General features: G+C 54.2%; 2 protein-coding genes across 2 annotated transcripts; one reads left to right on the forward strand and one right to left on the reverse strand.

The window, feature by feature from the left end:
- The first annotated feature begins 2,383 nt into the window (after positions 1–2,383).
- On the forward strand, positions 2,384–24,250 carry MKI67 (marker of proliferation Ki-67). Its single transcript, XM_087824023.1, has 14 exons — positions 2,384–2,674; positions 4,222–4,300; positions 4,392–4,507; positions 7,662–7,728; positions 9,208–9,253; positions 9,706–10,758; positions 11,291–11,466; positions 11,905–12,223; positions 12,311–12,429; positions 12,536–12,707; positions 13,825–13,980; positions 14,880–19,849; positions 20,667–21,107; positions 22,938–24,250. The coding sequence occupies exons 1-14, from the start codon at positions 2,583–2,585 to the stop codon at positions 23,001–23,003; spliced, it is 7,872 nt and encodes a 2,623-aa protein (XP_087680149.1). The 5' UTR covers positions 2,384–2,582; the 3' UTR covers positions 23,004–24,250.
- A 2,595-nt stretch (positions 24,251–26,845) lies between these two features.
- PTPRE (protein tyrosine phosphatase receptor type E) lies at positions 26,846–57,709 on the reverse strand. The gene is made up of 19 exons (XM_087824090.1): positions 57,598–57,709; positions 56,029–56,122; positions 55,678–55,751; positions 53,513–53,649; positions 49,670–49,760; positions 45,837–45,913; positions 45,087–45,123; positions 44,432–44,529; positions 39,875–39,994; positions 38,781–38,944; positions 37,091–37,226; positions 36,657–36,806; positions 36,247–36,340; positions 35,188–35,264; positions 33,996–34,130; positions 31,028–31,153; positions 29,945–30,111; positions 28,948–29,083; positions 26,846–28,714 (listed from the first exon to the last, which is right to left on the reverse strand). Exons 1-19 carry the CDS (start codon positions 57,707–57,709, stop codon positions 28,640–28,642), a joined length of 2,100 nt encoding a protein of 699 aa, XP_087680216.1. The 3' UTR covers positions 26,846–28,639.
- Between the last annotated feature and the right edge of the window lie 12,054 nt (positions 57,710–69,763).

The raw sequence follows: 69,763 nt of genomic DNA on the forward strand, positions 1-69,763 counted from the left end.
AAGAAACGATCCAGGAGGAGTCCAGCTTCTCACCTGGGTGCAAGGCCCCTGGGATCCTGCTCAGGGAGCCCAGAAGGATAGGCGCAGCCCACGGACGCTTGGGACCCCGGGAAGTGAGCACAGCTTTAGGGCTGGTGGTTGAAGCCAAGCAGATGCCCTGGTCCTGAGTCAGTGCCTGGGTGTAGGAGGCTGGAGCTGACAGCAACCAGACATCTAGGGGCCCCAGGGACTCAGTGATGCAGCTGACCTCCGGGAGGGGAGAGGGCATAGAGTCCATTTCAGAAGGACACCAGTCCTACCCCTGGGCCACCTTTCCAGTCCCCTGATACCCACTTTAAGGCCCTTGCCTCCCCATTGGAAGGCTGGCTGGAGGAGGGGTTGATAAAGAGGCAAGGAGTCCAGGGGCTCCCCTGATTGGCACTGCAGCAGCTGCCCCAGGGTCAGGGCCAGTGCTGAGAGATTATCTGGCAGGACGTCCAGCACCCCCTACATCTAATTAGGCTGCCCGAGCAGGGTCCCTGAACCATCCCTGATAACAAGCAGTAATTAGAGTGACAAAAGCAGCGTTTTACAGGGTAGATCAGGAGGGGTTTTCTCTGACTGGTGGAAAGCTGGCAGCGGGGAAACTAATCCCCTGAAGAAGGTTAATGGTATCCAGGCATTTAAATTAACCACATCAGCCGTGTCCCAGACAATTAAGAGTGGGAGGTCTCGTGCCTTCACATTGGTCCCAGGGGCTTTTCCGCAATCCCAGGGCTGTCAGTCTCTGACCGACAGAGATTTTCGCACCAGAGCAGTAAGGCTCACACTTTTTGGTCTCAGGGTCCATTTACCGTCTTAAAGATGATCAAGGCCCACTAAACGTGTTGGTTATTAACAGCATAATTTAAAAAACTTCATTTGTCAGTTTCAAAGCAATGATGGCCTCATTTCAAGTTAACATAAAAAACAGGTGTATGGGTTTTTTAAAAAAAAAAAGTGAAAAGAGCAGCACTATTTTATATTTTTGCAGTTCTCTGTAACACCCGATTTAGTAACAGCAGGATTCTCACTTCTGCCTGTACGTGTGGAAAACCCCACCCGACGCTTGTGAGAAAATCAGCAAAAGGGGCCAAGAACAGCGGCGGGTGTTATTACAAATGTGGTTTTCAGCTCATGGACCCCCTGAAGGATCTCAGACACCCTCAGGTGTCCCCAGGCCACGCGGTGAGAATCCTGGTCAAGGAAAAGCCCAGCCCCGAGGCGTGTGGGGCCAGGGCATCGGGGAGAAATCCTGTGGTTATGCACAAGGTTTTTAACTGGAGCATTTTCTCTGAGAGGCAAACATCGTAACCTGTAGCTATGGCAGCAGCAGGGCTTCTAAAGCCCAACACTTGGCAGCCTCAAAAAAAAACAAACCCAAAAAGTAGTAAAAGGGAAGGAAGCGCTCAGCACAAATGGAGCCTCCGGGTTTGTTAGGAGAGACCATAAACATAGAACAACGTGCATGTTATGATCTTTTTAGGGTGTTTTTGGAAGACAATAATACATGCATGACTGGGAAGGCGCAGCAATCGCTTATCATAATTGGTTATCTTTGGGGAGACAGAGAAACTTCAGAAAATATTTAAACCTTCAAGCAACGAGTGACATGTTGTGTAGAGCCGTTCACGTACAGCTGCACCTGGTCCTTAAACAGGAGGCCGCCAGCGGGGTGCCCGTCTCTGCGCGTGGCCCGGGGGCCAGGACCCAGCCCGCGGCCCCCGCGGGTGCGCAGAGCCCGCGCTCGCCCCTCCCTCCGCTTCCGCGGCCCCGCTCCCCCCGCGCAGCCCGCCCCGCGCACCTCTCGCCCCGCCCCCAGGCCCCCGCCCCTTCCCATTGGCTGGGCTCTGCCCCGCCGCGTCCAATCACAGCGCTTTGCGCCAAATTCGAATGTCTGTTTTCATTTGAATCGCAGAAGGCGCCGCGGCGGCCGCGCACCTGGCGCACGCAGCGGGGCGGGCACCGGGCACCGGGCACCGGGACCGGGAGGGCGGCGGCGCGGGCGGGCGGGCGGCGGGCGCAAGAGGACACGCTGCGGGGGCCTCACCGCGCGGACCTGGGTCGCGCCCCGGCGAGCGGGGGACGCACGGGTGGCGGTGCGGGCGACGCGTGCCGGGTGAGTCGGGGCGCCGCGGGGACCCCTCGGAGCTCTGCGCGGGGCTGGGGCGGGCACCTGCGCCGGGAGCGCGGCCTGGGCCCGGCTCGCTCGGGGCTCGGGCTCCCGGGTCGCGCCGGGAACGCCCGGGGGGCGGCGTCCTGGCCCCGGGGCTTTGGGGCGCTGCTGGCTGGCGGGCGCCCTGGGGGCAGCGCAGGGCCTAGCCGGGGCTCCCCAGCTGTCAGACAAGCGGGGCCGGGGCGACCGGGCGTCGGTGACTTGCACATGCAACCCCGGGGGGGTCACTTACGGGGACTTCTTGGCTCTCTGCTTTCAGGGTAACCCGCCCCCCGTTTTCTGTTTTCGTTGTTTGACTCAGTGCGTGTCTCTGCGTGAAGAGTGGCCTGTTGAGTGGGCTTCGGCCCGACCTTCCCGGGCGCATCGCGCTCGAATTCTTGTTTAGAAGATGGGTCCTACGGGGCGCCTCGTGACCATCAAGAGGAGCGGGGTGGACGGTCCCCACTTTCCGCTGAGCCTGAGCACCTGCTTGTTTGGGAGGTGAGCCCCGCGCGCGGCTCAGCCTGAGCCCTGAGTGTCCCATCGCACAGGGGCAGCCTGGGCCTGGCCCTTCCCGGGGACTGTGCCCTGGGCAGGGGTTTATCACCAAACAGAACTGAGAAAACAGTGTTTATGTAGTAACGGGTGTTCCAGGGTGTTCTGGGCAAACGTAAATGTTAAAACGGATTTGATACATATCCTTAAACGTTGAAAAGTGTAGGTGGTTGTCACATCCTGGGGCAGCCTTTTAGAAGACAGCCCTGTTCACCCGGAAATCCTGGGAGATGCTGCTGAGCAAGGAAGGAAGGGGGCTCCCGTAGGGCTTGCGGGTCTGTTTGGGAAAATGAAAACGGAGGGAAAGGCCTCCAGCTAGTGTTTGGAGAACATCTCCTCTCTTGTCTCCTTGTGTTGATGGTGGTGGTGACTGTGGTCCCTCTGCCCCTACAACAGGCAGCAGTTCTAATGAGATGGTCTCTCTTGCTGGAGTGTTGCTTTTTTTAACCTAAATATCAAATTCTCTTCTTTGACTTAAAATAGCTGTTCACTTTTCATAGCTTCTTTTCTAAAGAAAAAAAAGTGTATAAAAACATGTTGGTGTCGAATGGCAGCAGTGATTAAGTATATTTTTATGCAAGATTTTGACATTTAGAAACCCCTTAGTAAGTGTTTGGTCGTAGGACATAGGTAGGAAGAGAGATCTTAGACTCCAGAGGTTCAGGCTGAGAACAGAGACGAGAGTCTAGAGTTGTTCAAACATATAAAACCTCAGGATGGTGATGGAGACACCCAGGGGACCTCACCGAGGACCTCTGATGAGTTTCTGTGGGTTTGGGAAATCTCCCTTCCTGTGCGTCCTGCTGTGGTTAGCTTTTTGTGAAAAAACAAGTGGAATCTAGAAAATTTTTTTGTTGTTGTTGCTTGCAGATTAGTATTTTTAGTGATAGACTTGTGAATATGTCAGTTAATGGAGTATAGTTTTAAAACAATAAAAATAGCTCACAAGTAATGGCATTTACTGTGTGTCAGGGAAATGGTGACTTGCATAATGCCTTTTATCCCTGGAAGAACACATTGATGCTGATGTAATTCTCTTCTTGTATATGAAGAAACTGAGGCACAGAGGTGCTGCCATAAAATACAGCATTTGGGGGGATGATTAAACCTTAAACTATACATAACATTAGAAATATACATAAACCTCTTCGTCAGTGGGAAAAAAAGCAGAGTATTAAAAATGATTCTCATTCCCCAAAATGATGTAAAATATTCCTTAGTTGGGTCTTATAAGCATAGATGTTTCAGTAAAAGGCAAACCAACTTTATGTTGTAGTGATTTCTAATGTAATTAAGTGCTCTAAGTTTTAAAGATTTAAAGTAGTTGCTTATACAACACTTGTAAAAATTGTTTGCAAAATTCAGAGATCATTCACGTTTCTTCATGTCATTACGTTTATAGATCAAACAGTCAAATGCTGTTTTAATTTGGAACATAGATGTAATTTTTTTAAATGCAACAACCTAAAACATCTTCATTCTTTTCAATTAAGGGGTATCGAATGTGACATTCGTATCCAGCTTCCTGTCGTGTCCAAACAGCACTGCAAAATCGAAATCCATGAGCAGAAGGTTAGCGGGGCTTTGGAAGTCTATTTTTAAAAAGCATTTGCTTCACTTACTACTTACGTATTACATATTTTCCCCTCTTTTCTACTTTCAGGCAACCTTGTTTAATTTCAGTGCCACAAATCCAACGCAGGTGAATGGGTCTGCTATCGATGGACCCGTACAACTCAAACACGGGGACGTGATCACTGTCATCGACCGCTCTTTCAGGTCAGTAAGGATAAGGGGTCTCCTGAAGCACCAGAAACCAGCCTTGCAGATCGTCTGTGGTTCTCTTCTTTTTGTTTTAATATCAGCTTTTTATTGATTTTAGAGGGGGTGGGAAGAGAGAGTGAGGAAACATGGATTTATTTATTCATTCATTGTATGTGCCCTGACAGGGGATCAAACCCACAATCTTGGCCTATCAGGACGATGCTCTAACCCACTGAGCTTCCTGGCCGGGGCTGGGCTTCTTCTTTAACATGAGTGGACGTCTAGGTGTTTGAGATTGTCTTTCTCCACACTGAGTCTTAATCTAAAATCACACCGACGCATGGAGCTTATGGGGTCCAGTTCAAGGATTTGAGAGGCCAAAACGGTGCCAAGGAGGGATGATCTGGTCCTATGGGAGTTTACTTTGTTGGAAGTATTGAGAAACTGCATAATTTTTTAGTTTATTACTTTAAACTAAAGCATCCTCATAGAGAAAGGTACAAAATAAGATGAGCCAACAGCCCTGTGATCGTTACATGTTATGGGCTGAGTGGTCCCCCCCCTCCACCCCAAATTCATATGTTGAAGTCCTAACACCCAGGACCTCAGAACGTGACCGTATGTGGAGACAGGGCCTTTAAAGAGGTGATCCAGTTAAGATGAGGCCTCTAGAGTGGGCCCTAATCCAATCTGTCCAGTGTCCTTAAAGAAGAGATGACACAGAGAGAACCAGGGGAGCAGGTGCTCAGGGGGATGACATGTGTCCAGGTGGCCAGGGGGCACCATAGCAAGGCGAGAAGCAAGGCCCAGAGGAAACCAACCCTGCTGACACCATGACCTTGGACTTTCTGCCTCCAGAACTGTGAGAAAATATATTGTTTAAGCCATCCTGTGTGTGATATTCTGTTATGGAAGCCCCAGCAAACTAACCCACCACTAAAGGCATAACCAGAACTTTTCCAGAAGCTCCTTCTAATCACTAATTTCTCTCACCAAGCTCGTCACTGGCTTTCTCATAGCACGAAAGGCTGGAGTTCAGCTACCTGAGCCTGCGTCCCAAACCACTACAGTTTTGTGTCTACTAAACTCCATCCATTTGTAACAGTGAAGGATGTATCTGTAACTGATTTCTGTTGCTTTTATGGTGACATTCAGAGCACGGGTCCTTCTCACTGCATAAGCATTACATTGAAATAACATGCGCGGTTATATACACGATCGTACACGATCTGTTCACTCTGGGTGGACATCTGAGTAGCTTCCAGTGTCTGGAATGCGACAGGTCTTGCTTTATGATCCGACGTGGTTAATTTTTTACTGATCTGTGTGTTTGGAAAGAAGGTGTGTTCTACAGCTGTTGGGGGCAGTGTTCTATGTCCTTTAGTTTCAAATTTCTAACTCTAGAATCACAGTCCTCCCCCCTCGCCCCCTGATTCTTAGTTACTCTAACAGGTAAGTTACAATCACACATTGAGGATTTTTTTTTCTTCATTTTGTTTTGTTAGCTCTGTCAGTTTTCTTTCTATACTTGGAGGCTCTGCTATCTATGTGTTTAGAGTGCTCTCCTGGTGGATGAGGCTCTGTCGTGTGTCATTCTGGCATGTTCTGTGCCTTCAGGAGTGCTTTGGATCAGGATTGCCCACTATAGTTTTTTCTATCACATACTTGGAACTGTTCATAATCCTTGAGGTTCAGGCCACCTCTTGGAACCAGCTGTCAGGGGCACGTTTGTTCATAATCGGTTGATCTTGGTAGATCACCCCTTTTGTCATTGTATTCGTGCTTGGTCTCAGAACAGTGCTGGTCTGTTTTGTCTGACTCTGGTGTGGCCTCTCCAGCCCTCTCCCGGTTGCTGTTTGTAGGCCTATCTTCCACTCTTTCACCATCGTCTAAGTTGTGTCTCTTGTAGAAACCAGTAGTTGGCTCATTTTTTCATCCATTTGGCGGAGCGGAACTCTGCCTGCATGATGGCCTTCGTGAAATACCTTTTATTCTGCCATCTGCCAACCGGTCATTTCTTTTATTGTGCTTTTTATGAATTTGCTTCATTTTTAAAGGGCATTTTGATTGAATAGAGAGCTCTAGGTAGGGAGTATTCGACGTGGAATGGAGACCAGAACTATTTCTCCAAAAGGAGATGCTGTTCAAGTTCAGATTAGCTGAGATGATTGAACAGGAAATGGGTCTCAGGAAGGACTTGATCCAGGACTCTGTTCCATGAGAAACCATCCCAGAAACCTTGCTTCTTCGAATCACACTCAGGTGGCATCTAAATTCAAATCAGGCTATTTCACTGGGTACCTGGGTTCTGTCTGCCTTTTAAAGGGTTGGCCTGGCCCGACTGGTGTGGCTCAGTGGTTGAACATCGCGACCTATGATCCAGGAGATCGCAGTTTGATTCCCAGTCAGGGCACATGCCTGGGTTGTGGGCTTGATCCCCAGAAAGGGGTGTGCAGGAGGCAGCCGATCACTGACTCTCTCTCAGCATTGATGTTTCTCTCTCTCTCCCTTTCCCTTCCTCTCTCTGAAATCAATAAATATATATATTTTTTAAAAAAATGTTAAAGGCCTGTGAATTGGTACGTAGGGTCTGTAAAGACAACTATGCATCGTGCTGGATATCTCCCATCTTCATGCAGCTGCCTGTCTGTTCAGATACAGGTGGAATAAGTGGGTACTGAAGAGATCGCAGTGCTCTCGAGTCAGCACAGCTCTAGCCTCTAGTCTCTGTAGGAAGTGACGTCGCAGGGGCTGGGGCATCGGACGCCCCCGGCTTCCTGGTCAGCCTTCCAAGCCATCGTTTGATTTCAATGAACAGAAGCCAGCGGGCACCGATTCTGCTCCACTGCAGTAGGTTCGCACATAGCAGGTGCTCGGGGAGCTTGAATCATGCAGGCTGGTCAGAAATGAATCTGGGTCCCCAACCTCGGACTCTGGTATTCCAAAAGAAACTTGAGGCAACTTATCAAGTTGTTTTGTTTTTTTTTGTTTTTTTTTTTTAGTAAAACGCACTTTCCTAGCTCTAAATTTATTTCCAGTATTAAGGTAACATCTTGAACAAAACCTGACGTTTGTTCCTTGCTCCTTGGATAGTAATTAGATACGCGGGCCTTACCATCGGTTACAGGTCAGTAGCCTGAATATGTGTCTCTCCTTCTGTGCTCTTCAGGTATGAAAACGACAGTCATCAGAACGAAAGCAAGTCAACGGAAAATCCAGGACAGAGGCGTGAACAGGTGATGGGGCAGGAGGCGGTTTATCAAACTCTGGGCTCCGGTTCTTTTGTGTGAAGATAGGAAATCATGTATTTGCACATTGACGAACAGCTTCTCACAAGAGAGGGTGACCTACCAGTTACAGTAGGGAAGTGTAACCAAGGTATTAAAACAGGGTGGACTTAGATTAAAATAATTTAAAACTATGCTTCCTCTTTTATTCAAAATGAGAATTCTGAGTCAGTCTTTCACTCTTGACCCAAAAGTCTCTAGAGTTTCTCATGATCTGACCTTGCAAACCTTTGGCTGGGAGCCGGCCCACCACGTAGAATAAAATCCGGGAACTGGCTTACTTGTCTCCCAGACACCGTCTTTGTCCATCGCTGTTCCTCTAAAGTAATCACATCAGAGCTGTGAGTCCCACAGCTCGTTCCCAGATTTGATGGGCAGGTGACCCATGGCTGGAAGAGTTACCGCCCTGTGTCACGCGACCGAATCTTATTACTAGTGTCCATCAGTGGAGGAAACGTGTTCCACATGGGGCAGCTTTTAAGACACATCTAGCCCATCCTCGGAGACTTAGTAGGACTTAAAAGGTGTAAGGTAAATCCTGAGAACTCTCTTTTTACGAAGCTGCCCACGCTAGTCTCCTAGGATCAGGTTGGAATTGTTGGAGTCTTAGCATAGGTACAGCTGAAATGAGCAGTAGGCACTTGGTGGGAGATTTCTGCTCCTGCCAAGTGCTGTTTCTGTCCTAGAGGAGTGACCTTAATGTTGACCCTGCTGCTCATCAGCTTTGGGGGGAGAAGAGAAGCTAGGTTTTGAGGTAACCCACCCACTAACCATCATTCTAACTTGTTAGTAGGTGGAAGGGAACCAACCAACCAAAAAGCTGGGCTGTGGGTTAGATCAGCAATTTTCACCCCGTGTGCCAGCGCTGTCCTGGGTCCAGGTGGGCACACTGGAGCTGATCCTGGGCTCTGGGCGGGCAGTGCCACAGGTGCACTGTAGTTTCTGCCTTAACCTCTGGGCTCAGACACCCCCTCGGTGTCTGCTAGCCAAGGGCCCACGTGCGGAGTGAGCCCGAGTTCACCCACGGGTCCTGTTCCGATTTCTGGTGAAACTGAGCATAAAGTCAGGAATTTGGTGCCTCTAGTAGGTTCATGGGTACTGAGCGGAGGTGATGTTTAATTTTAATGTCCTTCAGATGATGAAGAGAAAGAAGTCTGAGAAAGTTGCAACTCACTGAGGTTCAATTTAAACAATTTTCAGCTTCAAGTTTGGTTCTTACTCCATCGCTATATTTTTAAAATAGCTAAGAAATGTTTGTATTCTGAGCAGTAGTGACTGTGTGTCTCAGGCTCATTTCTCAAAGTCTCTAAAAGTCATATAAGAACAGTTGGGCAAAGAAGATCATCGGTGGGTGGGATATTTTCATAAATTTGACCGTCGGTTCTGGAAAAGGCACTAAATCTCTGTTCGTTCTTTGCCAATTCACAGGCATCTCTGCGTCGGGTCTCAAGGTCCAGCTTCTCTTCTGACCCTGGTTAGTAGTTTTCTGGTCTTTTAAAGATCCTGCAAGGTCAGTTCTCTGTGTGGCATTGTGACAAGGAGGTGACACCAAGATCAGAAGTGTCCTATGTCCAGGCTCACAGGCAGACCCCTGAGTTGACTCTCTCCTGTAGTGATGTGTGGCCCGGGCTTTTTTGGAGAGTCCACGTGTAAATATATTGTCCTGCTCAGTTATCTGCTTAATTAATAGATTAATAGCATTTGGTGTCTCAGATCGGTTACAGGAAATTAATGTGACGTACTCATTTGGACCATCGTATTAGTAACAGAATACTGTCACTTTCCTCATTTTGGGCATTCCGTAACGAGGCTAAGTGAGAAGCTAGGTGGCAGGACAGTTTGAAACCGCTATAAGATCTGAGCGCTGCCCATGTTAACCGCTGAGAGAATCTTGAACGCGTTTCTTCTTTCCTCACCCGCTGGCAGATGGGCAAGCTCAGGATCCCAGCGTGGCCCGCGCGCAGCTCCCCGGAGAGGGTGCCGCAGGAGCGCGCCCGGACCGTCGGGAGGATGGCGCTGCGGCCCCGCGCGGCCCTGGGGGCCCTGCTGCCAGGAGCGCCGCTGAGCTTCCTCCCGCGGGGCCCCCCAGGGAGAGCCGCAGGAGTGCAGCGGGTCCAGCTGCTGGCGGGACCCGAGAAGGTTGCCCTGGGACAGCCGTGAGCGGGAGTGGAGGGCGGGAGCCTCTTCCTTCCGCGCAGTGTCCCGAGAAGGGTGGAGAAGACGAGTCTCCCTTTAGGAAGCTCTACGAGTCTATGAAGGAAGTGTTGGATGTGAAGTCAGAAAAAGAGAATGTTCCACAGAACCGCAGACGATCGGGGTCACAGGGTCACTGCGCATCAGAATCCGAAAGGGGTCCACAGGGCGCAACACCACCGTGGGCCTCGCCCAGGTCCAGGCGGAGATCCCGTCGCAGCTCCCAAACTAAGGCCACCCCCGCCCCGGGACAGCGAGGGAGCAGCCCGACAGAGGAAGGGGGAGCAGGCGAGAGGCCTGGGCAGACTCTCGGGGCCACCGCGAGTCTCATGGCTCCCCCCACGGAGACCAAAGCCACGACCCCTGCCCAGTGTACACAACAAAATTCCTCACGAAAACGGCGCAGCGGAGACCTGAGTGTTGCCCGCGGCGGTGAATCTGCGAGCCTGGAGCCAAGTGAAGGCTGCGGGGTGAACAAGGCAGCGGAGACTCCTCAGAGGGTCTCAGCTAGACAGCAACCCCCCCCGAGAGGTGGAGTCACTGATGGCCCTGGAAACACACCCGCAAAAGCCTTTTCCAGAAAGAGGCGGAGCAGCCTTCCTCCAAATGTCAACATTCTTACTACAGAAACAGAAATTCAGAAGCAGACCATGCTGTCCCCGCTGATGGTCCACGTGGAGAGGAAGGTTCCAGGCAGTTCCCTGGGCACCCCCGAGCAGCTGGGCACCACAGCGGGGTCCCCGGGCCTCAGTCCAGTCGATGTCAGCAACGTTGGCGATTCCCTTAGTAAGTTTATTTAACTTTAAATTCATTTTTCCCCAAAAGTTCACGCATACCTATGTCTAGGTATGAGTTAACGACGCCTCCTTTCTTAAATGATTCTATGGCGGAGAAGCTAGGGGACTAAGGGCACACCGATAAGACAGCCGTGTCCATTGTCCACGCCGAGAGCGTCCTGAAGACCTGGGTAACCGGACAGGCAGTGCTGGGAGGTGAGGTTGTCAGAGAGGGACCGACACAGCAGCGGCTCGAAGGCTGCTCCCAACGCTTGGCTCTATTCCAGCTACAACGTAGGAGACTAAGCATTATCGCTCTGCACAGGAGGCTTAATTCTGAGCTACAAGTATCTGTCCTATGAGTATGATCCTAAATCATATTGCAAACGGGGAAACTGACAACCTAATGTCCCCCAGTGAGTGGCAGAGGTAGGGCCTCTGTGGTCACTGGCTCTTTCCATTGGTTTGTCTTTAAGAGCAATTTGAAACAAGCAATAGCTGCCGGGATGGGTTTTCATTCCCCTCTCCTGTTTGTGCTCTAGACAAGACTGAAGGGCTGCCCTTGAAAAGAAGGCGGGTCTCCTTTGGGGGCCATCTGAGACCTGAATTGTTCGATGAAAACTTACCTCCTAATACCCCTCTCAAAAGAGGAGAAACACCCATGAAGAGAAGGTCTCTTGTAACCCACACGCCAACTGTGCTGAAGAAAATCATCAAGGTACGTTCACCAGCTAGTGTCCCCCCTCCTGCCTGGCGCCTCTGCTAAGGAGGTTCCCTCCACCTTTCCCCCTGAAATGCCCCCGTGTCGGCTTGTTTGCTGCTTTTTTTCTCTTTTTCTTTAAATGATGGGGACAGACTTTCACCTCTGCCGTGGACTTGACAGTGGTTGAAATGTTTTGATGCCTCAAGATTTAAACAGCTAAAATTTGTGTGTGTGTGCAAATCCAGTTTAATTAAAATTGTCTGCGAGCTTGGGAGCAGTACAGTCTTTCCTGCGACCACTGGATGCACTAGACATGAGTTTTTGTTTCTGGTTTGTTGGGTGTTTCCTGTGCTTTGAAACAGGCCATAATTCTAAACTGGTGGGGCTGTAACAGTCATTACAGAGGCGTCATGTTTGTAGGACGCTAACTTAGGAACATTCCAATCTCCTCAGGAACAGCCTCAACAGTCAGAAAAGGAAGATTCTTCAGAGGTCCATCTGGAAGTGACCACACAGAACGTGCTTATGAGCTCACCCGCTCGCAATCCTACGAAAACGCCTCCAGTTGCAAATGAGGGTCGCAGACGGTCATCTAAGCCACCGGCCCCGAGTGGCAGCAAATCTCCACATCAGGCAGACGTTCCTAAGAGGGCCGGGAGGAGGAGCAGCGGCGCCGCCTCCAGGAGGGCCTCCGTGGACCGAGGCCAGCACGAGCTCCTGCAGATGATCCACTCCAGGCGGAGGAGCGGAGCCTCGGAGGCCAACTTAATCGGTTCGTGTCGTATTAACGAGTGTTTTAAGGTGAATTTCCTCACTCACGCCAGTGTTGGGAAGTTTCAACATCTTTTCCTTTTGACAGTGGCAAGATCGTGGGCAGACGTAGTAAAACTCTGTGCCAAACAAACACAGACTAAAGTCGTGAGACACGTTCCCCCAAGACAGCCGAGCAAGAGGCAGCGGAGAATTAACACCCCAAAGGTATGTGTTCCGCCGCGAATGGCTCTGTTATACTTAATGTTTTGTGAAGTAACCTTATGTGTGCATCTGTGCTTTGACGTTTTGTGCTCTCCTGCTGTTTTCCCAGAAGCCTCCGGGCAGTGTTCACAGTGAGTTCAGTACAGGCCACGCAGCCTCGCCCTGCACCATCGTAATAGGGAAAGCTCACATCGAAAAGGTAAACGTGCCTGCTCGGCCCTACAGGATGCTGAACAACTTTGTGTTCAACAAAAAAATCGACTTCAATGAAGACCTTTCAGGTAAAATCATAGGCTTGGCTCTTCTAAACCACAGCCCTTAGCTCCGTGAGGATGTGGATGGGCGCTTATCTGCTGTGAGGGGGACAGGAGACCAAGCAGCCCAGTCAACCTCCTGGGGTCATGCTGGTCCAGGAAGAGAAAGCTGCATCGAGGAGCAGGGACGGGCCCCTGGCACTTTGGGGATCATGTGTCCTGCATGGCCGGTGTGGAAGGTTGACGCACACCTTTGCCTTGGAGAGCAGCTCGGGTGGAAAACGAAGCTGCTCTGTGGGAAGGAAGTGACTTGCTCATAATTGCCCTTTTCCTGCACTTATGCCAGTCAGTTTCCCCAGAGTTGGAACAATTGGCTTGAGTGATATTTTGCGTCAAGATTTCCATTTTTTCCATGTAGCTTGACTGTTTCATGAATCAAAGACCCGTGAAGTGGTTTCCTTTATGCATTAATAACTGCCATTCTCATTAGAAGAATACTTAAGGTTTTAGCAGATTCGAACCATGGCCAGACCCAGGGTTAGAGTTTCATGCCATCGAGGTCCAGTGGGTCCCGCTTTGGACTCTTGTGGAGGGAGGTGAGACTTGAGTCTGTTAGGTGGACTGTTGTATTTATTTCGGGGCAGATTTTAACATAGAAGAGCTGTCCTCTGAAAAGATGGTGATGCTATTACCTAACAGTACTAAAAATGGGCAGCCCTATGTCATTTTTAAAATTTGGGGAAGTTTCATTTGTACGTAACATCCAGAGCTGCATAACCTCAGACTTTTTGAAGGCAGAACGAGGTCACTAGGTCTGCAAACGCTTGCAGGGCAGGCAGCGAGGGCGGCCTCTGTCCCCTGGCCAGTGCTCACGACGGGGCACAGCTGCAGGACACTGAGACAGCTTCCTTTGTTTTTCTTTCCACGGGGAAAGGCGAGGAAGACTGTGGACCCATACGATTCTAATGTCCCACTGCCCTCTTTTAACAAAATGAGTTTATTATTAATGCATCTCTCTCTCCCCTGAGACTTTCTCTCTCAGGAACCCTAGGGAGTGATTCCTTGGTTGTTCAAGGGGACTGACGTGGTTGTTTGCATATAAGAGCAATTTATCAATTGCTTTTCTGCTATTTTCTTATAACAGGGCTCACTGAAATGTTCAAGACCCCAGGGAAAGAGAAGCCACAAACAGTGAACATATATTCTACCACTTTTTCAAATTCAGAAGATATGCCTGGGGAAGAGTTTCAAGTACCTAATTCAGAAGGAAAGCCTCTGCTACGCACCCCAGAAAATTTTGGTTGGTTTACTTTTTTTTCTGGCACTTTTTGATGTCTTCAGTAGAACTGTAGATGGTATTGTTGTTGTTTGTCACAGATTTTGTATTATTTCTCTACAACAGACACTCTTGGTAAAATATTGCTTCCAGCTTCTCTGCTCTGTTGTTTTTAGGGGAAATTCCTGTCAGCGTTTGAGCTAGCACTGGCATTCAGTGACCTGAGTAAAAAGGAATATTCCTTTAATAATCAAACTACTGTGTGCACTTTTGCTTATTTATTATAAATAAAAAGGGCTATAATCAGAAAAGTGTAATACTCTCTCATCATACTTATATGTAAATTACTCAAACTGAAAATGATTGCAGATTGCCACAGTGTGAGTGTGGGAGGGGAGACCTAAGTCTGTCTTGCTTTCATCTGGTGCCTGGTTTGTGTTGTAGAGTGAACACCTTGCTACGTTGAACATGCTTCCTATTGGTAAAAAGTAGATGCTTCCAGGGTATCGTGGACACTAAGTGGGTGTATAAACCGTGGTACTGCACTGGTGGTTCATAAGAAGAAACAGCTGTTTCTCATGTCTGAAGGGAAAAAATGCCTTTGTTCAGGTCACTGAGACATGTGTAGCGCCTTTAGGAGACGCTGCTTTAGGAATTTTTTCCTTTACCTAATCCCTGTGGATTCTAACCACCACCTATGTATGACCCACTCTATAACACCAAATAACGTTATTCGTAAGCGTGCAGGGTTCATACGTCAGACAGATTTATAGCCACATAAACAAACTAATATTGTTAGTAAGGTGGAGAGGAAGGCGAGTTACTGTCTCTTACACAATATTTCATGAGGATAAAATACCAATTTGGTACCACACAGCAAAGAGAATATATTTATTGTGCTTTCCCCCTCCCCCCCCTTATAGGAGAGAATGTGTTATCTGGGGCTCAGAATGCACCAGAAGAGCCATCGCATAAAAAGTCTTCAAGCCCGACCTTAACACAACAGTATATTACAGTACATGAAAGTATGAAAACTCCACGATCTGAGGCAGAGCCTCCGAAGGTGGCACCCAGTGCACACAAATTCAGGAGGTCCGTGGAGCTCAGAAATATACAGGTGACAGGTACAGAGTGTGACAAGAATGACAGAGAAGTTGGCACTATTCAGAATACCTTGGGAAGATGTCTGAGGAATTCATCAGTACCAGCACAACTACCAGAGGGAGCAATGAAGGACAATGAAAGAGTCTTTGAAACATGTAAGAAAAATATTGAACCAAAAGAAAATTCTGAAAAGCTGACAGCTGTGAGGAGATCAAGAAGATCTTCAGAACTGAAATGTGCACCAAGAGCAGACCTGATCGCCATCAAGAGATTGCAAGAGACAGAATCCAAGAAAGACCTGGTGGGCATCCACAGTTCCCTCCGAAACCCCAGTGACTCTGAAGAACCAGTGGATACGGAAAACAAAACCACAGTGATGCTCTGTAAATCTCCAGGACCAGTCAGCACGCCAACCAGGATGAATACACGGATCCAGACGCCTTCCCAGAGTGTGAGTGCAGAGGGTCTTTCAGCACTCAGGAAGCCCAGACAAACCCCACAGGACAGGACCCCCACACACAAAGAACCAGAAGGTGGTGACAGAAGCATGGAAGCATTTAAGGAAGCTCCAGAACAGAAACTGGACTCAGCAGAAAATGTGATTGGAAGCAGGAGGAGGTCAGGAACACCCAAGAGGAAGGTCCAGCCCATAGAAGACATGGCCGGCTTCAAAGAGCTCTTCCAAACACCAAATCACATCGTGGAAACAGTGACTGATGACAAAACCACCAAAGTACCCTGCAAATCTCCAAAACCAGAACCAGTCAGCACACCAACCAGCACAAGGAGACGTTTCAGGACACCCCTGGGGAAAGTGGACATGGAGGAAGAGCTGTCAGCACTCAGGAAGCCAACACCAACATCAGGGGGAACCACACACTCACATAGAGAACCAGAAGCTGATGATAAAAGCATCAGAGCATTTAAGGAAACTCCAAAGCAGAAGCTGGACTCAGCAGAAAGTGTGACTGGACGCAGGAGGAGGTCAGGAACACCCAAGAGGAAGGCCCAGCCCATAGAAGACCTGGCTGGCTTCAAAGAGCTCTTCCAAACACCAGATCACACAGTAGCACCAATGGCTGATGACAAAACCAGTGAAATATTGTGCCAGTCTCCACAACCAGAACCAGGCATCACTCCCACCAGCATGACCAGACGACTCAGGACACCTCTGGGGAAAGTAGACATGGAAGGAGAGCTCTCAGCGCTCGGGAAGCCAACACCAATACCTAGGAAAACCACACACTCGCATAGACAACCAGAAGGTGATCAAGGTATCAAAGCATTTAAGGAAACTCCAGAACAGAAGCTGGACTCAGCAGAAAATGTGATTGGAAGCAGGAGGAGGTCAGGAACACCCAAGAGGAAGGTCCAGCCCACAGAAGACCTGGCCGGCTTCAAAGAGCTCTTCCAGACACCAATTCACGTCATAGAAACAGTGACTGATGACAAAACCACCAAAGTACCCTGCAAATCTCCAAAACCAGAACCAGTCAGCACACCAGTGAGCACAAAGAGACGTTTTGGGACACCTCTGGGAAAAGTGGACATGGTGGAAGAGCTGTCAGCACTCAGGAAGCCAACACCAAGACCAGGGAACACCACACACTCACATAGAGAACCAGAAGGTGATGATAAAAGCACTGAATTCTTTAAGGAAACTCCAAAGCAGAAACTGGACTCAACAGAAAATGTAACTGGAAGCAGGAGGAGGTCAGGAACTCCTAAGAGGAAGGTCCAGCCCATAGAAGACCTGGCCGGCTTCAAAGAGCTCTTCCAAACACCAATTCACGTCATAGAAACAGTGACTGATGACAGAGCCACCAAAGTACCCTGCAAATCTCCAAAACCAGAACCAGTGAGCACACCAACCAGCACAAAGAGATGTTTCAAGACACCTCTCGGGAAAGTAGACTTGGAGGAGGAGCTCCCAGCACTCAGGAAGCCAGCACCAACACCAGAGAAAACAGTGTGTTCACTTAGAGAACCAGTAGGTGATGGTAAAAGCATCGAATCCTTTAAAGAACTTCCAGAACAGAAACTGAACTCAGCAGAAAATGTGATGGGAAGCAGGAGGAGGTCAGGAACACCCAAGAGGAAGGTCCAGCCCATAGAAGACATGGCCGGCTTCAAAGAGCTCTTCCAAACACCAGATCACATCATGGAAACAGTGACTGATGACAAAACCACCAAAGTACCCTGCAAATCTCCAAAACCAGAACCAGTCAGCACACCAACCAGCACAAGGAGACGTTTCAGGACATCCCTGGGGAAAGTGGACATGGTGGAAGAGCTGTCAGCACTCAGGAAGCCAACACCAACATCAGGGGGAACCACACACTCACATAGAGAACCAGAAGCTGATGATAAAAGCATCAGAGCATTTAAGGAAACTCCAAAGCAGAAGCTGGACTCAGCAGAAAGTGTGACTGGACGCAGGAGGAGGTCAGGAACACCCAAGAGGAAGGCCCAGCCCATAGAAGACCTGGCTGGCTTCAAAGAGCTCTTCCAAACACCAGATCACACAGTAGCACCAATGGCTGATGACAAAACCAGTGAAGTATTGTGCCAGTCTCCACAACCAGAACCAGGCATCACTCCCACCAGCATGACCAGACGACTCAGGACACCTCTGGGGAAAGTAGACATGGAAGGAGAGCTCTCAGCGCTCGGGAAGCCAACACCAATACCTGGGAAAACCACACACTCGCATAGACAACCAGAAGGTGATCAAGGTATCAAAGCATTTAAGGAAACTCCAGAACAGAAGCTGGACTCAGCAGAAAATGTGATTGGAAGCAGGAGGAGGTCAGGAACACCCAAGAGGAAGGTCCAGCCTACAGAAGACCTGGCCGGCTTCAAAGAGCTCTTCCAGACACCAATTCACATCATAGAAACAGCGACTGATGACAAAACCACCAAAGTACCTTGCAAATCTCCAAAACCAGTCAGCACACCAACAAGTATAAAGAACCATCTCAGGACATCTCTGGGGAAGGTGGACATGGAGGAAGAACTCTCAGTACTCAGGATGCCCACACCAACACCAGAGAAAACGTGTTCACCCAGAGAACCAGTAGGTGATGGCAAAAGCATTGAATTCTTTAAGGAAACTCCAGAACAGAAACTGAACTCAGCAGAAAATGTGATTGGAAGCAGGAGGAGGTCAAGAACACCCAAGAGGAAGGTCCAGCCCACAGAAGACCTGGCCGGCTTCAAAGAGCTCTTCCAAACACCAGATCACACTGGGGAAACAGTGACTGACGATGACAGAACCACCAAGGAACCCTGCACATCTCAAAAACCAGAACCAGTCATCATGCCAACAGGTAGAAACAGACGCGTCAAGGCACCTCCAGGCAAAGTGGCCACAGAAGATGAGCTCTCAGCGCCCAGGAGACCCACGCGCACATCGGGGAAAACCACACGGTCCCGCAGAGGAACAGAGGCTGCTGCTAAAGATATGAAATTGTTGAAGGAAGCTCCAGAAGAGAAATTGGACCCTGCAGAGAACGTAACTGGAAGCAAGAGGAGGCCAAGAACACGTAAGGAAAGGGCCCAGCCCCTAGAAGACCCGGCCAGCCTCAGAGAGCCCTTTCAGATACCGAGTCACACAGAGGAACCAGAGACTGCTGCCGAAACCAGTACACTGCCCCCCACGTCTCCACAGCCAGAAGCCGTGGTCCTGCCCGCGCGCCGGAGGGGACGGCTCAGGGCGCCTGCAGGGAAGGTGCCCGCGGAGGACGCGCTCTCAGCGCCCAGGAAGCCCACACGGGCCTCCGGGAAAACCACCACGCGGTCCCACAGAGAACCAGAGGTGGCTTATCAAGACATCAAATTGTTGAAGGAAGCTCTAGAAGAGAAATTGGACCCTGCAGAGAATGTAACTGGAAGCAAGAGGAGGCCAAGAACACGTAAGGAAAAGGCCCAGCCCCTAGAAGACCCGGCCAGCCTCAGAGAGTCCTCCCAAGTATCAGGTCACACAGAGGAACCAGAGACTGTTGTCAAAACCGGTACACTGCCCCCCACGTGTCCACAGCCAGAAGCCGTGGTCCTGCCGGCGCCCCAGGGGAGACGGCTCAGGGCGCCTGCAGGGAAGGTGCCCGTGGAGGACGCGCCCTCAGCGCCCAGGACGTCAAGGAAAACCACACGGTCCCACAGAGAGCCCGTCGCCGGTGATAAAGACATCGAAGCGTTCCAGGAACCTCCAAGGCAGAAACCGGGTCCCACAGGAAACGACGCGGGCAGCAAACGTCGGCTGAGGTCCCGGAAGGAGAAGGCCCAGCCCCCCGAAGGCCCCGCCAGCTGCAAACAGCTCTCCCAGAGCCCAGCTCAGGGCAAGGAACTGGGCACAGGTGCTGAGAGCGACACGAGGGCGCCAACTCCAAGGCAAACGCCAGACCGGGGCAAACCTGCAAGACCCAGAAGAGTCCTTAGGGCCCCGAAGGTAAGGCCCGTGGAAGACCTGGGGGGCAGCAGAGACCCTGTCGAACCACAAAGTGAGAGCGGCGCGTCCCAGTCCCCCGAGAGGAAACCTGAAGATGGAAGTGCCACGGGAGCGAGGCGGCTGCGCACGAGGTCGCGGGCACAGGACGCTGCGGAGGAGAAGCCACCGCCGAAGAGGCCGAGGACAGCTCCCCGAGAGAGGCGCGAACCGCCTGAGCCCTTGGCCCTGAAGAGTCGGAGAGAGTTGGCGGAAAGCACCGGGCCTGTGGAAGGCGCGCCCAGCAAGGACGTGGAAACCAAGAACAGGGGCCGAAGAGCCCAAGTCGTGACCTCCCCAGACAAGGTGATGGTGGCTGCTGCAGAGTTACTGGTGTGGCTCGGGGTGGAGGGTGGGGGCGGTGTCTCCATTTCTGAAAAACTGGCATAGATTGTGAGGAACCTGAATTTACACATGGGTGTCCCTTCCCGAAGGGGTCTGTGTCAGTGCTGAGCAACCGCAGACCCCCGTGAAGAATCCTTGAGGGACTCAGAGAGACTAGGCTAATTTGCGGGGAATACTGGCCAGGGTTATCACTACAGATCTTGACAAGGTTTGCTCAGGAACTGAACGAGTTGTGTTCATCCTCAAAGAGGCAGAGAAAGGGGCGGCTCAGCCTTGTCCCAGACCCCGCAGCCGGCAGTGTGGCACCGAAGCAGTTAGAACACTGCCCGGGGGGGCGTCCTGCGCACAACACGACCGTCGAGGTTTTCAATAAGAGCGGTTGCTCCTGTGTGGAGAGAGGACTGCGAACTTCCAGAAACAGGTTTTCCTGCTCTGCCCTAGCGGTCGTTAGAGTAGGAGTTCGCTGACTGCCTGAATTAAGGGCATTTTCCCGTAGCGCCCTCCAACGCTTCCTGAACCCAGACCTAACATGCATGACACCGTGACAGATTTATACCAAATTCCTTATTTACGGTTTATCAGTAGAGGTGGTGAGTTCTCCATAGGAACAAAATAAGTATCTTAGATTACTGGCGTCTTAGAAAATTAACCCATGTAAGATGTTCAGACGAGTTCCCCTGAATCCGCTTTTGATGTTTTGATGTTTTTCCCCAGGTTGGATTTTCAGGTTTGTATCACTCATCCCTCGCATTTTGTGGATGTCTTTTCAATTTTTTAGGGAAAGTTCCTGCGCTCCAGACGCCCAAATAAAACCAGCGAAGCCGAGCAAAGACCTGAGATTCTCATAGCAGCAGAGGTTAAAATAAAGAGGAGTGGAAAGAAGCCCGCAGATACGGCCCACGAGGCCAAGATCCAAAACCCGGGAGATGGAGCCTTGAACTCCGCACCTGGGGACGCGGCCCCCGAGAGGAGCGCCGGCCTGAGATCCGCAAGGCGGGGCAAGGCGCCCGTGCCCAGCGGAGCCGAGCAGAAGGCAGGGGGCAGAAGCGTGGAAATCCAGGCGAAGACTCGGGAAGAGGAAGGAGGGGCCCAGGGTGCAGGCTTCACACGCCTGAGATCAAGGAAGGTGACCGCCCCTCCTGCCGGGGACACTTCGGAGAGCCAGTCCCAACAGCGAGTGACGCGGAGCGCCAAGAGACCCGCCGAAAGCGCAACACAGGCAAGTGGCTGACGGTTTCGCTCTGCAGGGGGCACGCACCGTATCCGCGCGACGTTTGCTCCCTGCTGCAAAAGCGAACGCGCTGCATGTGGTACAGGCTCCCGGTGACGGGGCCTAGAAGCTCGAGTCGGAAGCGTGTATTTTGTCTCTGTAGCTGCGCTTAGTGCCCCCCGTCTTGGGAATTCCCACCTCGACCGTGAATTCACATCGTGAAGGCCAGTCAGGAACACAGGGACTCCATCCAGCTAGTGCTTTCTGATGCTCACGACACACCCGGACCCGCATTACAGGCAGATGAGGTCTTCATTCTTAGTTCAACAGAGCTCCTAGGGCCCAAAGGCGGTCCTGTGGGTCCCCAAGGGGTTCCTTTGGGAAGCTAGAAGGAATCCAAGTTGGGGTGTCCCTAAGGCACCTCTACTCTTAGAGTCCCCCGTCAGTAGGAAGTGCTGTGCCCTGTCAGGCTCCCGAGTCAGGTGCCATCCAAGTTAAAGGACAGCAATGCTGCCGCTGTGCGATTCAGCAGCCCGTGAGCTGCCTGCCGCTGGCGTAAACCCACAGAGCGTGACTGCATCCAGCCGGCGTTCCTCTGGGGAGTGCTTGGCTCTGCTCGTTTAAAAGAGAAAGGTGAAAGGTTCCCTTGCTGTGCGTGGATAAACCTGCTCCCAGGATGCAGCTGGAGGCTGCTCTGACATCCGTCCATGGTGGACTTACTCCTTGAGCATTGGTTGCCTGGTACAGTGCCAGCTGCAGAGGCCTGGACATGGGTCCCCCCACATCCAGGATGGCATCAAATGTCCCTAACCCCTTAGAGTCACGAGGGGCCGGGCACGGCAGCTGACGGGTCAGCAAAGACGGAGTGACGTATCCACCTGCACGCTCACCATCTGCCGTCTGTAACAGGGTTTCCCACTTTACCTTCCGGGAGAGGGTGCGGCTCCCTCCACCTCTCCACTCCTGTGGTGAACCTTCGGTCCATATACAAGTATTTCAGGTCATTTGCATTCAAACTCCACCTTAGATTTTTAATTCTTGCCTTTTGTTTTTCTGACCCCCCCCCTTAAAGATCACTTGATAAAGTCCTTGGTGGGCCTGCTTGCCCCAGCCAATAGCTGCTTCTGAGTGGCTGTTAGGTTGGGGACTGTGGAGCGGGAGCCCAGACGCCCGGCCGCTGACCTGTAAGCAGTGCAGACGCTGGGGCTTTGGGCACCGCTTCTGAAGAGGCAGGTCATCTGCGGTTGCTGGTTAGAGTTTAGGATGAGGCTCCTCTGAGCGTCTACACAGTAGGTGGCCTGGTCGCCCTCTCAGTGCAGAGCTGAGCTGAACGACTGCCCTCGCCATGCACGGGGATTGCTCCGGAGACTTGGGATTGCGTCCTGATTGGACAGTTGAATTTGCTTTTCTGAGTGGGATCTTTTCATTAGTAACGCTCTATGTGTGGAAATTTTTTATTATGTAGTAACTTAAAAATAGGTTACAAACTTCTATCAAAAGACAATATATTTAAGTTTAAAAAATCAAATAATGAAAACAGTTTAAGAACAAAAGTAACTTTTGCAGGATGTATGGGGTGGGGCTAAAGTAGGTGTACAGTTGTTCATATGGAAAATAATATAATAATTAGTAATAATACAAGAATAAAGTCTGTGTTTTGTGTACTTGCAACTGTAAACCTACTTTTTGCCCCCAACGAATTTTAAAACTTGTCTCCAACCTCAAAATCACCTCTCCAGAAAGGATCATGCCCAGGAAGGTTTGGGTGTCTGCAGAGCAGAGTTGGTTACAGAAATCGCTGTTTTAATTGATTCAAGTTGTCTTTTTCGTCCCAAACAGGAGAACAGCTCCGTGGGCATCAAGAAAATGAGGACCAGAAGCCGCCGGGGCAGTGGCAATGTTTAGCCAAGACATTCAAGGAGAAATAGTAGGAAACGTAGTTTAGTGATAACTTCTAGTACAACGTCTGCTGTAAATTTAAACGTGAATTCTGTAAATAGTGCTATCTGGGTGCTTAAGGGAAGAAAGCTTTTAAAATTTTTTTACTTTGATGGTCTACTCAGAACCCCCTCGCGGAGGCTGTGAGGGGGACGCCTGAAACGATACAAGTTTAAGACGGGTGGGGGGTGGGAGTTTGAGCCGAGCTGTGCCCTTCAACTTTGCCAAATGCGGCCCTGAAATCGATCCCTCAGGCCAACCCCACTCCTAGGGCTCTAGCACTTGCATTGTAAATGCTTTCGTGTTTGTCTGTGTCCCCCGTCAGAACCCTGAAGGCAGGGGCTTGTCTCCTGTCCCCACCTGGGCAGGCCCGCAGGAAGCGTCAGGAACGGAGAGATGAAGATCCGCGGTGCTCACAAGACACGCCTGCCTGGTGGCAGAGGCAGGCCTGCGGTCCCTGTGCCAGCTACTGGTTCCTTGCCCAGGACAGTCCTGTCTTGGGTCCACACCACTCAGGGAATGAAAGTGACCTGAAGGATGGCTTGTGACCCCATCTTCAGGGCACAGGAGTCATACATTTGGGGGCTGGCTGGTAGTGGGCCTTTTTATTGCTCTCATCTGAGAAGGGCCCCACCCCACCCATTGGCCGGGGTGCCACTCGGTGCCAAGTTCTGACACCCTCTTCGCTTCTGTGCTTTGTGTCATTTACACTGTCATTTACATTACTGGCCCTGGTCCCACCTGTGCTTTTTCTGGCTGCACCTGTCGGCCTGCTTGGTGCCCAGCACCCCCTCGCACAGGAAGCCACACGAACGAGCCGTCCTAACGCGAGGCCGCTTCTGACGGTGGCGGGAGCGAGGGTCCTTCCCCCAGAGGCCCACTCTCCCTGCGAGCCCATACCTCCCCGTCTCATTTTATGTCCAGGCTTCCTTCCGTTTCAGGCCTAGACGCACATCTGACTGCTGGCATCTGTTTTTATGTTCCCATGTCCTCCTGCCCCTCTGTCCCCTAAGTCGGGAAATAGCACACCTTCCGTCCAGTTACCTGTCTGGAATCCTCCAGTTCACCTGCCTTGCCAGGCTGAGGTGCGGATGGGAGACAAGAAGGTGGCTGTCCCCAAATGTGAGTGTAACTGCTGAGCCCCTGTCTGTCCCCTCTTGTCCCGTGTCTGGCATGGAGCCAGGTCCACATAAAAATAAACCTTTGTTAATGAATTTAGGTGCCTGTCTCCATCAGTCGGTGCTTTGGGTGCTGTGACTGCCAGGGTGCAGGGCTGGGCCAGGTTGTCTAAGGTCCTGAGGGAGGGACAGGTTGGGGGAAGGCTGGAGGGTGGGGTCAGGGCCGTGACAGGCGAGCTGGGCTGGGGAGAGGAGTGGTGGCATCATGTGAACAGAAAGAGTATTAGGAAGTGCGGCCTCATCAGAAGGTACCTGATTGGAAGGTGTGTCATAAATGTGAACTGGGGCCAAGTTCAAGAAAATGAAAAATATAATAGGTTTCTCTATGATTAAGTTGTTCAGATTCAGTAATTATGAAGCTCACATATAGAAAAATTTCAATAAGCTGTGTGCCTGGGAAATGGAATATACAGATTAATTAAACCCTTTAGGGTTCAATTCCAACCAAAACTCTCACTGAAATATAAGCACCCTTTCCACCCTCGTAAGCACAGTATTTCCAGAGCGTCATCAGGGTTGTAGGTCTGGATGAGACCAACTCATTCAGGGCTACGCACACGTTGAAAACCCCGACGGCACGCATCCTTCACTTCAGTCTTGCGGGGAATCATTAGACAAATACTAACCATCTAACCAGGCCAACTGCGGCAACAGGCTGTGGGAAATGAGCACCTCGCTGTGCGGTCCGGTGCCGTCTCAGCCTCGATTCCAAGTGAGCCATGTCCCTCCGCTGGGACGTTCTCAGGAAACAGAACTATTTCTACCTTTTGCCTTCAAGCTTCTGTATGACCTAATAGTTTTGCCCTAAGTACAGCCCCCTCTTCCTTGGGCAAGACGGACCCCCAACACACATGTACACATACACATATACGCACATATACACCTGCAAGTACACAACACTGTCCAGAGGCCGTGGTTCACTCAGGTTGGTGGAGTCAGTTAGTCCCTGATTGACTTATGACCCTTTATGCCCTTAAGGTTCCTCCCCATCCACATCGGTGTGTGTCTGCACCTCCACTTCCCCAGGGCCCCCGCACACCTCGAGCAGAGGTGAGGGCCACTTACCCAAGGGACATGCAGACAGACCCATGAGGAAAGCCCAGTAACTCAAGGGCTCAGGAGGGAAAGGGAAAGGCATTTCGTTGCAGGCAATTTTTTTTTTCCATTTTGGAGAGGTTTGCAAATCATTTTAACAAACAACAAGGCTCGTCAAATTTATTAAATACAGCAAATAATAAAAGTGCATATTCCAATCCCACAGTAGGTCTGGGATATCTGAAAGGAAGCTGGTGGGGAAGGGAGGGAGGCGAAGGTGGCCGGGGTGGACAGAGCTGGCCTTAGCGGAGCCATGAGGATGTGCCAAGGGTGGCCCGGTGGGGTTTAGATTTCAGGAGGAAAAGCGACACCCAAGGACTCGCTGGTTCCGCCTGGCTGTCCTCAAACGTGGCAACCGACACACTGCTGCTCACAGCTCAGATTCCTGCCTAGACTCGAGCAAAAACTCGGGCTCCCTGAACCGCGAGTCTGACCTGTGCCTCCCGCCGGCACACTCAGGCCTGGGGACCAGCTGCGCGCCACGGCCAGCGCCCCGGCCACCGTGCCCAACCCACGCCGGCGGGGCTGTTCCTACGCCAGCTCGGAGCTAAATTATAGAAGTCCTACAATTAATTGTCTGTATAAATCAATGTTTACCTCCTAATGAACGTCCCGCCTGAAAGGCCTTAAGGCACAGGAATGAAATAAAGAAACTCCCTGGAAGAACGAGACGCAGGCTGCACGTCAAAGTAAAGATTTATCGCGTGGGAATGCTTCAGACCTTGCGATGTGCAAATACAAAGAATTCAGCAACGTTCAGTGGCATCATAATCAGAGCAAGATCGAGTGATAAATGTAATAAAAGAAAGCACGATAGCTGGAATGAGTACATACATGTAGAGATTGCACATAAATTAAACATGACGTAGTTAAACAAGGGTATCAGTAATCAGACATTTAAAAAAATAACGCGGCACGTCTCCAAATGCTGAGACGGATGTCAGGCTCATTTTTAAAGTTTTAAAAAACACATAAAAATACCGTTTAAAACACTGGTCTGCATTCCTCATAGCACATGGAGAGTAAGGTGAGTCACACGGTGACCGATAAAGCGCACAGATCGGAGCGGGTCTTCCGATCACTATTTGGCCTTTGAATTCAACTGCATGCAACACAGACACCGCTGGGGGGACCGAGGTCAGCGTGGCGCTGCTGTATGTACAGGGGACTTTCCTCCACCGAAGGGGCAGAAGAGCGCACGTCCAGGTTGCACACAGGCGGTGAGTCCCCGAGGGCTCACCCCTTGGACTGGGGGCCTCGGCAGAGAGGCCAGGAGGCCGCAGTTATAGGGCCTCAGGGAAAGGCAAGCCCTGGCTGCCCCCACCTGGGAGGGAGCCTGTGTCCAAGGGACAGCGGCTTCTGCTTAATTTCTGGAACTGGAAGGGCCCAAACAGGGCACCGGGACACCTGCAGTGGACACTGGGGACGGCCCAAGGGGACGCGAGAGAACACACCAATGGGGCACTTTCCCAGGGCACCCTGAGAAGGTCTGCGTCTCCACACAGGAGATGCCGGGGAGACCTTTAAAGGACGTGCAGGATTCTGGTGAAGGCTCCTAAATGTGGACCCAAATCCCTGCTCTTCAACTTTGACCCCTCAAGTAAGTGACTAGTCGCCTCCATCACAACCAGCCAGCTCTGTTTCTAGGGTTGGTGTTGAAGGAAAGAAAGGCTCTGGGCTGGGGATTTTAACAATGAAAACAAACGGGGCAACTGGCATGTCTGGCAAGGCTCCCTGCAGTTTCCTCTTGGACCCAAGTGCGGACTCACTGTACCCAGTGTACCGACAAGGAGAAAGGATCACATTGAGCTGCGAATGCGCAGCCCAGGGCTGTGGCTGGCTGGCGGGCTGGCGGCCCCTCAAAGTTGTGCTTCTGTCCTTCCAGCCCGGCGCCTGCTCTGGCCTTTGGGTGGAGCTCACGGGAGAGGCAGAGGCCTGACTACCTGTGAGCCTGTGCTTAGAACCAAGCCCAGCCCCGGGGGCATGGTGCTCAGGCAATGAATACAGAAGAAACAGTGCAATCAGTTTTCAGTGGAAATGTCAAATGAGGCATTGATAGGTCTTTCAAAGGGCAAATGATGTACCAAAAATGCACATGTGAAATGCTTTTGGTAAGTCAGACCAGGTGTTTTTTATGTTGTGCTCACCTGCTAGGCACCCAACGGCCACAGAAAGATCACTGCTACTAAATTAAACTTTTCTACCTCCCTCCCTCCCCCCTTTCTTAACCCCATACGCCAGTGGGATCATTATAATCCAGTGTCCAAGGTCTCAGTAGTATTTCCATCCAAAAATAAGTTAGCCTTTCTTTTCTCTAATTAAATATTGAGGAGTGGGACTTTTAAAAAACGGTATAAATCTAGATTTTAAGATTTCTTACAAACAGCTTTTATAAGAGATTTTTTAAGTACCAAAATGCTTCTCGGAAAGTTTAAAGCGTCATTACCTGCGGTCGTCCTGCTCCTCCTACCCCCAGCGTGTGCTCCCGGCTCGGTGGGTGTCGGGCTTGGGGCCTCACCTGAACCTTTGGGACCTGGGTGCCTTGAAGCCCCGCCCCCGAGGTTCCTCCCGCCCACACGGCGGCCGGGGCCAATGGGAGAGGAGAGAGAAGCGCATCCATGTGAGTCACACACACCGACGGACAGCAGGTGGCGCTGTAGGAGCGCAGCTCCCAGGGCTGCTTTGGCTCCATCCAAGGCCACGGGCGAACAGGACCACCTGCATCTTCTGCGCTCTAGCCACGGAGCAGGGACACAGCCCTGGATACATTTCAGTCTCACTATATAGTCTTCTTGGATCTTTAAAATGTCCAGGTAAACCGCGTGGGTTGAGACTGAGGACTTTACAAAATGCCCTCTTTATTGCGTTTCTCCAGGAACAGTTTGCTTTCCAAAAAATGCTGCTTGCTCAGGGATATAAAATCGGTGTGAAGAAAGCGAATTTTCAGCTGATTTCTGAGTCCCAACTGTTTCCTCACAAATGTTGTGTTTAGTATTTTGCATAAGCACACCTGGCATATTAAGATTTATAACATTTAAAGGTGCCGAGTGGGAGAAACTGAATGATATGGATCTAATGAGAAATTAAAATATTGACTGATATTAGCAGAAATATATATTTTATGGGAAATTATTTGACCTTAATACATTATTCCAGTTTTTTAAAAGGGGGTATTCAAGACGTAATAACTTTATGGCAGGAGGCCTTTAAAGCACAAGATATATACAAAGAAATTAGAAAGGATATTAATGTCAACTATGAAATAAATTAACATGGTTTTTACAAAATATACTGACCATTAAATTAAAAAATATTTTAAGGCAGGAATTTTCATTTGAAGTTAGCATAATCCGAAAATATATCAATAAAATCTTGTACCACTTTGTAGCAGAATTCATACTGTTCCTGAAAAAAGAAGACCAAGAATATATTAAAATGATATTTTAAAAAATTATTTGAATTTAATTAGGAGAAGCATTCAGAAAGAAGACATAAAAAAGTCTGACTATTAAAATATTGTATGCCCACATGCACACGAGAATTTCCAAATGAATCCATTTTCCCACATAGAAAGTGTCAGTGATTACTTTCAACTTAGCGCATTTCCCCGGAAACACCCCTCTCACTGAGCTTCCTACCTGGGTTTGCACCATGTGCGGCCTCTGCAGTCGTAGGCTCTTCACAGCTTGGAACACGTCTAACAGCCCCTCCGCCTTCACTCGCTCCAGGATGTTGCTGAGCGCTATGAATGTACCTGTTCGCCCGGCTCCCGCACTGTGGAGAGAAAGCGCTTAATGCAGGTGACCATGCCCGCAGTGGGTGGCAATGGGATGGCACCAACACCACACGTCGGTGCTGAAGCCTTTCGTGGGGTGATGTGAGAGTGGCCTTTTAAGGATCGTTTCTATGTAGCTGAGCTTTCACCAAGAGGCAGCAGCTGGAACTCACCAAACGCCCGCCTAATGATGCAGACAGACACCTCCGTGTTCAGGTCCAAGGAGAGGTAAAGGTGGGCTGACTCTAGGCCCCTGTCCCCCTGCAGGGACCTGTCCCACGTCTGCCCTGTGGATCACTTCACCTGTGTGCCTCTGGTGCCCGACTTATTCGAAACTCACTCGGGTTTTGAGAGGCAGAACGAGGAGGGGCTCACTGCTAGTTTATTCTAAGTGACCCCTGCAAAGGCACCTGGGACTGCAAACAGAGGCCCGGGCTCCACCTGCTGGCCAGACCAGGAGTGCGCCAGGCGCCTCCCAGGTGCAGAACCCTCGCGGCGCTGACGTCAGGCCACGAGCTCCTTTTCCAGCGCCCCGGGGAGAGGACGGGAGGCGAGCTATCCCCTGAGCCAGAATAACCTTTCAAAAGGAAAACAAGCGCCTTGACATTCAGTGTGGGTCTGTCGGAGCTGCGCCTGGAGATTTTTTTTTGATGGCTTAAAAAGCAGGAGGAAATGTGTGTTGGGATAGTTTCCTAACTCCTCCCACTAAATGCATTCTGCATGGATGCTAAGATGGCATTTATGTGAAGTTACGTGTGCAAGCGTGCAAGAAGAGAAGGTGAAAATGCCGTCTAGGGAATTCAGCCGCCATGAGTGTGAACCGGGTGTGCTGTGCGCTGGCCCCAGCAGGGGGCGCTCACCTGCAGTGCACGGTGATGGGGTGGTTGCCGGTCTGCTGCTGCTGCTTCTGCACGGCCGCGATGAGGTCGATCATGCCCTTGCCCTCGGCCGGGATCCCAATCTCGGGCCAGCCGTGGAAGTGGAACTGTCGAACCACGCGGGTCTGCTCCTCCTGGGGGGCCAGGGGCTGTGGGAGGAAAGGGCATCTCAGTGGTGCTGGGTCCCCCACCCTTCTCTGCCTGGGAACAGGCCCCTGGGCCGCCCACCCTCCCGGGGACTCAGGACAAGACTTAGAGCTCTGTGGGGGCTTTGGCAGCTCCTGGCCGGCCTGTTGTCGACTGTGGTCACACTAAAGACAGGCTGTTGTTGACTGTGGTTACCCTAAGGACAGCTGGCATTGCTTCCTTCCGAGTGGGAAGAAAGACGTGCAGAGGACATCCCTGGAGTCCCTTTACCATGCCCCTGGCAGCTCTGCTTGAGCGGCCGAAACTCTCTTTCTTAAGAGGCGAGGACTCCATGTGACCCGTCACGGCTGGAGATGAGCGGTTCGTGGGTCTAGTTTCTGGGTGGTTCTGAGACTGGCACGGGTGGAAAATATCTTTGGGCAAGCAGGGTCTCTGCTGTGCTGTCTGAGCTCAGAACCAAGTCCCATGGGTGAGTCACCTTACTTATGACTGACCTACAGAATTCCCCTTCTTGGCCAAGAAGCAGAACCCAGGACCCCGCGGGGACCGGGACGGTCAGGGACTCTGAAAAGGCTCCTGGCAGAAAGTCCTGGAGAGGCCTCTGTGGCTTCATCTGTCCCCTTTACTCCTCCTGACCCCGGTCACTGTCATCCCTCCTGAGTGGAGAGTGGGCGGCAGGGCGCCTCTTGGGGTCGGCCACTCTGCCCCGTCATCCCTGTCCCCCAGCAAGGAGGCAGGCGACCGTGGAGGTCTGAATTTTACAGGATTTCTGCTCCTTGATAACACAGCCCCCTATTCAGCACACTGAGCTCTGATGCCAGCGTGGGGCTCCGGGAAGGGCTGGAGGAACAAGGTGAGCCGGCCGGAGGGGCGGCTGCGTGTGCCCGGCCACGGCTCCGACCGCCACGGCAGCCGCACCTGATTGAACGTGACCAGGAAGTCTCGAACACTGATGGCTTCCGAAAGGGCGTCGCTCTTTATTTCGATGGTTAAGTCTCCGTGAGTCACTGAGCCCTCTGTTGGCCAATACTGGTAGCATTTGTCCTTGGGAGATAAAAAATTCAATTTTTAGTCTCTTAATAAATAATTTGCTGCCTGCAGTTTTAACTATATGATACCCAATTGCTCTCAAATGGTTTAACATATTTTGTCGGACCAAGAAAATGACACAAATACGAATACGAAGGCCCATTAATGCCTACTGAGCAAGGGGACAGAATAGATGTGTGTATTTGGAACTTTGACACAGGATGGAAGGGACCGGACAGAAAGGAGAGATTATCTGATAAGTGGAGCTTGAAAAACTGGTTTTGCATTGACCTAGATTCCTGACACACAGCCAACCAGGCCTGATAGGAATGTCCGTCCCCTGCTGGAGCCAGCAGTGGACAACTACACGACATACGTGGCTGCTTGAACCTTCATAAAAACAAACCTGACAGGTTAGGGCTTAAAGGCAAAAACAAAACTGTGAAAACCTGAGAAGCAGAACGATTTAACAAATAAGACCCCAAAGAGCTAACCAATCACGACATGAAAGATTGCAGCGTCCGATGACAATGAAATCAACTTCACGTCCCCAGCAAGCAGCACTAAGAGAATGGAAAGGGCAGGCCATCAGCTGCCACAAGGTACTTTCATACATAAAGCCACAAGAGTTAGTACAAAGAATGTGTAAAAAATCCTATGAAACAAAAAAGGGGAAATAGTCAGCTAGAAAAATGGGTAAAAGGCATGAACAGGAACCTTGTACTGGGGAACCAAGCCATCTCTAAATATAAGAGGCGAGCCCAGCCGGGCACGGCTCAGTGGTTGAGCATCGACCTAGGATCCAGGAGATCGGGGTTCGATTCCCGGTCAGGGCACATGCCCGGGTTGCAGTCTAGGCAGCCAATCAATGACTCTCTCATTATTGATGTTTCTATCTCTCTCTCTCCCCTTCCTTTCCTCTCTCTGAAATCAATAAAGATGTATTTTAAAAAAATAAAAATAAAAAATAAAAATAAATATAAGAGGTGAGGCTCGGCCTCATGGGAGTCAGAGAGACAAACCGAAGCCACAAAGAGATGATGTTTACCCTTTCCGGTGATCAAAAGTGAGGCTGCCTGACAACATGGGGCGTGTGGACAAACGAAATCCCTCAGAATTGCCAGTGTCCAGTGTCCACAAACCACAACCACTTAGGGGAGCAATTAGGGACGGCCTTGCAGATGCAAACTTGCTCACACTCTCCGATGCACATGCTGGCTCTCTGGCACATCACTCCCTGTGCAGCACACATGTACAAGGGTGTGCCCGCAGCCCTACTTGTAAAATGACAAAATGAACCAACCCCAGCGCTCACAGAGGGAGAGGGATACGTGAAGCGCCAGGTGTATGGCTGGTGCAGTGGAACATAATGAAAGGATTAATGAGGACAGCTTTAGGCATCAACACAGAGAAACAGCAAAGTGTAACTCTGAGTGGAAACAGCAAGTCCCAGAAGAACACATACTGAGATGACGCCTTTTATATACAGCAAAAAGCAAGCAAAATGCATCAGCAGTCTCTTCAGACACACACATATATGATAGGAATGCTTTTTTTTTTCTAAGCAAAGTACATTTCCACTGGGATGGCTTTAATAAAAAAGACAGACAATAATAAGTGTTGGCAAGGATGGGGAGAACCTGGAGACCTTGCACAGTGTAAACTGGAGGAGCTCCTTCAGAGAACAGCCTGGCAGGTCCTCAAAATGGTAAATCATATGAGTTACGATACAGAGTGATGATACGGCCCAGCAGTTCCACCTGGGTATCTACTCAAGAGAAATGAAAGCAGGAACTCAGGTGAGAACCTGGACATGAATGTTCATAACGAGACTCATATGAGCCCCAGAGTAGAAACAGCTCAAATGTCCATCAGCTGAGGAAAGGTTAAACCAGAGGTTGTCCAGCCGTACAATGGAATAATATTTGTCAATAAAAGGGAATGAAGAGCTCATTCACACCACCACACGGCTGAACCTTGAAGACATTAGACTAAGTGAAAGGAGTCAATCACAAAAGACACGCTGTGATTCCATTTACGTGAATCGCCCAGAACAGGCAAATCCATAGAGTCAGAAAGCAGATCTGTGGTGGCAGGGGCGATGGAGAGGGATGAATGGGGGGTGATGGTTCATGGGTTTGGGGATTCTTTCTGGGGTGATGAAAGTGATCTGGAATTAGAGAGTGGTGATGGTTGTAACTCTGTGAATATACTAAAAACCACTGGCCTGTATCCCTTAAAAAGATGAATTGTATGGTATGCAAATTATATCTCAATAAAGCTGTCTTTTAAAAGCAAAGAAATCAAAACGCAAATTTGGGGGAGTGGTTACATCTTGGGGGAGCACCTAGGTAGATGTACGTTATTGGCAAAAGTTGGGGTTTTCAGTTGGATGGTGGGTTTGCGAGTCCTTATTATGTTATTAAATAAATACCTAATCCGAGAAGGCCATGGGTGGATCTCTGGGACAATGGAAACACCGAACTCACTCAGCTTGGCCAGGGGGAGTCAGTTAGGCGCGCTCATCAATACCTACACCTTTATGTCTTGGAAAAACTGAATATGTGTCTTGTTCTCCAACAGGCTGTGATCAGATTTGTATTTGTGGCAAACACAAAATGAAATCTCAAGGCAGGTTAAATAAAACCATAGAACAAAAGCTGGTGGGTAGTTATGGTTACAAGAAAGAAAGAGAGAGTGAAATGAGACCCTTTGCAGCTCCAACCTCAGTAGCTGTGGCTGAACCTCCCCACCTGACAGCAGGTGGGACGTCTGCAACGACGGACCTGTCACACGGGGTGGGGAGGACCCAGTGTGTGCAAACCGCCCCTGGGGGCCGGGCTGGGCGGCCCCTCACCTGCTCTCGCTCCTGGACCTCCGTCAGCATCACGATGGTGTGGCATTTCCACTCCCAGACCATCCTCCAGAAGTCCTCCACCGTGTGCGCCAGGGGCCCCTGCGTGGCGATGAAATAGTCCTTCTGTCGGTAGCCCTGCGAATGGAGCAGAGGTCACAGGCTGACTTCCTCCCTCGGTCCCACCACAGGACCTTGGGCTTCGGCACAGCTGGGGCCGGGAGAGAGAAAACACTCCCCGGGTTCCAGGGCAGGGCCAGGCCCGCAGCGGGCAGCGCACACGGGAGACAGGTCAGGACGCCCGCTTCTCTGAGGACTGGACCCCTTGTCACCCATCACCTCTGAAAGGCGATTACGCACTGCCACTCGCCTGCCTGCCGACCACCTGGGAAAGCACCTGGTGGCTCTGATTCTGACAGGCTGCCATGTGTTACGGTTCGGTTGGCATCACGCGGTGCAGAGAGCCCTGGGTGCAGAGTTGGAGGAAGTGGTTCAAATCCCAGTTCCTCCACTAGGGCCCCAGAGACCTTTGGCAGAGTTTTCTCATCTGCAAACAGGAGTCCTCACACAGACCTGGCTGTGACCCTGCATCGCGGCGTCCTGCAGGAATGTGCCGCAGAAACCACGCGGGGACGGGGGGAGGGAGGGCGCGCGCAGGAGCACCGATGCACAACCGGCGGTGACAGAGACGCGAAAGAAAAATCGCTACGTGTTAACAGCAGAATGGCCCTCATCGGCTTGGCTCAGTGGTTGGAGCATTGGCCTGAGGACTGAAGGGTCCTGGGTTCGATTCCAGACAAGGGCACGTACCCGGGTCGCAAGTTCTATCCCCGGCCCCGATATCAGGGCACGTGCGGGGGGCAACCGATCGATGTGTCTCTCTCACGTCGATGTTTCTCTCGCTCTCTCCCTTCCACCCCCTCTGAAAAAAGCAATGGAAAAAATATCCCCGGGTGAGTATTAAATAATAATAATAATTAATAAGAAAAGCAGGACGGGAAATACTGAGTCGCTTGGCAGCGAGCTGTCGCCTTCATTTCCAAAGCTCCTCCTTCACTTTTTCTAAGCAAATAACTAATGCGAAGAAGGCCTGGGTTTCTGCAGGCAGGTGGCGCCTTTCTGACGGAGCCAGGAGCTGATCAGGGTGCGTGAGGGTGGGTCTCCCTCGCCCTCGCAGCCAGGGCCTCGGACTTACGTCGATGAAGGACGCGTTGATGTAGTCCGTGTACTCCTGGCCCCGCTTCATGGACAGGATCACGCGATTGAAGTCATCTGCAAGGCAGCGTGTCCCTTGGGTTAGCAACACAGCCCGTCCTGCCCTGCGGGCTTTCCTGCGTCGCTGCAAGCTCCCGAAACATAAAACTTACTAACAAAGTCACCTGGCAGGAGGTTTACTTTATAAAACAGGTGGATTAAAGTGGCCCAGGGAGGGGGTGTGCTGTCAGGAAAGCTCTGAAAATAATTCAGGTATGGTTGTCATCTGCCGTGAATTGCGATCATTCATACCAAACTATGAGCATGACAAACACTGCGTTTAAAGGGTAACAGGAATGTGGGCAGGAAGGCGACCCAGGGAAGCCAGCCAGGGACATCACGGCCACCAGGACGCGAATCTGAGGCTGGGAAATCTTCACCTGGACAGTCCCTATGCACTTTCTGCGCACAGTGCGGCCTCCGGAGCAAGTCTGTCTAGACCTTGCTGGTGTCCTGGGCTGTTGGCCCTTCGGGGAGGTGTCTGGAGTGAGGCTCTCCCTTTGCACAAGACGGGCCCCACCCTCCATGGCTCCTCTGATCACTGTGGTCCCTTCCTTGGCCTGCCCTCACCCAAGACCCGGAAGGTCTCAGCTGAGCTCCTCCAAGTTCTGCTGCAGGCCCGGGCCAGGACTCCTGCTCTGTGTAACGGGGGTGCCAGGCCTCGCCCAGGCTTAGGGGAGGATTCAATGAAATGCAGAACCGGGAGGCCCTGAGTCATGCTTGAAACAGCCCTCTGCTGCCGGGAAGTCCTCCCTCTCCCAGCTCTGGGCCCCTGTCACCCGCTGCCCCCTGACAAACCCAGGCCTGTCAGGGTCACTCACACCTGCACAGGTGGGTGTTCTCTTCCTGGGGAGCAGCCCTTGGCCCAGGGGGTGCCCTGCCCTTGACTCTGGTTTACAGAGCTGGGTGGTAAGTGAACCTTCAGGAATTGAAGGCCCAGGGCCCAGCCCCGCCCCGCCCCGCCCTGTGGGGTTACACCCCAGGCCCGGGGCTGCCTTACACGGGATGATCTGGATGACCCTGGCCTTCTTCATGTTTGCTGGCAGGTTGCCTGTCCTCATGTTCTCCTTCATGATCCGGACGTTCGTCAATTTCTGCCGTCACAAAAGGACACGACCACACGGTTAAAACGTGACACTCTTGGGCACAGCCTCAGCTTCCTAATACAAGGCACCAGGACCTGCCTCCATCTCCAGACCTCCCCTGGGTCGGGAAATAAACGTGTGTGCAAGACACCCTCCCCCGCCCGGCTTGGGATGCTGCTGAGCTCTGAGAGTCCACACAGTCCCTTCCGGGCAGGTCACTGAGGGCCAGCCCCGGCCTTCTCTAGGGTCCACCAGCGGGGACGCCACGGGAAGCAGCTTCTTCCTATTAGCCGTCCTGCCTTCTTTTGGAGCTGGGGGCGCTCACCCTGAACTCCTCCTCCAGCCCGATCTTGTCGAAGTGGGTGGTGGCGCCCTGCAGCGTCTGCAGGTGCTTCTCCAGGGAGGCCACATCCAGCTCCGTGTCCCCATAGAGGTAGTACTCCAGCAAGGCCTGGTAGATGAACGTGTACTGCACCTGCGGGGACAGCAGGGGGGCCTGGAGTGCGCCCTGCAGCCCTGGCACCCGCTCAGGGCTCACAGCTCCAGGCGCGGGGGAGGTTTGGGGGCAAAAGTGACCATTACAGTGACCGCTTATGGCCTTGAGAAAGATCATGTAACAGCCACATTACCGAGCACAGCCGTCGCCCACACACCCTCGGGGACAGCTACGCAGGGCTGCAGAGGCGGCTGGGTCTGCCTTGCGAAGCTGAGGCCAGGACGGGGGCGGGCGCTGGGCCTGGGCCTGGGGAGGTGACTCACATCCGTCTGGACCATCTGAGGGCGCTGATTGCGGATTCTGGCCACGAACTCGAAGACGTCCACCTTCTGCTCGGCGTGCATCATGTCCATCATGGCGTCGATGACGATGAAGGTCCCGGTCCGGCCCACGCCAGCGCTGCGGGGACACAGGAAGATGCCACGCCGTGAGGCGGATTCCACCCCCCACCCCCACCCCCACCCCCCGAAGCAAATGGCAGGGCCCCAAAGCACGCCCGCACACCAGGGCCGCACACCAGGACGGGGTCCCGCCGACCCCTCACCGGGAGACGGGCACCTCCCATTCCACCCGCCTCGCTTGGGCGAGTCTATGCCGAGGCCGCCAGAGGGCGCCGCACGCGGAGTAAAAGCCCCAGAGACTGTTAAAAGGCTTCTCAAAAAGAGCAGCTGCAGCAGCTAAGCCTTGCGTGAGGCTGTACGGATTCTTCCCGTATTACCAAGTGTTGTCTTCTCGTTACAACTTGCGCAATTGGCTTTTTAAAAAATTGCCATACTATGCCCGGCCGGCATAGTAGGAGCGTCCACCCAGGAACCAAGAGGTCATGGGTTTGAGTCCCGGTCAGGGCACATGCCCGGGTTGTAGGCTCATCCCCAGTAGGGGGCGTGCAGGAGGCGGCCTAGCAATGATGTTTCTCTCTCACTGATGTTTCTCTCTCTCTCTTCTCCCTTCCTCTCTCTAAAAATTAATAAAAATATATTTAAAAAAAAATTGTCACACGAGATACGGCCTTTCAGGCTGGATCCGGTGGCCCCTGAGCCAAGGTCATGCCGCTGCGAGGTACCAGTCAGCTCTCTGGCATCCTAACCCTCCGCCAGGACTTCAGCTTAGGGTCTCTGCGGAGCCAGCTCCTCCCTCGGGAAGCTGCCCTGACTTGATTCCGGGTTTGGGTTTCCTTCCCTCCCACCATCGTCCCTGCCTTCCCCACGACAGCTTCCCCGTCTTGGTCTCGTCTGGACCTCCCCCAGACAGTGCCAGCCGTCCACGTTTGCCTCCCCAGACCCAGGCCTCAGCGGGTACAGATATGCCCAACAAACGTTCACAGATAAACCCCAATGGCCCAGACTCCCTGCAGCCCCTCCTAGAACCTAAGGAATGACCCCAGCAGCAGCCACTGCTTACAGTGGGGCAAAGCGCACCCCCAGATTCGTGTCCCAGGCCCCTCCAAGGCTGGCCTTCCCGTTATAGACCAGGCAGCCCAGGGAACCAAGGCTGAGGGGGGTGAAGGGACGCGGCAGGGGCGGCCTGGGTGGCAGCCTGGCTCTCCTGGCCGCCATTCGCTCCCTGTGCCAGGGGGCACACCTTCCAACCCCCAGCCTCGTGTGCTCCTCCAGAAAGACTCTGGGGGGCTCCCTGTAGGAATGTGGTCTTTATCTCTTCCTGGGGTGACTCAGGGTCCCTGGGGGCCCTGAAGGGGGGAGGCCAAGGGGACCTGCCAGTCCTACTCCCACTCCCACTATCAACCCAGGCCTCTCGGCTTGTCTTAGATACTGGGGTCCCCCTCACGTGCCACTGAAGACAGGGCTGTGCTGTCACGGAATGGGTGGGGGTTCCCTGGGCTGCTGCCCAGTGACTGTGGCTGGCGTTCACATCACCCCGCCTGCCCATGTCACCCTGATGTTGGTGGATGCGGGGCTGAGTCCTCCCACGTGGCTACGCGAGGTCCAGACATACCTACAGTGGACCACGATGGGCCCGGCGTGCGTGGGGTTGAGCGTCTTCACTTTCTTCAGGAACTTGAGCATCCCAATGGGGGTGAAGGGCACCCCAAAGTCGGGCCAGCTGGTGAAGTGCAGCTGGCACACGAGCCGCGGGGCTTTGCAGCCATCGGGGAGCTGCTGCAGAGGCACAGGTGTGTGTGAGACGGCCGTCCCCACCCCCCATCCCTAAAGCCAGTCCAGGGCTCGGGGACCCCACAGATGGCAGGGTGGCTACTCTCTTTCCTTGGGGTGTTTCTGTACGTGTGCACACGTGAGTTTGTACATGCATGCATATGTGTGCATCTGTGTGTTCACGTGCATGTGTGCATGTGTACACGCATGTGCACTGTGTGTGTGTGTATCTGGGGGCGGTGTCTGGGAGGGAGGGAGGCAGGGACAGTGAGAGTGACAAAGCCCATCTCCTTCCCACTTTGTGCTGTGGCGTCTGGACACCTGACTCCTCTTGCGACCTGTGCTCGCCCGCATCCACCGGCCGTCCTGCCAGCCCGGCCTCTGCGTTCGTCTCCTGCGCCTCTATCTCACCCGCCCTCCACACACACAGGCCTCTGCTGAAACCACCTGGGAACCCTGGGGTGGGCAAGGAGCAGCAAGGAGTGTGGAGAACAATGAGGACGTTTCGGACGTCCTTGTGCTTCTGAAACTGCTGAAGAAAACCCTGCCTCGAGATCCCAGTGTGTGAAACGGCACCGCTACTAAGGGGGACCCCGCCCCCGCCCCCTCCGACTCACTCACGCCCTCCCCCAGGAGTGGCCCCTGGGAGCCAGGAGCAGCCTGTGTGAGGACTTGTGGGCTCCTGCCTCTGGTCCTCCGCTGGGGACTCACCCTCGGTCCCCTGACACCTGTCCCATCCCTGTCCCTGTCCCCACCTGGCACATCCTCTGGCCCCAGCCCCCACTCAGCAATGCTAGGGAATGGGAAGCAAAGCTGGGGACGGGGGCTGAGCTGGGGGGAAGCTCTTCCTGCTATGAACCAAGACCTGCTTGCTCCCGCCTTCCCGCGTGGAGCGTGAGGGCTGCCTCTCCGCACGCCCGCACCTCGGGTGCTTACCGACTGGATGCAGAACTTGCGCACGGTGTAGTCCACCAGCGCCACGCAGTCCTCCACGCTCACCCGGACGTGGCCGTAGGTCCAGCAGCCCTGGTCCGGCCAGTACTGAAAGCACTTCTCCTGCAGGGAACCAAGAGCACGGGGGCCTGAGGGCTCCTTCATGGCCATGGCCGGCCCAGGCATTCATCTCTCAGATGCTCGCGCGCTTGCAGTGCCCACACCTGCCCAGGCCAATGACCTGTACCCGGGTGCCACTGACAGGCAAGTACCTTCCCTCTGTCGCCCAGACTTCACTGGGCATGTGGCCCTTCCCCCGTCCAGTCCCTGCCCCCAGGATCTGTGGGGAATAGACCGGTAGCTTCCTGGGGATGTTAAACGGCAGCTGGGAAAGAGCAGGGGACGTGTCTGCTTAGAAATGGGGAAGCTGAGGCCACACGGCTGCTTCAGGCAGCCCTGAGCCTGTAACTGGGGCCCGAGTCTAACACCAACGACTCACGCGTTCATCCAGTCACTAAGCTCTGGGTTTTGGAACCGTCTTGCCGAGCCCGAGCCCTGCAGGGCCGGGAACATGACCAAAGCAGCCGCCATGCCCTGGCCGGCGTGCTCAGTGGTTAGAGCGTCGGCCTGAGCACCGAGGGTCCCAGGTGCGATTCCTGGTCCAGGGCATATACACGGGCTGGGGTTCAATCCCCGACCCCAGTCGGGTGTGGACTCCCTGTGTCTGTCACATCGATGTTTCTCTCTCCCTCTCTCTCTCCCCCGACCCTTCCACTCTCTCTGAAATCAATGGCAAAAAATATCCCCACTCAAGTGAGAATTAAAAATTAAAAAATAAATAAATAAAAAATATATTTTTAAAAAAGTGGCCCCCATCCACGGGGCTCGCCCCCAGCCCCGTGTGTCCCCCAAACAGTCCCCGCTGGGTGTGGCAGGTGGTCCTGTCAGGCTCAGCTCACTGAGGATGAATGTCACTTGCGCCACGCCAGCCGCCCGCCGCCAGCCCACCGCTGAGGGCGAGGAGCTGTGGCCGCCTCATGCTCGTTTCTCCAGCGAAGACGGGCTGGCACGGGCACGGGCAGGGGCAGGGCACGGGCACGGGCACACTGCTACAGAGAGGCCGTTTCTGCCCCTTCCCTCCCTCCCCACAGCAACGGGCCCAACACCAGCACCCAGAGGGCGCGGCCCGGGGCGCCCAGCACCCAGCCAGCCGCCAGCCCTCCTGAGCAGCAGGACCCGGGGGCGGCGGGCGGCCTGCTCGGCACCATCTCGGGAGGAGCAGCCACCTACACGCCAGACGGCTTGTCCAGGAAACGACCACGGGTGGTGCCGCTGGGAGGCCGTCACAAGAATTAACCACTGTCCAACTCAGAAGGCGTCCTGGTGTTTACACCCACGGGACAACTTCCGCTCCTCCGCCCAGCCCTGGGTGTCCCTGAAGCGGCCCCAGGAGGAGCAAAGCCCCAGAGGCCCTGGTTTGGGCCAGTCTCAGCCTCCTGGGCCCCGTGAGACCCTCCTGAACGTCTGGCCCTGAAAGGTGGCCCCTCGGGCCCAGGCTGTTTCTGTGGCCCTGCGGGCTCGGTGTGTGGGGTCTGCACGCCCTGGGCCTCTCTGTCCACAGGGACACTGTCCCGCCTCCACATCCGGGCCTGAGATGACAGAGCAGCTGCGTTTCACAACGCTCAGCAGGGGCGTTGAAGCCGGGCGACCACAGCAGAGTGTGAGCAACAGAGAAAAAGGGAACCGGATTGAGAAATGATTTCATGTGAAACAGTGACACGGAGACACAGCGGCAGGCCTGCTCGAGTGACAGAGATGGAAAATGCAGGAGGAGGCAGCAGAGTGACATCAGAGGGAAATGCCAAGTGACAGGCACAGGATGACTGCCGGGGTGGCGGGGGCATGTTCTGGGGCTCCCCTGCTTCTGCACTGGTCTCAGTGTGTTTCATGTTTGTAACAACCCCCCCCCCCCACCAGCAAGGCTGGTCCCAGTGTTGGCTGGTCCCAGGGACCCAGGGACTCCAGGCTCCTGGTCGTCTCCTTTTCTAGGGCAGGTCCTGCTACAGCATCTGCTCAGATGCTGAGCACGGGCCCCTCCAGTGAAGCGTCCCTGGGCATCCCCAGCCTCATCCTGTCACTCTCTCCAAGACAGAGGATGGCCTGGGCAGAACTCACACGGAGAAGAGAGGCCCTCCCCAGCCCTGTCACCACTTCTACAAAAACAAAACAAAACAAAACCCCCCAAACGACCATGACCAGAAACGGTGGCCGGAGGCTACTTCCTGTGGCCTTCAGCGACAGTGGACCTGGGGCGGCTTCAATGCCTCTTGGGCGGCCTTGCCTGTTGCCTGGCCTCCCACCCTGAGCTCCAGCTAAACTTCCATCTCAAAGGGCAGCCCTTCCTGGAGCCTTAGCCAAGCTGCCTGGGCTCGGCTGGGGACAGGACAGCTGGTCCCATGCCAGTGAGTGACAGAGGACAGGCAAAAGCAGAGGTCAGCACCTCTGGGCCCCGTGCCTGGACTCACGTGTCCCACCAGACGGGACCTTCCTTCAGCCTGCTCCCACCACCTTTCCTCCGGCCCTCAGGCTAGAACATGCTAGACCAGTCTCCCCGCCTCTAACAAGTCTCCCTCCAGCTCCCAGTTCTGCCTTCATTATGGTCAGTGAGCTCACTTCCTAAAAGACAACCCCCCTCCTCCAACCCCGAAGGCCCGCAGTGCTCCCCACTTCAGCCTGCCCTGGCGCCCAAGCCCAGCTCTTCCATTCGTGTCTCGACTTTACGTCCTGGCGCGGACAAGGGGGGTGGGGGGTGGAGCAGGAGGCTGCTCCTGGTTTCACAAACACATCGTCCTGCCCCTCGATGCTTCTCTCTGGCTGGATTTGGTAAAATCCCCTCCAGTCCTTGAGATCCGGCCCCAGCATCACCCCCCAGGTGAATTCTCCTGCTGGTGTCCTGGCAGAGAGCCCAGTGGGGCTGCTCCGCCTCCACCCTCCCCTCCTTCAGCCCCAGGAACGGAATCAGCTGGGTTCTGGTTTCCTCTCCAGGGTCTGGGACCCTCTGGCTAAAGGGAAGGCTCAGAGGCAGGAAAATGCCCCTGCATTTCTGCACCCAGGGCCGTGCCTGGGGCACAACCCAGGCCTCAGCCCGCCAGGCCCTCCACCCAGGTGGTGGCCTTTCCGGACACCACAATGTCCTTCATTCTCCACTATCTCTTATGCCACCTCTGGACAGCCTACATTTGTCTGCTTTCTGTTTGGTGCCGGCCCCTCCCAGTGGAATATAAAACGCAGGAGGCGGGTCTGCACACCCTACACAGGACGGTGCCTGCCCTGGGGGCACGTGCTGGCATTGGTCACTGTAGGAAACAAATCTGTTTAACTTTCTTCTTTAAAGAGGTTTCGAGTTCTTATAATGCACGTTACTTTATGAATTAGAGCTAATGAAATATATTAGAATGATAACTCAGGATGATAACTTATTAGTCTGGCTAATCAGCAGGAAGTCATTTTTATTTATAGTCTGAGGCCCACATGACATGCTCAACGTACTAAAAATCAAAAGCTAAAACCCGCTGTCCCCATCATGGGGTTAGAGCTGCCCAGCCGGCTGGGGGTGACCTGGGCTGAAAAGAGAAAACGCTTCCATCCTCGCCTCATAGTCTAGAACACAGTGCGTGGGTGAAAGAGGGACACATACTAACTCGCACGAGCTCGGGGAGGCCAGCAGAGTGGACCCATAGCCCAGAGATGAAAGTGACTGCATAAGACCAACAAATAAATTCCTAACTAAAAGCGGGTCATGGGGGGTGGTCACCCCGAAGGCTGCTGGCTTCCTTGACAAAGGCCGATCTTGACCCTAACTGAGCGAGTCTGTTGTCTTTTTGCATCTAAGGTAATAGACCTTTGGAAGGTCAGGGTGATACCCTTTTCCAGACCCCTCAGGGCACGACCTCCCACCAGAGCACGAGAGCAGGGACCCCTCATTGCTATCTTGTCCCCTGAACACCAACCACCTCTATGTGCTGTAGACATTAATTATTAACTACCCTGTACCCACCAATGTCAAGAAAGCACGTGTCTCTCCATTTTACTATTTAGTTAATCCCAGAGGTTCCCCCGCTTTGCTTTCTCCCGCCTTCCTAGCCTGTCACCAATGGATTTCTCGGAACCTCAAGTCTCCTCTTTTGGATCCTGATGTATAAAATAAGCTGTAAAACTGCCATTCTCAGGAGCATTTTCTCAATCCGTTGAGATTTTGCTTCCTGGCAATTGTTGTCAGTTTGGCTCAAATAAACTCATAAAACGTCTCTACGGATTTGGACGCGTCTTATGTCAACAGTTCCTTGGAACACAGGGAATTTATTTCAAAATAAAAATGCTGTGAGCCAGGGGCGGTTTGTATTTTCTTCTGCGGTGATAAGAAGGGAGGGAACTAGGAAAGAGGAAGTGGTAACCCGCTCCTGCCCCCTCCCCGCTCCTGCCCCCTCCCCGCCCAACCCCCCCCCCCCCCCCAGCATCAGCAGCAGAGGAAAGTTCTGAGTCAGGGACCCCGTTGCTCACCTCTTTCCTTTCCTTCAGGTTCGTCAACATGACAATGGTCGCTGACCTCTGTTCCCAGATCATCCTCCAGAAGTCGTTAACTGTTTCCTGTTTAGGGCCTACAGAGAGAATGCCCGTCAGGCTCACAAAGTCGCGGAGGAGCCCAGCCCTGGGCACCCTGGCCGCAGCCCTGCACCTCTTGCTCCCCGATTCTCTGAGGCACAAAAGGGCTGGTGGGTCCAGCTCATGCCCCCCCAGGATTCCAGCACCTGAGGAGCTGGGAGGGACCAGCAGGCCCCCAGCCTCCCCACCCCATCCGGCCTGGAGCTGGGAAATCCTCAGAGAGCTGGGTCCCTGGATGCGGTTTAGGTGACAGTCACAGGCAGTGATGTATAAAAGCGAGAGCTGGGTCTGCAGCTCCAGGTCCAAACGGTTTGTGGCCACTCAGTGCTCCACAGTCTCAGAATGTCACACCCGGATGTGGTGTGAGTGTGAGTGTGCAGGTGCGTGCGAGTTTGTGTGTGTGTGTGACTGTATGTGTGAATGTGTGTGTGTGAATGTGAGTTTGTGTGTGTGTGTATGGGTGGGTGAACGCGTGTGTGGGTGAACGTGTGTGTGAGTGCGTGTGCGGGTGTGTGTCTGAGTCTGTGATGAGAAGGAGCCATAACAAGCTTACCTTGAGCTGCTATGAATTTATTCTTCTCCTTGTAACCCTAGAAGAATACAATCAGATTTATAATTTTTCAAAATTATAAAGAATGTACAGAATAATTCAGAAAACTAGAAAGAATAAAATCAGATTTATAAGTTTTCAAAATTATCTCTGCTGAAAAAGACTCTTTTATTGTTGTTAGGAAAGCAATACCTATTCATCGGGAAACATTTGGAAAACACACACACAAAAGTGAGAAGAAAATTCACCAGTAACTCCAGGAACGACACAGGCTATTTTCACATGTCCCTCTCTGGCCTTTTTCTCCTGTGAATATCTTCTGAGACTCACCCATGGGCAGACACACAGACACTTACATATATTTAATTGGTTTACACATACAAATTCTCTTATATTTTTATGATAATTTTCTAATTTATATTAAATGACCTTTTAAGGCCCAATTAAAATGGATTTGTAATAATCCAGTGTGTATTGTTTTACTATTTATTTATTTAACTGGTCCCTCCTGTTCTATTTTGTCAGTAATACAAACAAAGCTGTAAAGAATATCCTTGGTGCTTATGTTTCTTGAAAATGCAACACAGACACTAATTCAAAAAAGTGGACGCTCCCTGTGCTGTGGCCAGACTGGCCGGAAGATGGTGACAATTTACATTCCCGGACCCAGAGAAGAAAGTGGCCACTCAGCCCCCAAATGGCCCAGGTGTGCACGTGGCACCGAGCCGGGCGACGGGAAAACAGAGCACTTACATCTATGTAGGAGGCATTGATGTAGTCCGAACAGGGGGTTCCGTCCACTTGGCTCAGAATCACTCTGGAATGATCATCTGTTTATAAAAAAAACTGGCATCAAGAGGAGGAACTCACCCCCGCCACACAGGTCTCCCATCGACAGTATTCAGCTCTGCGAAGCACGGAACCGGGCCTTCCACGGCGGCCGCGGGGGGCGAGCCCGGCGGGAAGAACCTCCGCGTGCAGAGTGGGCTGCCCCTGCCGCAGAGACAGGGCGGCGCACTGTGGGGGCCCTACTGTGCGCAGCCGTGCCCTCTGAGCCCCCGCGGCGCCCAGTACTGACACGTGTAGATGCACGTAGGAGAACTTTTGAGGTCCACTCTCCCAGGCTTCCCGGGGGGCCGACTGCTGTACCTCTGGACAGGCGGACATTTGGGTCTGGGGCTCCGGACTGCAGGCCCCAATTCTCATGCTTCGGGCCTGCCCCAGAAAGGAAGGTGCAGGACTCGCACAGACCTGGGCCTGATGGGCCACCTGCTGGAAGACTCCTCCTGGGGTGCAAGCAGTTTTCCAGAGGGAGGCTGGCCGGGAGTGCTCCGTGTGAGTGTGTGAGTGTGCGGGCTGTGTGTGAGTGGTGTGTGTGGTGTCTGTGAGTGTGCATGTAAATTGTGTGTGAGTGGGGGGAGGGTGGGTGTGCTTCTGGGGTTTGTGTGTATGTCGCACACTCCGGGGAGGCTTCAACCTGCCCCTCTATGACTTGTGCGGGTCTTTGTCACCCCCGCCCTCGGGGTTTCGCCTTCGCAAGGTTGTTAAGCACCTGGAGCTGGGTTAGCAGTCAGCAGGGACAGGAGTGTGAGCCGGGCAGGGTTCTCATCCTGTCCTTTCTCTGATCTCAGAGGAGAGGAGGCGACTCATGGCCCTGAGAGCGCCGTGGCCGCCCCGTCCGGTGGCTGGGCCAGCGCTGGCCTCCGGGAGGAGACACACCCAGCTGCCTGGCCCATCCCGGCTGCGCTGGCCCAGAACGCGGCATGCGGCGGCCACTTTGTCTGTATTTATGGCACTGATTATAGAATAATTCTGTGTCTTTGCCCCTGCTCTGTCCCCTCCTCGGGTCACAGGGCTGAAACTCACCGAGGGGCTGTGTCTGTGGTGGGCACCTGGGGCAGGCACCCGGGTGAGGGCTGCTGCCCCCCATCCACCTGGAAGGTGGCTGCTGGCCTCAGACACCCACTGTGTGGACCTCGTATCGCCGGGCCAGACAGTCACGGCCCACGCGGGGTGGCCAGGGTGTCTGACCCAAGACTCACAGCCTGCATGGACTTGGCCATGAGATCCTCGTGCCCAGGGGCTGACCACCCAGAGGCAGAGCATGGGCATGCAGCTGGTTAAAAATCACGAGAAGAATTTACACTGTGACAAACGCTATGGAGCGCAGAGGTTTTAAATAGACTTCTGGTGAGATTTAGATCTTCCCATTTCTAAGAGCTTCCTGTATTTTTATTCCAAAAAGTCACACTTCACTTTCAAAACACTATTTCCTAAATTTATCAGCTGGTAGGCGTCTTCCCAGAAAATAGGACATTCTGGTCACCAGCCAGGGAGCCTGGTGTGTCTCCCCTCCCCCGCCCTGCCCTTTACAGCCAATCTGGACTTGGGGGAAGGTGCCTGAGGCTGTGGGAGTTGGGACCCAGCCCCTCTTCCTGCCTGCTGATCCCACCATGTGTAAGAGTGGGGTCTCTCGGTCCCCTGCACAAAGTCCCCTGGTCCAGCCCACTCCTGTCCTAGCCCCCAGCAGGGCCCGGGGCAGCTTTGGCCAACATCAGATAAATCATATACCCCCTCATTCAGCCTGTGTTATGCTGATGGCAAAGGCCAGATGCCACCCAGCTGGCCATCTCCAGGGTACATCTTGAGTGTGCCCATGCCACCATCCCGTAACCCAACGTCCACCAATGTGAAATGCGTCACGTCCCGGCAGAGTCCCCTGGCCGTTGGTGACTGCCAGCACCCCGGATTTTCACTGGGGAGGTGCTCCTGGGCTGGGAGGGGCTGGGGTAGGGCCCTCACCTGGGTGGGGAGAGAGAACTTACGGAGATGTCAGAAAAGCCTGCTCTGTGCCTGTCACATTTCACACCTACAGCGAAGGCCAACCTCCTTCCGCAGTACACGCCGGAGAACACAGCTTCCCGACGACGGGCAGGAGGCAGGCCCTGCTTTGCCTGGTTGGTGACCCTCAGAGGAGGTGCGGCCTCCATCCTGGGCCCTCACATCGGAGAGGAGGAGGGGCTGCCTGGGGGTGCAGGTAATTCCCACACCTGGCCATGAGATCTGCTCTCATTAAAGTCCCACCGAAAATACTCTTAATTAGCAACGTAAATATTGCCTTTAAAGGACAGAGGGCTTAGCGATTAAGAAATGTAGGTCAGGAACCTAGGAAGGTGGCTGGCCCGGAGTAGGTCCCCAACACATACCTATATTCCATTGATCAATACATGAATTAAACTAATTAATTAAGCTAACTATACTAATCATAGTTACTAACTTCCAAATATCTCGGTTTTTATTTGACATGATTATTCCAAAGATCCCAACCTCCCACCAGGTTTTCCTCTTCTAGGCCGACCCAGCCCCACCACTTACCTCTCTGCTCTTCTCTTGCACCCACACCTAGTCTAGCAGCAAAGCCTCTCAACACCCCCTGTAAGGTGTGTCCAGAAGCAACCCTGGTCCCAGCCACCCTCCCGGCTCAGCCCCGGGGGGCACAGCAGCCACCTGACCCCACCCCCTGGGGCTCCCTGGCCTCCTCCACAAATACCCGTGGGATGAAAGACATTTGGTTAATTTCTCTAGTCTTAGTTGGATCATAGGGTCAGGGGGGCTCTGCAAAACCATAAATCAGATGCATGCGAAATGGGAAAGAACTATTTCTCCCAGGAGCTGAAAATCCAGAGATCACACAAGTCACCTGACCACAGCTTCTCTCACCTACAGAGGATGTACGTGGACTCACTTCTAACCTGAAAAATGCAACCCAGAGCCAACACGCTGAAGCCATGGCACAGGCTGGCTCCTCAATCCACTGAGGGGCTGCTGAGAAGGGAGGTTCCTGGACTGGGGAAGGCCTCAGGGTCAGGGTGCAAACCTGAACTCAGTGGAGTCCTCGAGACTGCCACACTGTCAGCCTGATGGGCACAGGTGATAAGAGGGCTCCAGGCTGAAGGAAGGACATGGCAACCCTCCCGGGCCAGCTTTCACCAAGGCCGCTGGAACTCTGGGGGTTTGTCTTGGCAGCGAGGCTGGCTGTGAAGGCCACCCCAGGAGCATGGCCTGGCCACTGACGCCCCTGGACAAATCTGTCAACTCCCCAGTTGGCCCTGCACCCTCTCGAGCTCACACTCTCCAGCCCTGGCAATCTTTAGCTGCTGGGGTAAAATCGGGTTTACTGGAAGGAAGCTTTCCCACAACGTTGCCAAAGCCCTACAGATTTCTCATTTGTCATTTCTGCTGGTGGCTGAGAGCTGAGTCCAAGAAGGGGAGATGCCCAGGGCCACCAGCTGCCCTGGCTGGGGCTCAGGAATGGATTCGGTAGGAGGGGCCCTGCCCCCCAGTGCAGGCCCCCTCTTGGCCCCTGGGCAGCCCAGGTCTCATTAAACACAGGCTCAGCAGCCAGACCCTCGCCATCGCAGGCTGCCAGTGTCCAGCAGCAGACAGGCACCTACAGGCCAGGCGCTGACAGGGGCTCCAAGCACCAACTGTCACTCCGCTCGGACAAGCACTGTCATGGGCAGCTGCAAGGGAATTCGCAGTTTAGTCAAAATGCCACCAACCATGCAAAAAAAATGAAATCTTACTGGGAAGGATGTTGGGATATCTGTTTTTTTCTCTGTTTTCTTCTTTATTGGCCTGTTCAAATGTTCCTTGTATGTGTCCAGATGGCAACGACTGGAAGAAAATGCAGAGTTAGCACTAAACGTGACAAATCCGAGCTCGGAGTTATCTCAGCTTTCCTGGGAAACAGGGCTCTGACCCAACCACCTGTCACCTCATCAATTGTAACAAGTCACTATCAGCTCATCAGCTGTAACAGATCACTATTGGCTCATCAACTGTAACAAATGTAGCACACCTGCGTGTCAGAACTTGATACCTCCTGGCCAATTTTTCTGTAACCTAAAACTACTCTAAAAATAGTCCATTAAAAAGTATAAATTAAGATGGAAAAAAAGCCAGGAGAAGCCTCCGCCTTCCTTGGAAGGTAAGGCGGTTACTGTACGGTGCGTGGGGATGGCAGGAGGGGCCTGAGTGGCCAGGATGGACGGGGCTCTGATGCCCCAGCGGTGTGGCCCGGCATCTGCCCCAGATGGAGACAGAGTGACAGCACAGCTCCGTGGGCAGCACAGAGCGCCACTCAGGGTGAGAGAAACAAAATGCTCAGGGCACCTAACACATACCTGGGTCCAAGCCAGGGGAACACCCACCCGCCCACACGGAGCAGCCGGCACTCTGCCCTGCCCTCGGCCTGCCGGGCCGCCCATCGCCTGCGGCTCCGAGGGCGCAGGGGAACCCGGAGAGCGCGGGAGGCTCTGCCCGGAGCCAGGTCACCCGCAGTGCCAAGCGTGAGCCATGCACGCAGCAACTGGTCAATAACACCTTGTGATTAACTGTCCGATCATGTAGTTGGGGGAGAGGGTTGGTTTGTTTTGTTTGAGGTGAGATTTCATTTCCATGAATGTGCACGTGAGCCAGTGTGTGTTCACTCACGGTGCTGGGCAGAACAGCAACAAATTGAGAAAAACAGACAAGGAGCCATATGTGGGCTGTTCCAGCGAGCCCAGGGGACAGTGCTGGCTCGTGTCCTGTGCTGGGGCCTCTCCTGGTGGCACCTCCCCTGTGCCTTCTACAACATGATGGCTGGGTCAGGCCCAGGCCCCTGCCGGGACAGAGGCTCTGGGCAGAACCTGTCTGGAAAGGGCGTTCTGGCCCGGAGGGCACTCACCTACAGGGATTTAATCTGGGCCTAAATAGCCTTTGCTTGGACAGCGACAGCATTTTGCCATTGGGGGGCAGAGACCGCAAGTCGGGAAGTTGTCATAAAAAGGATAGCAGCTCCAGGCACCTCTTGTGCACACTGGGCCGAGCTGGGCACGCCTCGTACCTCTTTTACAGGTTATGTACGAAAACCCTATGGGGCGGGGAGCACCCTCATTTCCCAGAGAGAAAACTGAGGCAGAGACTCAGTAAACTGCCCCAGCCCTCTAGGCTGGAAAGAGGCGGACCCGGCAGGTGCCCAGACAGCTGCGCCCCCCGCCCCCCGCCTCCGCCCGCCCACTGAACTGGGCCACGGCGCCCACCCTCACTGTCCTCACGCAGTTCAGCTCAGCTCCATCAGCGGCACACAAATGTCCAGACGCACCGGGATCCACTACTCTCAGGCTCAGCCGCCTCCCCTTCCCAGCTTTTGGGAGAGACGCTCAGGGCAGCGAGGGGTGAGAGCCCACCCCAAGCTTATCCATCAGCGGGCCAAGAGGGGGCTGGTGCTGGCGGCTCCGCTGCTCTTAGCAGAGGGATCAGGCACAGATGTGGCTTAGGACACGGCTGTCCCTCACTTGAGAGGAGAGCAAACTGGGGTCCACAGAGTAACAAACAGCCTGTTCAGGGTTCCCTGGAGCCAGGACCAGGTCCCACATCGGTGGACTCAAGTCCAGCACTCTCCCCCTCTGCCATATCTCTACCTGCCTGTCGCTAAGCAGAAGGGCTCCATTGGAAGCTACCCGGTGGCAGGGGCGGGGGCCAGGAGAGTGCAAAATTGAAAGGGGTACCCCCAAACCTAGGGATTCAAAATAAAATAATATGCAAATGCCACATTTTAAAAAATCGAAATAAATGCGAAAAATCCATAATAACCAAAATATTAAACTTGTAAGTAAGGACGTGGTCAGCGAGGTGCGGTGACAGGCCACACTGGAGCCTGGAGCCACAGGAAACATCCGTCAGAGCAATCCTGTCGTGACTTACAAGTGTGCTGTTTCGTTCTGCATGGACTGCTGGCATGCATTTTGATATTTGTAAATGTCTCATTAAAATGTTTCTTATCCTGACGACTGAGTGCTTTGGTGCCTCCCTGAATTCTGCGCCCGGGGCAAGGGGCTCATCTGCCTGACTCCATACCCAGCCCTGCTCCTCCAGAGCTGCACGTCCCGGGATGGGGCAGAGCCTGCGGCGGTGACTCAGCGCCCTCCTCCAGTCTTGACAGGGGGAAACACGGAGCCAGGGGAAATGCGACAAGGAGGGGAGGAGTCTTGTCACTAGGAACTTGGAGAGTTATTTTGAAAATGCAGAACTAACTTCTCTTATCAGTCTCCAGGATTGCAAAACAATAATGCTTAGGGCTGTCTTTCAATATGACCTAATTTCTCCAAAATGGGGACACATATGGAAACAATTAAAAGGAAGCAAGATAAATGCAGACGAGACTTGTGCTAAAAAATAAGCAAAGTGCATCGAAATGCGCCCTCGCCTTCCTTGCCCTCCTGTGGCTCCCGTGTGGAGAGTCACGCATCTGCAGTCGGGTGCACACTGGCTTTCGATGCAACAACTGCACAACCCTCCGTGACGGAGGCTGGCTTCCCGGACACTGACCCATGCGCCAGGGCCAGGGCCCAACAGGCAGAGCCTGGGTGAGTCAGTCCCCCTGCTGGGAACCCATCCAATCTCACTCTCAACACGCAGCCTGAGGCCATGTACAAAATGTGGAAGCCACAGAACACAAAACTCAAGGGATAGACACTGACGAGAAAAACCCAAGACAACACTTTCCAGCATCTGTCTGTCTCCCTGACCATCTCTACATCTATCCATCCATCCATCCATCCATCCATCCATCCATCCATCCATCTGCCTATCCATCTATCCATCTATCTATCTGGTTCACAATTCATAGAATATTACATAAAAAATTTAATGCAAGAAGAGGTGTCCTTAATGTATTTGTGTTTCTGGTGGAGAGAGTAGAATCAGTTTGCTACTGTGGGGCCCGCACCAGCTTACACCCATCTTAGCTGTTGTCATTGCTAAGCTCACGGAGGTAATTCATCCAAGAAGCAGTAGCAGGAGAAAACAAGCAGGGACTCAGGTCACACTGACTCAGACAGACACCCAAGAGCTACCGAGGGCAGAGCTGTCCCTCAAGGGGGTCCCCACAGAGTTTAATTGGCCCTGTGACGGGGGTCAAGAGAAGGCACAGTTCCCACCACAGTTAGATGCTTGAGTTCTTGGAAGCTCTGTGGCTTTTTTTTTTTTTTAATTACATCTGTTGGGGGGACATTGGTTAATATCCACGGCTGTCAATAAGAAAGACTCATACTGTGGTCTCTCCGGCCTGGTCTTCCACGTCACCGAGACAACGGTCTGTCTGCCACCCCTAGTTTCCCAGCATGGCCCTGAGAGCTAGAAGGAGACTCACGAGCATCTCACTCCATGTCACGTTGCATCCCATAAATGAGGACTGAGTGCAGTAAGGGGCAGGCACTGCAGTGGGAACCCGGCCTCCCACGAACGACCCCCATTTCTGGGGGACAGTGTCATAATGGACGCAGGAGTTTTGAGCCTTTGGGATGGATATTAACCTTAAATAGAACCCTGTGCTTCCCATTCCCGACCACATGACCAGGACACAGAGGGGCCGCCCCACTCACGTTGAACTCCTCGCGGAACCTCTTGCAGTCATCCGCTGACCGGACGCGGATCTCCTCCTCCAAGTGCCCCACGGGGATGGGAAAGTACTTCTTGGGCCCCGAGGGGGACCTGCTGAGAAGCATCACTCTTTGCTGCTCTGTGGGATCAAAAGAAACATGGGCCATTGCGTGATTCACTAACCAGACTGACCGACCGCATTCCAGGAATGACAGTTGGAGGGGGCACTGTTCCTCTCAGATCCCACGGCCCGGGCCCTATAGGTCTATAGGTCATGTCCTATAGTACATCTGCATCATCTGTAAGGGACGGGAGTCCCCATTACCCGCTCTCATCGACCACAACCGCCATATCAGCCCAGCTCACCCACCCGTCCACTCACCCGCCTCCCTTCCCTCCAGCCCCCGCTCCTTCCATGAAAGACTGAGGCAGCCCCCCTCCCTCTCCAGGTGTCCCCAGGTTTGGCAGGAGAAGGGTAGTCCTAGGTTTCTGGCTGTAAGCTCCGGACAGACTGGGAATCGGTAAGGCCATGAGTCTTCTCAGTGTTGTCTGTCAACACACAGTCCAGTTAGTCAAACCCCAAGAGCTCCAAGAGAAAACCATTCCTGTTTCTGTTTTTGGTTTTTTGAAGGGAAGTGGTGGGTGAGGCAGGAGGCATTAAAAAGGAGAGGAGTGATGGGTGGCAAGGGAGTCCCGGACAAAGGGCCCCATAATTCAGAGTGAAACAAGAGACCACTGGGGTGTCCTTTTTCTGGGGGCGTATTCTTGACAGGTGAGCCCGATAACTTCGCCCTCTCGCTTGCACAAGGGCCTGTCCATACCTGCAGCGGAACTGTGCTGAGGCCCAGCCGAGCTCTGCCCCCAGGGCTCCTACCTGCAGCAAACTCAGGAATCAGCAGGAGCCTGCTGCCCCACAAGCCGCACCCTCCCCTCCCATTTAGGCCCTGGGGCCCTGAAGGGGGGGTCAGGAAAGTGGCACCGGAGGCCACATTATATTCTACCAAGAGTCCCATGCTGGGCGCTGCAAAACTGCCTCCTGCAAGCAGGCCAGGCCTCTGCTGTGGGTTTTCCTGTCAGTATTGGGGGTCACGATGGGAGGGGTGGGGGTCGCTTTAGCAATTCCTTTTGAAGCCCCACAGACAGCACCTTTGTTGCCCAAAACACAGAACCTTCCACCACCAGTTGACGGAAGGAAGCTCTAGTCACTGATGGGAACCAAAAATTTTGAAAGTCTGCAGTGCGCGTCTAAGTAGCGTTTTCAATTAGGAACTGGACTGAGAAGGTCGCTGAGGTTGGAAATGCCCCCAGGACTCGGACCCTCCCTGTTAAACACCCGGGTGCTGGGTCCCAGAGCTGGTCGCCTCCCGCAGGAGCTCAGGACGTGCCCTCGGCCCGGATCAAGCCCCCGGTGGACCCTTCGGGTGCGGGGCCTGCGCTCTGACCCCCCAGGCGCACGGCCAGGGCTCCGGGAGGTTGCAGAGGACTCACTGACAACTGCACGTCAGGCCCCGGAGACAGGACGTGAACAGTCTCAAAAAAGCCACAAACCCACGCGTTTCAAAGGTGTCACACCGGAGAGAAAAGGAGATAAGTTTTGAAATGGCGAAGTTCTAAGGCTGTAAGTTTTAGCATTTCCGCAGGTAGCGTCGCGCTAGCGGAGGGGACTCAACGTCGGGGAGAGCGCGCGCTCTGCACGGGGAGGGGGTGCGTTCGGTGCGGGGAGGGGGCGCGCTCTGGGCGGGGGAGGGGCACGCTCCGTGCCGGGAGCGGGCGCGCTCTGTGCTGGGAGGGGCGCGCTCTGGGTGGGGAGGGGGCGCGCTCCCTGCGGGGAGGGGAGCGCTCCGTGCGGGGAGCGGGGAGCGGGCGCGCTCCGGGGCGGGGAGGGGAGCGCTCCGGGCGGAGAGCGGGCGCGCTCTGTGCCGGGAGGGGCGCGCTCTGGGTGGGGAGTGGGAGCGCTCCGTGCCGGGAAGGGGGAGCGCTCTGGGTGGGGAGTGGGAGCGCTCCGTGCCGGGAAGGGGGAGCGCTCTGGGTGGGGAGTGGGAGCGCTCCGTGCCGGGAAGGGGGAGCGCTCCGTGCCGGGAAGGGGGAGCGCTCTGGGCGGGGAAGGGGCGCGCTCCGCGCGGGGAGGGAGGCCGGCCGCGGCCTGAGCCCCGGCGCTCGCTCGTACCTTGCTCCTCGAGGATCCCGTTGGGTATCTTCTTGTCGCTGGCGCTGACCGTGGCCTTCCTCTGCTTCCTGAACCTGGGGGACAGAGCGTTAGGTTCCAGCGCAGGGCGGTGGCCCAGCCCCGAGCCCCGAGCCCCGAGCCCCGGAAGGACTCGGCCCCCAGCACCCACCAGGTGAGCCGCGAGAAGCTGTTCCTGCTGCTCATGGTCCCGCCGCGGCCGCCGCCCGCGTCCCTCTGCCCGCCGCCCGCCGCCCGCCGCAGCCCGCCCCGCGCGTCGTCGCCGCGCCTCGTGGGCGCTCATTTCCTCATCCGACCGGGCCGGGCCAGTCCCCGCGGGAGGGACACTCCTACCTGAAGAAGCAGGCAGCCAGCGGCAGGAAGAGGAGGAGCAGCGCGGGCAGCAGCAGCCAGGCCAGCAGGGGCTGCGCGCCGGGCGCGGGGGGGCCTGCGGGTGGAAGCGGGGCCGTCGGGACCTGAGCGTGGGCAAGGCCTGGCATGGCGGGGAAGGGGGTCCGGGCAGGGACGGTTCCCAGCACCAGGCTGCACCGCACAGCTTGCCCCCACCAGCCCTTCTGGGACAATACAGCCCAGTCGGCACCTGCATCTCACCCCCTGGGTGTAAGCTCCTGGGAGCAGGTGATGATCCAACCCTCTAGCACCCTGGCACCCTGCAGGTGGCCGGTGCATCTGTTTCTAGCGAATGACAAACTTGTACCGACTTGAGTGAGTGTTAGATGTAGCAGTACACCGAGGACACTTGGTCGGTGATGAGGGGGTGGCCCCAGCCACCAAAAACCTGGCCAGCCTCGGAAACAGCCTCTTTCCAGGATGTGCCAATGCCTCCCCCTTCTGGCTAGTGGCTCTCACAGGCCACGTTGCAGCTAAAGGCCAGTGTGACGCCAGGCCAGCGCCCGAGAGCATCTACCCAGCCCCTAGCCGGGCACCACCTGCTGCAGAGCTTCCCTGGGGAGCCCCTCTGGCCTGAGGCTTCTGCTGCCCCGGACGTGCCCGTTTCTGCACTGCACAGGGGTCAGGCTGCCGGGCTCAGCTTCTTCCTTGACAGTGACCGACCGGCCAGTTCTCAACTCCAAGGGCAGGTGGCCCTGGCTGGGGATGCAGGTCTGCCTGGGAGCTTCAGAGGGACACCTGGGCCACAGACAGCCCACCCCTGGGGGCCTTTGTCAGGGGGCTCACCTCCAGCCCCCACTTACTTTTTCAAGTCACTCCTAGACATCGTATCATTTGTAAATAACAAGTGTCTCTAAAAAGTAAGGACTCTTATTTTTAAAAACCTAACCCCTATACCAATATCTTGTCTAAAATATTGACAATACTTTCTTTTTTAAAAAAAATATATATTGATTTCAGAGAGAGGAAGGGAGAAGGAGAGAGAGAAACATCAATGATGAGAGTCATGGATCGGCTGCCTCCTGCACGCCCCCTGCTGGGGATCGAGCCCGAAACCTGGGCATGTGCCCTGACGGGGAATTGAATCTTGATCTCCTAGATCCTAGGTCGATGCTCAACCGCTGAGCCACAACCCAGCTGGGCGACACCACTTTCTTAATTAACCTCAACTGTTTTGTGGGTATTTAAATATCCCAGATTGGCTGTCAGTGTTTGCTCATGGTTGGGGGTGGTTTGAATGGGCTCCCACAGTGGGGTCTCTTGCCTCCCACTGCGCCTGTCGCCCGCTCTCAGCACAGGTTACATTCACTGCCTCCTGAACACTGAGCTTGGCTTTCCCGGCCAGCTGGGCTTCATAGGCGCCCAGCGCTCAAAGCACACGCCACCGAGACCAGCCACCCTCCCTCTCCCTCCTCCCTCCTCCCTCCTCCCTCCTCCCTCCTGCCATCTCTCTGGAAGCCCTGTGAGCTTGCGGGCTGTGAGGGCAGCTGGGAGGAGGCAGCCGGTCCTTACCTGAGGTCGTGGAGGTCCAGTTGCTGTCTGCTGGGGTGGTCTCGTTGACCGTGAAAGCCTCGGCAAGCGGCCAGCTAAAACCCACTAGCAGGAGCGGGTGGAAGGGCTCCATGGTGAACCTGGAAGAGGCAGGGACAAGCTCAGGGGACGCCCCCTCCCCCGAGGTGGACACGCAGGGAAGACATGGGGTGGGCTGGGCTGGGGAGACAGTGGGGCGCACCAGGAGCACTGGTTTGTCAGTCTGAGTTGGGGAGAGGGTGGCACAGTCTATACCAGTATGTGGGAAGGAACTGCACCTTAGGACAAGCCAGGTTAATAGCTCCAGGACCTATCCCCAGGCTCTAAGAGCTCCCACTGTTCGGATTAATTTCTTTTGTGTCTGGGTGTCAGTTTAAGGGGAGAGGGGAGTCAAACAAGGACTTGGAGGGGCTGAGGAAGGAGAAGCTCCGAAAACATCAGAGATCCAGGGTTCTGAGAGGCAGCTTCCCAGACCCAACAGAGGCCTGTCCCAAGTACTTCTCGGTCTAGTGTTTCTAGTTTGCATCACGACAGCCCAGAGAAGATTAGGCCCCTTGGGAAGAATCCCAGCTCAGGAAGGAGCTGCTTAGTTAGCCTGGGTCACAGGGCTGGGGGCCGGCCATCTGCGCAGGGTCCTCTCTGCTGTCCTCCTGCCACACCACCGCCCGAACCCCAGCCCTTACTCCCAGAGCAGGCCTTCGCTGCGTCCCTCCTGAGTTGTGCAAACAAGTCCCGGGCCCCGATCGTCCCAGCCCCAGGCCCTCTGCTCTCCCCACACTCCGGAGCCCGATTAATCATTTGAAAGCCCAGCCCAGTCCTCTTGCTGCATTAAAAAGCATCTGCTATTGAACATGGCTACAGTACTTTCAATATGTCTGAGTAAATGACAGAGGAATTGATCAGGTAGGAAGTATTCACTGGCTTACGACAACTCAGAGATGCAGAATTCCTCCTTCAAACATTTCTTTCGATCACATGCACTAATTTGAAAACGCCCCTCTCCAAACGTCGGCCACTCTAAAGGAGGCCCACACCCTTGAGCCAAAGGTTAACTCAACCTGCAGGGAGCACGGAGTGATTTGTTTGCGACGACCAGCAGAGGGCACTAAACCTTGCAGAATTCAAACCAGTCCCCCCATCTAAGTCCCTTTCCTGGAGCAATTATGTCAGGCCAGTGACAACTTTCCAGCCCCGCCCTCCCCTGACATTTGCCCTCAAAGGGTTCACACCAGCTACCTGATAAGCACAGATACGAATCAGTACAAAAATAATGCATGGAACAGTAATGAACTCCATGCTGAATTTTAAACATTTTATTTAATCAGTCTGTTCTACCCTTACAAACCCTAAGTACCGTTGGGGCATAAAAGATGCCGATCTCCAGAACTGAGATGATCAAAATAGTTTCCTTCCAACAAAGTGGACTTTCCTTTTACTCCCAGCAAAGCGAGCCGGCTGCCGTTCTGATTAGAATCGCCTTTTCATTCCACTCGACACCGTTTTGATGCCCTTTGTTGGGCAGCTACTCTGGGGTCAGCTGCGTGGCCTGTTTCCACATGTCCCGTGGGCCTAGCAACTCTTGTCATCTGTGGTGTGGACACTCACGCTGGGCTGGCTCTCGTCAGTGTCGGTGGACAGGGACGGTCCGCAAGTACCGCAGAGAAAGCCCACAGCCTGGACAGATGCACGACCCTCCCACTAAGTCCCCAAGAGCAGGCAGCTGAGGTCGGTCCCGAGGAGTCCTCAGGATGTGGCATCGAAGCCGCTTTTTCTCCAGCTCAGACCCCAGGTCATCAGGTGGCTTTGAGACAATTCAAACTGAGCATCACACAGCCACCCGGCTGGGCTCAGTGAGGTGCCCAAGGGGCAAGGATGGAAGTGACCGGGTCTTATTTCTACTTCCACGGGATTTGCCATCAAGAGGTGGACAGCCCTGCAGGTCAATAACCACAGGACAGGTCAGGGGGAAGCACACCCCAGGGGGTCACTGTGACTGAGGCAGGAGGAAGCCCCTCCTCAGGGGCAGTTGCTTGATCAGGAAGGGCATCTCGGGAGAGGCCGCAGAGGAAGAAGAGAAAAGCCCAGGTGTGGCAGCCAGGGCCTGGGTGTGGCAGGAAGGGCACGAGTGGTGGCAGGGGCACCAGGTCAGGGCACAGAGGGTCTCCCGGGGTGGGGGTGGGGCTTCTTCCCTGAGCAGACCCTCCCCTCCTGGCCTGGGGCTCCTGTTTGTGAATGAAGGGACCAGAAGCTGATGGCAGGCACCCCACCTTCCTGGCCCCTGAGCTCCAGGGAGGGGGCCACTCAGCCGTGCTGGGAGCCAGGGCCCAGGAGCAGAGCACGCCGCCCATTCTGTTGAAACCGCCCACGTGTGGGGGCAGAGGCAGGGCAACCACAGTGTACCCTGTTCCCACAATCACTCCTGGGAAATGCCGGTCACTGTGACCTTCAGAGGCGGCTGGAGAAAAAAGGGACACTATAGCCTGGGGAGGTGGGGGTCAAATTCCTGTGCGGCTACATGTGTGTCCAGAAGAGAGGCCACCTGCTGTCACAGAAACATGCACATTCCTTACTTTCTTGCAGGTGAGGACTGCTCCTTACTTCCCCTCGAATCCAATGTCCTCTGGTCTCCAGGGTGGAGGGGAACTCCCAGGCCCTAGCTGCAGTCAGAGCCACCCAAGGCCGGGGCAGGGACTGCCCGGACTCTGTGAGGGTGGGGAGGCACTGGGTGGACACACATCCTCTTGGCCTCTCTGTTTCTGCCGGAAGTACACTCCCCTGGGCAGCTCCCACACCTGTCCCCTGCTGTCCTCTCGGCTAGATGCCTAACTGGGCAGGGGCAGGGGTGGGGGTGGAATCTCTGGTCCAGGCTGTCTCTCTTACCCAGGCCTTTCCAGTGGCCGGCAGGCAAGAGGAGAAAGACCAGCCACCCCACCTTGCAGGGGACCTCAAGCTGCTTCACAGGACCCTTCGAGGCCCATCTCCGCTCCCCGAAATAACATGAGTGGGAATATGGGAAGACTGCCACCATGCCTCCAACAAGGCCCAGCCACCAATTTCTAGGCCACAGTCACCCAGAGACAGTGCCCCCGAGTTTCTGAGGGAGGGGGGCAGAGTGCAGGCTGAAGGCAAAGCCAAACCCTGTTGTCTACTGACATGTCCCCCAGCTCAGGGATCCCCGTGGGGTATGGGTCTGTGAGGGGTGAATTCTGGGGCACTGGGTGTCCCTCCACCCTGCAGGCCGCCAAGAACGGACAGTGCCCGGGAGACAGTCATCGTGGGCATAGACACTGGCCCTGAAAAAGGCTGGGAAGGTCGGGGCCAATCTCTGAAATCATCCCTGCAAATACAAGTCCAGCCCCTTCTGCCACCAGGCTCCCGGTGCGCCGCTCCCAGCCTCTGTCCCATCACCTCTCGCTAAGCCCTCGAGGAAGCGGGGGTATCGGGCCTCCACTATCCAGGTGGCTGGCACCTAATACCACTGTGCTGTTTTCCATAGAACCAGCACATTACCCGGAGGGAAAGTTCCTATTTCCCTTAGCCTCGTGGATGAACAAGCATTCAAAGAACAAAGGTGTGTTTTCCTGGCCAGGGAGAAACAAACCCAGGCCTTTGGAACTTCAGGTGTGAATACACTCGGAGGGTGAGAGATTTAAATAACAACAATGCAAAGCCCCAGCGGTCAAACGGTCAAACGGTCAAATGTGCGGAGCCAGTGGGCCAGCCGCCTCTGCAGCGGTCCTGCCGTCTAGGAGAGGCTCTGGCCCCTGGACCTGCCTCCATAGCCCGCCCTCCCTGCGCAAAAGAGCCTGTGTTTGATCTGAGTTGGTGCAGGTGGAACTTAATTGTTTTTGAACAAAGGTACTGCACAGTCTGATGTAAAGCCAGGGAAACATCATTAAAGGGAGGCCGGCAAAGACGTCCCTCTGGTTAAACAGAAGGGAAAACACCGGGTGGAGAGAAATGACAGCACCCTCGGCCTGGCTGGCTGTCACTGGGCAGGGGTCTGCATGCCCATGATGTCCTCCAGGGTCCCCACATGTGCCCCTCCTCTGACAGCCACCCTGAGAGGCAGGGAGGCCAGAGGCGGTGAGGCGCCCGCCCCCCACCCCAGCTCTCAGGGCAGACGGTCTTGGGGGTGAATGAGGGACACTCCTGCGGCCCGCGGCGCCTCCGGGCCCTGGATTAGGCTTTTCCCGGGCGTGACTAGGATGAACAGGTAGTTCTGGATGGGAAACTCTTGGGCTGTCCTCACCGAGTTCATGGAGGACCCGCGGGCCCCTCCTGCATCTCCGAGCACCCCCAGGACCAGCCCTCTGAGAGGCCGCCTTTCAGGGAGGCGGGCCCCAAGGGAGATGGCCACGGAGTGAGAGGTGGGACAGCATTTAAAAAACTCAAGGCCATTAGTTCTCCACTCATTAGGGAAAACAGCTCTTCAGCAAAGCTCATTACTCTTCCTTTTAATTGGGGGAAAGAAACAAAATAAAATCAGCTCCTGCAATAACACTGAAAATGTATTTTACCAGTTAAAATGACAGGGCGATATTTTTAGAAGACAGAATGCCGCCTGCATTTAGGTGCAGGAAGGCTTGTCTGAGCGGCACCGGTTAGCAAGGTCCCCGGGCGTCACTGGGAGAGGCGGCTCCGGGAGTCGGGCCTGTTCCCCAGGCGCAGGCCCGGAGCGCGGGGCGCCCGGAGCGACGTCTCCGCGAGGAGCCCTCTCTGCTTCGAAAGGTCGGGAGAGCTCGGCACTGGGACCGGATACCTTTACCCACTCAGCTTCCCCCAACAAGCAGGCAAGCTGTCTCCCGAGATGCGGCAGTGACTACGTGACATTTAATTTCATGTTCCCTCTTGTCTGTGTGTCATGAGATTTTCCTCTTTTGCTTGAGAGGTTTTGGGGGATCAGAGGGGACCAGGTGTAGGCAGGGGTATGCTTATGATTTTAAAAGGTTTTAAGTTAGTTTGAAATATTTAAAAAGGGAGAGAGGCCACATACAGCCTGGAGATGGGGCTTGTCTTGGGACGAGGTGCGGCCAGCGTTCCTGCATGGCCCTGGGTTGGCCCCTCAACTGGAACCTGGGCTCGCCGAGTGCCAGGTGGCCCCACGCTGCCCATTGCTGGCCGGGTCATCCCCTCCTGCCTCCTTTCTCACACGGCCCGTGGCTGCCCCTCCACAGGTGGAGACACCGAGCCCAGTGGCTGGATTAGAGCTGCCGTCCAGCACCAGCACCCCCACTCACAACTCGAACAAACGGATCTGAAATTGGGGTGGGGCTGATTCTGTTCCAGACTCAAAGCAAGGAGTTTTAGTAATTCCAAGCGAAACACTTCATCAGCCCACCGCTACCCATCGGGTGGGAGGGCTTTAATTTGGCTCCGTCTCCCTGAATATGCTGCGGATACACAGGTTTTAATCTCCTTTTATTAAAAAGAAATCCACCCTTCTTGCTTGGGTCTCTTGGGTAAATATCTAATTAGGGCAGAAGCTCGGCCCGGCCCAGCAGGGGTGTGTCACTGTCCCTCCAGAAGGAAAGATCTGCCCCCGTCTCTGGAAAATGTCATGAATTATTTATAACCAAACCTCTGCTTATTTGGAAGAAAAACTGCCTCTGAACTGCAACTAAGAGAAGAACCCTCCATATTTCATTACTCAAAGAGCCGCTGCAGAACCTCCCCGACACCCCAACCATGGACACACAGCCCTGCACCTGCCTGGAGGGGCCACAGGGCCAGGGTCCCTTCTGAAGACCTGGCCCACCTCATGCCTGAAGCAGCATCACACGTGGGTCTAATCTAAGTAAGGCCGAGGTAGCTTCATTCACTCATTCAACTATTTACTGGCACTTCCTGCCTAATGGTGACAAACAGAGCCCTGCCTCGGGGACCTCCTTACACACGTCCTCTGACCACTGTGGGACGCGTTGTTTATAGGATGCTTCCTCGACAGGCTCTACCCCATAATGTTGACTTCTGTCTAAGTCATCTCCACCACCAGCCCCCAACGGCACTCGGAAATAGGACCCCCCCACCCCGTTTCTAAATTGTCCCAGCAGGGTTCCTCATAGAGACCCTCCCCCCTATGTGTTTTGACCACAGAAAGTCAGATCTGCAGGACAACTCGGAGTTTCCTCTATTTACAGTTTTGGGGGGATTCTCTTTGCCGTCAGACCCGCGAATCAATGAGCTTCCACCCGATACACCCGAACCCTTGCCGGGCTGCAGCTCCAGGGCTGCGGTTTCCTTTACCGGCGCCCTGTCGGTAAACGCCACTCCACACCACCCAGCTATGGAGCAAGATAGCAGCGGCCTGGCACCCCAGTAAACCAGAAAGTCCCCCTGCGGGAATATTAATAAATAGACACGCCTCTCGTTAATAGAAAATTCGGGCCTATTTCATAAGTGGTTTGCTCTCACACTGGGAAGCGTTATGACACTCATGAATTTTTAAAGAAGCACTGATTTTAGCACGACCAGGAGCCGGTAATAGAGATGTGTGTGTTCGTTCATTCGACAAATATTTACGGGGGACTTCTGGACACAGCACAGAAGGAGGGCTCGCTTAGTCGACGAGAGTCGACAGAGATGCGGCTGTCTTCAAGGGATGTCTACTGCGGGGGAGACCAGGCCTCCCCGGGAAAGAGGGCCAGCGGGTCAAGGCGGGGGTGGGGAGTGGCTGGCACCAAACCACTTGGAAGTTGACTCCATTCCTTGCTTTCCACACAGGTACTGGGTGCTGGAGATTCCACAGGCCTAAGGCTCCACCCGTGCCTTTGGAAGGCTCCCACAGGCAGGAAGCGATGCCTCTCCCACGCTGAGCACGTAGTAGGTGCGCAGGACGACCCCTGAGTTGAGCAGAAACCCAGATGTCAACAGCACGGCTGTCGGAAGGCAGCTGACCCTAAGCTTCCTTCCTGAGTCCCTGCCTTGGTGAGGATCTCGGCTCCTGGGTGCCTGAGTCACGGTGACTTCAGAGCTGTCCTTGGCGTATTTTGTGGTCCTGGAGTACCCCTTTCAACTCATCGGGAGACTCCAGGAGGCGGGCAGCCCAGTGACTAGAGCCCCGACATGAGAGACAGGTGGGTCTGGGTTCACACCTGGGCCCCTCCACCTTCGAGGCAAGTGTCTCACCTCTCAGAGGACCCCTTTCCTGCTCTGTGAACTGCGGGCACAGTGCCTGCCTGTTAGGATCTGCGGGGACTGAGGGGGCTTCTCTGGCCCAGGCTCTGCCCTGAGCTGGCCGGGTGCCGGATCCCGGATTTCAGGGTGCAGCCTGTGCCCTGGCACGTTCGATGCACCCACAGTTGCTGAGCCCCTCCTTGGGCCGGGAACCAACTGTGGGACCCTCGGGGGGTGCAGGGTGCCCCCAGGATGCTCAGAGCCCAGTGGGGCTGACAGACACATAACAACACGCCTGGAGTTAGAAAGAGGAAGCCCAGAGTATGAAGCTCCCAGGGGTGTCTAAGAAGGGGTTTTAAGTGATGGAAGTAGTATAATTTTACGTTTTACTTTAAGGGCTCAACTTGCACCCGAACTTGGAAGCATCAGTGATGCAGGAGGCGGGGCGGGGCGGGCTCCCGTCTCCTCGCATGCGCCCTCGCTGGGAGCCCGGGGACAATGCCAGAGAGGACCGGCAGGTGGCGCAGTGGGGGACGCCGCAGAAAAGTCCACTCGCACCTGCCTGGGGCTGGGGCCCTGAACCAGGACCTGCCTAACTCCCCCCTCCTCCCAAGCCGGGCCCTCGCCCAGGCGGCATCTTCCCAGGATTCCTGCAGAAACACGGTTTCTGGCACCTGCAGTGCCCGCAAGCAACGACCCCACCCGCCAGGACAAATGTGGGCGAACAGTTTTCTTCTCCATCCGTGAGTGGAAGTGATGAGCTGGTAACTAGCATTAAAAGATGCACCAGGAGTCTCCTGACAGGCCCCCTCGCGCCCATGTGCCAGCCTGGAATTTTATTTTCTAACCTGTGACTCTGTGATCTCTGCCCGAGGCAAGAAACTGAACACTCGAGTGGACCTTCCTGGCCTGAAACGGGAGAGAAACTAGAAACCAGGCCACATCTCCCGTTCAGGAACCTGGCGCGGTGCCCACAGCAGCGATTCCTCCACGTGCGTTAAGGGGACTGTCCTGGGAAGGTGCGCACACGATCCGTGGTGTGCGAGGCCGCGGGGCCGCTAACGAGGACGGGAGACTCCCCGACACGCTCGCCTCCCGCCTGCCTCCCAGGTCATGGCCCCATTATCAGTTTTCTAATAAACCAACCGGTGACAGCCGCTGGGCTCTGACGTTTGCGTTTTGGGGGCCTAAGTGGGGGAGACGGAAGGAAGAAAAAGAAAAAGAGACGGCGGGTCAGGGAGGAGCAGAGGTCGGGAACCGGACCGGGGGGGGGGCCAGCACCTGCGGCCCAGGAAGGGGGAGCAGGTTTTTTATTCCTCAAAGTCAGTCAGTCGGTTCCCCCAGACCGAGCTGTGCTCCGTGCTCTCCTGGCCGGGCCCGGGGGTAGCAAGGGCCTATCTTGGGAGTCCCTCGGCGCCGCCCTGTGCTGTGTGCCCACTCAGGCAAGTTGGGGTGCCCGCATCATGGGGAGCAATCTCTGGCTGGAGATCCGGCGAGGCCAGGGACGGGCAAGGCCAGATGTGCAGAGTGCTACCAACCGTCAGGGCATCCCGGCCGGGACGGGTGGACCTGGCACCTGGGGCTGCCCAGCAAGAGCGCGGGCGAGTGAAGGGCTGAGTGGATGGAGGGTGACCCTCGTGCTTGCCGCATGTCCTGTGAACAGGGTGACACACGCCCCGGTGGCCCTGGCCAGTCCCCGGTCATGCCTACTGCCCGGCGTAATTATCGGAAGCCTCCTCTCTCTCTCAACAGGACTTGGGTGACCGGCTAAGTGTCCACCCGACCGGGAGAGACGCAGGGAGGGGGGCTTCACCCTCAAACAAGAGAGGAGTTCTGCTGTCTGAGCGGGGGACCTGGGCAAACAGAAACGCGCCAAATAACCCCGTGGGCCCCGTCGATGGCACGGACACAGTGCCCCGGGTTATTGAATTCCCTTCAGCACCCTTCAAACGGCAGCTGCTCCCCGGGCGGCGTGGACCTTGGACAGAGCCTGGGCCACCAGCTCAGGACGACCTGAGCTCTGAGCCACCAGCTGTGTGACCGTGGCCTGTTCTTTCCCTCTGAGTCCAACAGGAAGAAAGCCCTTCACGGCCCCTGGAATGCGAACGAGCACTTTCAATGCGTCCAGCTCAGAGGCGCGCGTGCAAGGAGCAGGGGAGTGAGGTTCATTCCTCGTACAGACGGGCGGATGGGCGTTCTGAGGGGGAGAGGGAACCGTAGGAAGACTTCAGTTTTCAGTCCCAGGGACATGAACCCCCAGCACTACCAGGGACGGTTCTGAGACAGGGAGAGGTCTCGGGGCCACAGGCCCAGTGGCACTTGCAGAGCCCTGGCTGTGCCCAGGCTCTCTGCTGGACGCCAGAGGCCCCGCCTGGACATCATGCCTCCTGGACCCTAGGAGGGGTGCTTCTGTCATCCTGCGATGGGGGAACACCACAGGGGAGGGGACACTGAGAGGGCACACCCTGGTGAGATCTGTGGAGGACACGCGAGGTGTCCCAGCACCAGCCAGACACGAAATAGTGACTCTCGGTCCCTGTCCCCTCTGGGGTGCAGCACAGTGCATGGAATACGCCCAGGGTTTGCTGGCTGGCTCCATGGCTGGACACATGCACACCCTGAGGACAGAGGGCTGTGGCTGGGTGACGTGGGTGCCTGGGCTTTTCGAAGCATGTACATGGCTTATCTGCATCTGAGAAAGAGCCAGAAACCTCCAGCCTCTGCTCCCCTGTCTCCTCCTGCTCCCCGACCCCTTCTCACATCCCTTTACTGCTGGTCCACGGCAGGTGCAAGGCCAGAAAGTCCTGTGAAGATGGGACCTCAGCCAGCAAGAGCTGAGAAAGACCAGCCCGGTGGACCCCTCCCCATGCCGAGACCACAGGGGGGACTCCCGCAGACCGCTAGCCCTGGGTGGCTGCCTCTGAGGGCTGACACCCCCATTCCAGATCCCCCAGGTTGCCGGGGATAAAGGACACTGGCCCCTGGATTCAGAAACAGGAGGACTGGATTTTGAGGCCTTGTCATTGCTAACATTATACCTCCTGAAACCTTTGCTAAGAATCGCTAGCACTTCTCCCTCCTGAAATGAGGCTGTTTCAGGCTCAGAGAGAGAGTCAGGCATCCCGGCTACTCCATCGCTGCCTTCCAGAAGCTCCAGGGGGAAACTGAGGCTGCAAAGGTCCTGAGAGAGGGAGGCAGGAGGAGGCTGGCAGGCAGGAGGAGGCTGGCAGGTAGCAGGGCCTCCGTGCAAGCCCTGTGAACGCACAGGGGACGGCAGGCTCCGAGCTCCATCCCTCAGTCAGTACCGGGGCTCAGTGAGTCACCTGGGGAGGAATTAGGTACCTGAGGCCGAACACACACCTTTATTTCTAGAAGCGGGGTGAGCTGTGCAGATGTGCGACAAGTAAGGATGCTGATCACAACCAGAGCATTCACAGGGCGCCGGCATCGGCCGTGGACACTGGCCCACCCACTTTACACATTAAACACAGTTGACCCTCACGTCACAGCAGCCCCTGAGGGTGTACCAGGCTCTCCTCGTGCTTGCCTTACAGCAGAGAGCTTTGAGGATCAGAGAGGTTAAGCCACCTGCCCAAGGCCACACAGCTGGTAAAATGGCAGAGCCTGAATTCAAACCAGAGCAGTGCGGAAACAACCAGATTTCAAAACCCGCGTCGCCACAGTCATCCTGAGCACAACAGGCCTGGGAATTATTCTGAAACTCGGTAAGACTTTTATCAGGACAAGCGTGGGGAACATGGGACTCTGTCTAAACTGGAAAACATTGCATTTCAGGGCAAATGGACACACATCTTGTAAATTCCAAAAACTTACTGAAAATATTTACTTTACCACTCCCTCTCCCCCCCCCCGCCCCCAAAAAAACCCTCCGTGAATTGTTTTGGCTCTGGCCGATGTTAGACTTTGTGGGTTTGGGATTCCAAACATCTCTCTCCACAACCTTGTTTTGATTCGGTTATACCTGGGAAACGCCCTGCATCATAACGTGAGTGCTTAGTAAATATTTGTTCAACGCATGAATGAAACGGCCAGAAGTTTGGCCAGAGAGAGCCTGAGCCGAGCTCCCTTCTTCCCCAACCAACCAAAGTCTCTATAAACACCAGCTGGATCTCCTTAAATATTTATCAATACAGAATCAGAATTTTATGTCCTTTGAGAATTCCTTGTTCTGTTTAAAAAAAAAAAAAAGGAAGGAAGGAAGATAAGCGACCTCAGAGGAAATGACTCTCGCCATCTGCCAGCGGGCCAGGTAATCGGGACATAGGAAACGGGCCGTGAGAACTGGAGGCTTTCGGTCCTGTTTCGAAACGTCCAGGGCACGGGCTGACCACTGTGAGAACGGCCAGGCTGGCCGGGAGCTGTGTCGCGCTTTGAAGTCCCTCTGAGCACAGAGCGTCCTTTGATTTGAAATCAGGCGACAATGCGGAGGGGGAAGGAGCAGAGAGGAGACCTTTTTCTGGCGACAGAGTCTTCTGAGGTACCTGACGCAGTCTCGGGGGCTCGGCGAGGCCCTTTCGGGTGTCCCGGTGCCCACTCGCCTCACCGTTTATCCCCACCAGTGTCTGCTGAGCCCTCTCTGCTGTCTCTCGGGTCTGGCGATGAGGTCAGGCAAACAAAAAGGGGGGCCAGGGCCCCTGCACGGGTGTCCTTCCAATTCCGTGCGGGAAGCTTCCGAGGAAGACGTAACTGTACTAACCTGCGCGCCTCAAAGACCAGAAGCGCCCCTGGTTTCTGCTTGGCTCAGGCAGCAGGAGGCAGGCCAGCTAAGCAGCGATTTTCAAGTCGTGGGTAGTTAAGAGGTGCCTGGACGTTAATTATGTGTCAGGTCCTCACGCCCTGGTGTATCCTTTAAGTCAGCTTTCTCCTTGGCCTGCGACATCGGGAGCAGGGACGCTGGGGACACAGATTTTACTGCCTGTTTTCTTCTAGGATTTTTATGGTTTCACAACTTACGTTTTAAGTCTTTAACCCATTTTTAGTTTTTTCTTGTGTATGGTATAAGAAGGTGGTC

The sequence above is a fragment of the Miniopterus natalensis genome, chromosome 14, assembly GCF_054644295.1.
Source record: "Miniopterus natalensis isolate mMinNat1 chromosome 14, mMinNat1.hap1, whole genome shotgun sequence".
NCBI classification, from domain to species: Eukaryota; Metazoa; Chordata; class Mammalia; order Chiroptera; family Miniopteridae; genus Miniopterus; species Miniopterus natalensis.

What these genes read in the sequence shown, in the direction of transcription:
- PTPRE (XM_087824090.1), bottom strand. Translation starts at nt 57,709, where the DNA reads ATGGAGCCCTTCCACCCGCTCCTGCTAGTGGGTTTTAGCTGGCCGCTT. An exon ending in TCAACGCGTCCTTCATCGAC is followed by an intron (nt 34,131 to 35,187) that starts GTAAGTCCGAGG and finishes CTCCATTCGCAG; the next exon opens with GGCTACCGACAGAAGGACTA. An exon ending in AGGTCCAGGAGCGAGAGCAG is followed by an intron (nt 31,154 to 33,995) that starts GTGAGGGGCCGC and finishes TTATCTCCCAAG; the next exon opens with GACAAATGCTACCAGTATTG.
- MKI67 (XM_087824023.1), top strand. Translation starts at nt 2,583, where the DNA reads ATGGGTCCTACGGGGCGCCTCGTGACCATCAAGAGGAGCGGGGTGGAC. An exon ending in GTCATCGACCGCTCTTTCAG is followed by an intron (nt 4,508 to 7,661) that starts GTCAGTAAGGAT and finishes TGTGCTCTTCAG; the next exon opens with GTATGAAAACGACAGTCATC. An exon ending in ACGCACCCCAGAAAATTTTG is followed by an intron (nt 13,981 to 14,879) that starts GTTGGTTTACTT and finishes CCCCCCTTATAG; the next exon opens with GAGAGAATGTGTTATCTGGG.